A 56,434-nucleotide genomic window follows, 5' to 3' on the forward strand; every position below is an offset into this window, starting at 1 on the left:
AAGCACTTACACTGCTGGAAAACTTACCCCTAGGGCAGAAGTTCAATTATGGGCTTTCTGCAGCTATGAAATACCCACTTTGTGTCGTCTTGTGTATTCAAAGATTACAGCCATTTATCCTTTTACCCATTGGATACGTACCAGGCTTCTTTGGGAAAAAAGTGCTTCTATTTAATGAGCTGTTTTGCAAAAATAGCTGAAGCAGGTAGATCTATTTGTAGACTTATTTTCTTCAGCATAAAAGAATTAAGCAAAAATCACTGGGTATTCCAAGTGTTCAGAACATCATCATCAAAAGCAACTTCCCTCACCCTCAGCAAGCAGGGTGATTATATCCTGTTTTATCTGTTGCTAAAGAGCTTGTACACACCTGTACACCTGCAAAACAGACAGGGCAGCAGAACTTTGCTGCTCAACCAGGACATTTTAAGGAGTGAATATGCAGGATACTGAACTCCGATTTAAGGTGTAAGTGTGAACACAGAATAAAAAAATGGATTGGGGGTTTGATCATGGATGAATCTCTTTCCCAGTCTGAATCCAGCTCTTGCATAGACTTACTCTAGGCCAACAGCTGTTTGGAGACCTGTAACTGGGTCTATGAAATCTATGACAGAGTTTACTCTGATCAGTTAGTTATCAGTTTGCCTTCAAATGGATAAATCAAATTCCCCTTCATAACTTGCAGTTCTCTTCCCTCCACTCTGCCTTAATAAGCTCTTTATCATGGATCAGATCTTACTTAGATCACAGGGTTGACTTTCTTCAGCCAGGATATCATCCTGTTTCCTCATTGCTTTAAGCCTTTGTGGCGTACTTTGGAATAGTTGACTTAGTCACTGTACATTAATAAATGTTGCCTACTTAAATCAGACAGAAGAGTAACTGCAATTATTGCCTAGGTTTAAATCTTTAACAAGCAAGCTAAACACACTCCACTAAAAATAGTTCGCTTGGCGGAGATTCAAGTTGGGGGCTCTCATAATATTTTCAGCTTATTGCATAGCACATTCATGCTATCAAATTAAAAGCAAAGATATTCATATCACTGCTGTCCCTCTTTTGTTACAGATATGGTTGTCTTGAATTTCCACTGTCTTTGCAGCTGATAACATGCAAAAATGTCATTTTGATCTACTGGTATTTTTGCTTACTCTTTATGCTGGGAAAAATGAGCCCTGAGATGTGCTGCAGAGGAGAATGAGAGCCCTGGTCAGCAGGGAGCCAAGGAGCAATGATGTAGGGTCTGTTTGGATGAGAGAGGTGAGTCTCTTTCTCAGCCTTGACCCACTGTTATTCCATTGATTCCACTGGCATTACCTGTCATCCTCTCTGGAGTGAATGAGAGGGAAATAAGATTCGGATTACTGTAGACACGCTAGCTCTGAGATTTTTCCCTGTGACTTCCAACTTCAGAGAGGTAGCCAAAATGTAATTATTTATAATGGACCTCCCATATATTTTCAGTTCTTTATATAATTTATATCATTTGCCAGCTAAACGGCTAAAGACCAATGGCTGAGGGCAAAAGATGGCTCTGCAGGTGACTGACTGGGGCCTTCCTTGATCAGTGGGCGATGGTGTCATTGATTTGATGTCTCCATCACACCACTGAGCGGATCATCCAAGTGTCCCTGACAGAAAACCAAACGCAATAGCATTCTTGTTTCCACAGCAGGGATAAAGGTCCCTGTTTTGTCTTTGGGATATTATGGCAAGCAGTCTGTATTGAAATAGGGGTGGCATTTTGGGCTGAGGCTGTAAAAGCTTGTAGTCACACACATAGTTTCCAAGAGTTCCAGGAAAATGAATCTCACTCCTGATTTTTATTGATGCAGTTGAACAGAGCATCCTGACAGGCTGCACCTGCACAGAGGGCAGCATTTCTGGGGAGGGAGAGATGGAGGAAGATGGTGTTACAAATCATAAGGGTTTGTAATGAGTTTATCCTCTTCTATGGGAGAGGAGAAGCGGTTTCAATTGTACCACCAAGAAACATCGACTATGGTCCTTGTAGCCAGTCAGCTTGTGGTCCTCCAGCAGAGGCTGATCAGAGGATGATCACAGCCTATGAGTGGCTTGGGTAGGGACAAGAGCTCTGATGAGGTCGTTTCCATCTGGCTCTACAAATGTCTGTGATCATACAGTTGCTTATACGTAGAGTTGGGCTCAGAGACTGAGGGCTGGCAGGAGGGTGCTGGGTCAAGAGGCAGAAGTTGCAAGAAGCAGTCTGGCTTTTCTGTCAATCCCACAAGGGAGGGGGGAGGATTTTTGGACAAGCAGCTTTGGTGTGGGAGCCTTTATGTGGGACCAACAGACCCTGGGGTAGGGTGAAAGTTGGGTTTTGGTTTTGTGCTCTGAGAAAAGGATTGTGAGAGAGTCCCTGCATGAAGATGACACACCAGCTAAGGTGAGAAAAGGCATAAAGCTGGAGGGCCTGTATGCCCACAGAATAAACGCATAAGACTTTAGTGCTTTAAGCCAATTTCTGTGATGCAAAAGAGTATTATGGAGGCAGGAATTACTTTTTCTTTTGCGCTTTTCAGATCTGTAATTTTCGGCATTTTGCTTTAACATACATTGATTGTGTGTGATTTGGAGGTGATGACCTGTGTGTACCATTGAAAATCAGCACATACTACCATCCTAGCATCCCTTTTTGGCTTCCTGTGCAAATGGAAAAGAGAGACTGAGACTCTTAGCCGCTATAATTAAATGCTTTGGGACTGAAGGAATAGAGGTGTTTTGTACCTCTACCTTCAGTACATAAGGAGCCTTTGAATCTATTTTAGAAACAGCAACAGGATTGCAAGCAGAGCACTTCATTCTGTGAAGTGATTGTTTTAAGCACTGACTAGATCAGGGAACATTTTATTATCTCTCTGGAGAAAAGAACAAGTCTAGTTACTCAGAAAAATGTCAACACGTGTGTGTTAGCAGAGGTCTCAGATGCTCTCGGCTCACTTAGTCAGAAGAGTGAGAAATCCTGTTGCAGGTGCTGGTCCCATCTCTGCACTACTTGTTAGTTGTTTGTGAGCTGCTCTGTGTGGAGAAACGCAGCACCACCTGACTCTATTTGGTATTCCAGGAAGCCACGTGGAAAGCAAGGCGACTTTTTTGTCAAGTAGGTTGATAGCTGTGGAGTTTCTTGTTGCAATGAGCTGAAGAGATGCTCTAAGTCAATAGCGCAACTTGTAGTCTTTAAAGATTAAGTGCTAGAGAGTCACTAGGATCTCTTCTTTCTTTTTCCTCCTTTGTATGTTGGCCAAACGGAATGTATTTAACAAATGGAGAGCAAAATGTGAAATTTTGCTTTTGGGAGATTTTAATTAAATTCTGGCAACTCTTTATATATATATATATAAAAAGTTGTTCTGAAACAAAATCACCACCTTTTAAAACACATTAAATGAAATGTTTTGACTCTTCCTTAAAATATTTGCCAGTCATCTCTGGCCAAAATTATTTGCCAAATCTGAATCATTTCAGTTCTCCAAAACACACTGTTCACTCAAAAGTTTGCCATGTTCTTGGAAGGGCTTGGTAAGTGTATCATATTCTTATTTATTCTGTGGGTACTCTCAAAGCTCATAAGAATTCCCTCTTCCATGAATAAGCCCTGGCTAAGGAAGATCTAGGGTGTTTTATCTTCTTCACAGGTTTGTTGTAGGGATAAGGTCAAAAGTAAATCCTTACATTCCTGAAGGAAAAGGGGAAGATTTTGGCCTTGGGATTTTACTTTATCACTGAATTCTTCATTTATCCAGAGCCTTATTCATTCTGCTGTCTTCAAACAATATCAAGTACAGCGTACGAGATAACAAAACAGAATGGTGAGATAGCAGGTGCCTGGTGCCGAGTAATGGGTTCCCCACAGTGCTACAACATGTCCTGCCTAAGTGCTAAACTGCCTTTTTTTCTCAGAGTAGTTGAACATAGTGCCAGTCACAGGCGGTAGTGTAAGGGATCAGGTAGATCCCAGATGCTTGTTTTCTGTGCCTTCCTAGAGCTTGCTTTTAGTTGGCCTTCTGTGCTGGTTGGTTTTTTGTTTTTTGGTTTTTTTTGGTTTGTGGGGTAGTTTTGGTTTGGTTTTTGGTAGGACTGAGTATAAGCTGTTAGATTATGCTTATGCTGCATAATAGGTCCGGGGTTCATAATCACTCATGTAAAATAATGGTCCCACTGCAAAATCTGTAGCAGTGATGTCATACTAAGATACTTATTATGGGTCCAGAAACTCTCTGGGAAGATTCTTGGTGAGAGGCCAAAGAGACCATATAGACCACTGCTGTGAATAAGACAAGAGGCAGAGAAAGCTGCTCTGACTGGAGGTCAGCAGAGTCCTGAGTGCAAGATATGAGAGGGCTATCCAGACAGCTTCACTTTTCTCGGATGCAACATTTCCCAGTGCAGATGTTCTTGGCTTTAAAAATAATAATAATAATAATAATAATGTTTAAAAAAAAAAAAAGGTGTTATGGCAAATGTGAAGGCAGTACATTAGAGTTTTCAAATAAATCAGGCTGGGCACCCTGGCAGCGTGTGCAGGTAAGGAAAACTGCTTCTCTCTCCTCCTAGACTGCCTCAGTTTAATTTGAGTGACAACAGGGTGAGCTCAGGCAGGCCAGTCATAGGGATTGCTGCCTTGCCCTGCTTGAACTCCAGAGCAGAGGGAAAAGGAAAGCAGTTTGGTGATGCAGAGCACTGCGTTGTAGTCAGTGCCTGGTTCAAGCCTGTGAGAAAATGATGAAATGCAACTAGACATCCCTTCTCTCTTCCATCTTTGGAGAGAGGAAATAAATTGGAGGAAGAAAAGATAAAAAACCTAATACGTGGAGATGCAGCTGAGTCCATTCCTTCAAGAAGAAGGAATCCAAACATGGCATCTGATCTAAACCAATTAAGAAGCTAAAGAGTACGTGCCACGGCGTGGGTTAATAAGTCCAGTGATGAAGTGTGCCCATGTATGCATAATAAATGGATTTTTGTTGTCTTAGCAACAGCCTGGAGATGTGTTATCCATTGGGGAACAGTCTGTTTTGATGTTGTCAGGGTGACAAGCTGGCTACCTGTCCATGTTACTGCTGATCTTCTGCAGCTCTGCAGTTCTTTAGCTGACTACTCTATGCTTATGCATGAGATGTTTTAATGGCTATCTCTTGACTGTATGCAGAGCATTGCTATCTCCAGCTACAGCATTCATCCCATCAGAAAGCTCATTGAACCAGTGCTCTGTTGCCCGGAGGACTGACTTGAACTGACTCATCCAGGGCAACGCGGGAGTTCTCGCTTCTGCTAGTCCTGCACGCGCTGGGAAAACTGCTCCACAACATGCTGTCCCTTACATCAGCAAATAACAGAAAACCTGGTGAGTGAGAAGAACCTAGGATAGCTAACACAGGGTAAAAAATGCGTGAACTCTGCTTCTGGAGCAAAGCTTCACAGGTCTTGTCATTAGCCCAGGTCCCGCATCAGTGAGTCAGTTCCTGCAGGTGACGACCTGAATTAGTGTCCCTAAAGTACTCATTTCAAGGCAGACTGAAGTCTTGTTGAATCAGGAGTCTTATGGGCAGGATTTCAGGTGTCAGCCCAAGGGCTCAAAGTAAGGTCAGCTCTAACCTAGAGATACAGAAAACTTGCTGCTACTGGAAGTTGTCCTTTAACCCCATCTAAAGGCAAAGTCACAGTCCTCTGGCCTGTCTCTGAGCCACTCTGAGAGAAATGATTGTTTTCTCTTGAAACCATATGGAAGCTGGTTTCCAGTTAATTTTCTCTGGTGCTTTTTGGCGTTTCCCCAGAGAGCAAGGCAGACTCCTTTTAGAACATGACACTTCTGTCAGCAAGATTTAGCCTCTGGCTCATTAGGCTGTCAAGGTTCCTAATGTCACTTGGCTATTCTTTAAAACAAACAAACAAACCCCCAAACCAAACAAAACCCTCTTAGTATTGATGGAAGCTGGTGTGTTGACAGTAGTGGAGACTGTCACTCTCCTACCAGATAAATTTATGCTGGCAGTAGCAAAGCAGACCCTTCTGCCTTTTGTACCTCATCCCTGGTTTATGGGTTGAGCAGCTCTGGTGTCGTGGCTCAGCTGGTCATCAGGCTTCCTACTGTGGCAGCCCACTGGGACCAGTCATGCGTGTGGTGGGAGCTTCTGCTGGGGACAGCTGAGCATTAGCAATAGAAACGGAGCTACCAAGTTGGAAGAGCTGTCAGATCCATTTCTAAGTGTGGTGATGGGCAGGTATATGGTTGTGCATTAGTGCAATGAACTGAATTTAAATGGGTGTCCTAGGGCTGAAAGCTATGTTGGTGACCTGGGTTGCCCTTATTCGAATTGTTTGTTTCAGTCTCTCTTGTTCCTGTCATTATGCCAAGATGACGTAGCTGAGGCTGGGGAGAGAGGCAGAGATCAATCAATAAATAAATTTTATATTTCTGTTGGGGAAAAAAGGAAGCAAAATTCACAAGTCTGATGATTCTTTCTCTAGCAAATGAGCTCAAACTGTTAAGAAAGAAAAAAATGTTTGATACCATTCTGGGTAAACACTGGATGTTCTTGAGTATGAAAGATCTAGAGAAGTGAAAGTAGATATCTCCTTACTTCAGAGCTTTATCTGATCAGCATGTGAATCTGTGAGACTTCTCATCTCAGAGCAAAAGATGAGGCTACACCCTAAGAGTGGAAAATTGTTTTAATTGGTAACCTAGTTTTTCAGTAATGAAACTTAATGTGTCTGGAAAAGCAATGATAAGGGAAGAAGAAATGCTGTGGGTTACAAATGATCTCTAATACATAGGAATGCTTATCTACAGAAGCGAGTGTCAGATGCCAGAGATGCTGAAAGCATTGCAGCCTGTTTAGTAAGTGCCTTCAGCATGTGGGCCAACACAGGGGTTGAATGCCATGTGACTACTGATAGATCCGCTTCTCTGGGAGATGAAGGACCTGGCACAGCATAAGCTCTGTTGATAACATGGTTTGCTGAACCTTCAGTCCTGGGTCTGTTACTGTGCTTTCCAGGCAGCCTTACTTAAACCCACAAGGAACTATCAAGCCCGTTGCTACTTTCTTCAATATCTTCTCCTAGTGATTGATTTATGCTGGATACTGATGCAAGAAGAAAAAGCTTCCTAGATGCCGATTGCTGCCTTGGGGTTTAGAGTGCATGAGGAGCCCAATGTTGCCTTCTAAAGTGAATTATAGGCTTTGCCATAGGTTAGCTTTCTCCAGGTACACGATGTTCTTTTAGACATCTGTTCTTGGCTTATCTGTGTGCATTCCCCTCTATGGGACTATTTGAAGCAGGTGATTTTATAATTGCCCTGTATTTGTAATTTCCCCCAGCTCTGGATTAGTCTGGTGAATGTGAGAAGTGACAGAAAGAGAGGACCAAGAAGCTAAACAGGGACTAATCTGATAAGTCCCTACCTGTGTCATTAAATCTTGGGCAGTACTTTGGACAAGAGTCTCAGCAGGTTTCTTCTAATTGCATAAGAAGAGGCCTAGGTTGTAGGTATTTCCAGGCAGGGCTGAGATGCTTTCTTAGCAAATCACTTATCTAGAAAATGAAAGGCTCCATTCAGCTGCCTAAGCACGGATATCAAGGGCCATTGTAGGATATCCATCTGACCTCTGGCTTCCTCTCAGAAAAGGTCCAGGTCTATTCCCTCATGGATCCTGTTTCATAGCTATCAACTTTGCAGAGGCATCTTGAATATTTCAGGGCATTTGAGATGGCATGACATGCCCGGAGGTTCTGACATGAGTGCTGCTTATGTGCTGGGGGAGGATCAGTAGAAGCTCTGCATTTGACTTCTACCATCTAGTGTGCTGATGCATCTGGAGTGACAGAGACCCGGTTAAAAACCCTGAGGGACTCAAACATAACTGCCCCTTTACGCAGGTCTGCCATAGAAGCAGACAGCAAGAAACTCTGGATTTGGTTTTTCCAGGTCTCTTATGTCAAAACTTTTAGGTTTTGTTGGAAATACTCACTTAGTAGAAGAGTGGATATTCACAGTGGATCCTAGCTATTCCAGGAGGGTGTCCAGGCTGGAGCCAGGCTATAGTGTTACTCATGCTTGTTCTCTGGCCCACTGAACATGTATTTTATACGAAAAGAATTTTTTCTCTACTTTGTATGATGAAAACTGTTTCACCACAAAGGACTAAGAATGCCTGACTCCAGATACGCTATTGAGAGATGACCAGGCTGCTTCCCTCTGAGGCAGGTGGAGAGTCAAATCCCCTCTGGCAGGCTGAGGTGGTTAGAAAGTTGGTCTGAACCCTCCTGGACACTGCACTCCTGATTATCAGGTACAAGCAGAAAGCACTTGCCCCTCCTGATAAGTAGAGGCCGGCTTTGCTCTTCCCTCTTTCTATTGCTTTGTTTCCATTCAGGGCATTTTTAGACAGATGTTTTGTTGCCCTGAGAGGATCTCTTCTGCCATTTCATGAAATCACAGAATTTTCAGGGTTGGAAGGGACCTCTAGAGGTCATTTAGTCCAACTCCCCTGCTAAAGAAGGATTGCCTAGAGCACATTACTCAGGACTGCATCCAGGCAGGTCTTGGAAATCTCCAGACTGCCCGTCTAACCTGGAGAGTCAATTACTTGTTCAGCCTTTTTTTCCGAGTCTGTCCCAACACTAAGAATACACGGGCCAGTGCATCTTTAGAGTACCCCTGTGATGGAGGCATTGTAGAAAGGTGGGAAGGCAGGGCTGCAGGTTTCAGAGTCTGCAGAGACCAGAGGTAAAAATGCATGTCCCGAGCTGAAATCCATCTGTCTCCAGTTCTAACGTTCATTGTTCTTGATTGCAGTGGCATTTGCTGTGCCCTTGTTCACTCTAATTTTTATGGCTGCTCGTTATCCAAGGCAGCTGGCTATCTTCTCTTTGGCAGTTCTTTGGGATGTGGAATAGACCTCTTCTATTTTCTGCTGCTGGAGCAATGTGCCTTGTGTGCTTCCTGCTGCGAGAATATCAGGGGCTAATGCATCGAGGAATGGGTTATGCTGAACTGAAACAGAACAGATTCATTCCAGTGTAAGCCAAGAAGAAACAGGGGCAAACTAAATTGGGTGCATTTCAAGCTCAGGTGTTTTGGGGACCAGAAGAAAGAAGTACTTTTTTTTTTCCCTATGGGTCTCATAATACAAGCAAAAGAGCTGTGTCTTCTGCTGAGCAAAAACCTCTAGAAGGATTAAAAAAACGCGAACCATGTGAATTTGTGAAAATTTCAGTTGTTTTTATTATCCAAGTCAAATTCTGTCTCCTCCCTTGGGCCAAGTGCTTCTGGCAGGAGACGCTCTGCATCACGGTAGCCAGAGGCTTTGGCAAATCCAAGCAAGCAGGCAGGACACCCCTTAGGGGGCAAGGCAGGACAGAAAGGTGTTTTTCCCAGCACCCTCTTAATTGGATTGGTCATATGTCCCCCTGACTGCTGAGTGTACTCTTCTGTCCTTTGTGTTCAGGCAGAGCTAATGGAAGGCAACACTTCACCTGAGACCTGAATCAGGGGGGCAAGAGAAAAGGGGGATAGGATGGGAGGGAGGGACTCCTTACACTTCTCTCTTTCACAGTCCTCAACCTCACAGGATCAACCAGAACTTGAATTTTTCCAACACTCTTTAAAACACCCTCTACTTCTGAGAGAAAGGCAAGGAAGCAGGAAGCAAGCTGGAATAAAAGTGGCATCCTATCTTCCCAATCCATCTCTGCAGTAGAGTTGTGCTAGGAGGATCACGCATCCATCTGTGGCTTTTTAAGTTTTGTTTGTATATGCTGTGTTATTGAAATGCTTCAAGGATTCCCTTTGTAATGTGTAATTACTCTGAGATATGCAGTTCAGCACCTATTGCAGCTGCTGTTTTGGATAATCTTGATACAGTTAAAGCTGTTGCTGGATCAAACAAATTTATGCAGATGGAGATTTTATAGTTAGTGTAAAGAACAATTTAATAGTCTCTAACACATCAGGTGCTTAAAAATCCTGTACTTGGTACCTCTGAACTTAAATTCTACTTCTTATACCCACAGGACTTTGAAGCATGTTTCCAGCTGTCTGTTACCTCTCCTGAGGTCTCAGGGGTATCTCATTAAAGCTGATGTTAAAGCCTATTAAATATGTGAATGTAGCTTCTAATGATGCATCTCATTTAGGTGAGTTGTCACCAGGAATTGGCAGGGATCATTGCTGCCCTGGTCCCCCAGTGGTTGGGGTAGCTCAAGCCACCTGCAGAAGTGCAGGATAATACCTTCTTCCGTGTTGGGAGACAAAAGGCAAAGTGTCTCGAAAAGGCTGCTGACTTTCAGAGGCACACCAACCTTGTCACCTTCTCGCCCTGCCAGCTCCCCTCCCTCCCTCCTGCAAAGTGCAGCCTCAGCTCCTAGAGGCACCTGTCCTTGGGCTTTCCGTGTCTCCAGCCAGTTAATTATTAATCATCACAATATCCCTTATGTCAAGCGTCTGAACTGCCCGTGAAGCATGGAGAACTGTTTTATCAGCTGAGTCAAAAACGTTTTAGTGCCCTGCCACTCATTGTTTGTAAAGTTGTTGTTCTGACAAAGAACTAAAGCACCCAGAAGTGATAGTTATCTCATCTGAGCCCCACACCAGAAGACCTGGTGCTAGCAGGGGCAATAGATGTGCAAACTGGGAAGCAAGAAGAGAAAGTTAAGCTTGTATCATGGATGCTGCAACAGAACTGGTGCTGTACCATTAGATATATTTAGAACTGTAATATATGTAATGTAAGTATAGGTATATTACCCATCATGAGCGCCTACTAGGAAAAACACCTGTGTATTTAGCTCCCTTGAAAGATACCTGGCGGGGAGCTCTTAAATCCTGGGGGCACAACTAATTTCATATGAATGTTGGCTGGCTGGCTGTTGTGCCTCTCTTTGGGATGCTGCTGCTTACCAGTGCTCTAGAAACAGTGAGACACATGAGCTTGTGTGGGGCTCTAGGCCTTGCCTGCTCTCTCTGCTGAAGTTGTAGGCTGGTCTAAAAGACAGAGCTGAGCAGAGAGTAGGCATGAAAGAAGAAAATCACTCAGCTTGTATCAAAGCACTTCTTACTGTTGGGAGTATTCAGGCATGAGAACCTGACCCCCAGCTCCTTCTAGCTGCGAGTATTCTAGTGGCAATGGGGTAGCACCAGCACTTTATTTCTGGTTGAGCTTTGATATCATACATTGAAGCAGATCTGAAAACAAACTAAAACACTGGCTACTTTCCACTGGTCTGTAGGGCAGTTTTTACATGGAATAAATTTGTTTCTTTCTGCCTATCTGCATAAGAAACATTTTAAGTAATGTCATACTCTCAGAATCACCCAAATACAAAGAAAGGTCCTGAAGCATCTCTTAGCAGTGTGGCACAAGATACCTTCACTAAACTGTCTCGCGAAGCCTGCAGCTGGCACTTGTTGCAGTGGTAGTTCTCACTAAACACTGCCAACCTCTGCGCCCTTTGCAAAAGTTTTCTGGAGTATTCCAAAGGCTCTCTCCAGTAAGAACGTGTTTCTGATAAGTTGCTGAAGCTTACAAGTGGAGGCCATATTATACTTTCCTGCCACCATTTAAAAGCCTACGGTGGGAAGACTTGGGTGATGCAAGTAAGTGAACTCATTAAAACAGGGCCATACATATGACTTAAACTGTGCTCTTTAGTGTCCCTGTGACATGATTAGGTCCTCAGGTACGTCTGTGTTCTAGTTCACCCTTCCTTCTGTCACAGGATGCCTTCATGCAGAGTGAAAAAAATGATGGTGGATGTGACAGGATGCTTTTTTGTCTCAGTAAATTGATGATAGATCATCACTAATTAGTACAGCTAGGGTCAAGCTTACTCATATTCCATTCTCTACTGAGATACATGATTGTAGGAGCCCAAATCTTATTTACGTGTAATAATAGATGGAGATGTTTTTTTCCTCCTTTCAGTTCAAACATAACATCGTGTTCAGTGACACCACAGTGTTTTGTGAAAAGTACAAGTGCTTTGAACATGTGGGAATCAAAAAGCTCTAAATAGATTGTGTAATACTGCCAACAAAGCGTGTCCTTGGACCCCAGCCGAGAACAACCAAACCTTCATTTCAAGTAAAGCGCTGGATTTTTAGAAAAGGAAATACCAAAGCTTTAGTCCTAGATCCCACCTCAGTCGTGCCTCTAGCGAGTCACTTCAGTCTCTTTGCCTTGGGTTGTCTCACCTGTAAGAAGATAAAGAGTGCTCTTGTTGGGGCAGGAGGAGAAGCTGGTGGGATGCTTGGGAGGCTAAAACTCGAACTGCTTCTTGGCATCTGAGATGTAACTGCCTGGGTTGATGTGACTCCCACAGGAGTGGGAGGCAGCAGCAGGGTTTCTGGGTGGGGGGCTGAGGGGCAGCACCCCCCTGAGCTGTGCCCAGGTGAGCATATGCCCTGTTGCAGCCTCACTCCTGCTGCCTAGGCGGCTGTCCCTGACCTTCCTGCCCATCAGGAGGTGGTCCCCCTCCTTTCCCCACCCCAGCCAGCCTGGGGAGGGTGGTTCTGCAATCAGTCAACCCACACACCTGCTCCTGGCCTTGGCTTTCACTGCCCTTTGACTGCATGTAGCAGAGGAAGTACTTAGAGGCAGCTGCTGTTCCTGTCATTAGCACCCAGACTTCCTAGGAGAAAACTGGTGGCTTTGTGACAGCTGAAATCTGATTCAGAGGAAGCTTTTTGCTTCAGCAAGAGGAGAGTGAAGTAAGGGGGAGAGAAAGGCAGCGCTCAATTTGCTATTCATTTAATTCTGTCAGGAAAGCCCCAGTAACTCGAGGTGACGGCGTGCAGATTGCAGGCATGCACCTTGCGGCGCGGTGGATATCGTTCGAGGGGTTGAGGACACAGAAACAGCGGGTAAGAAAACAACGCAGCACGAGGGGGCTGTGCACCATGCTTCTTGCCAGGGTACATTAGCTCCCACTGAGCAGTTCTGTGCTCCGGAGCCTGCCGATGGTACTTGCCAGTTTAAAGCAAATGTGAATATCTCCGTGTTGTGCTGCCGTTGCAGGTGCTGGAACAGAGGCTACTCAAGAGATCTGCTTTGCCTTCTCCGCTCCAGTGCATGATCCTTTCTCAGTCTTCCCTAGTGTACTTCCCAGTATTTCTCTGGAGAAGGAAAGGGCTGTTATTCCCACTCTGCAGCTGAGCCACTGGCATGCAGAGAGGCAGACTCGTCTGGTTCTAGGACATGAAGAAATGGAATGAAGCTGCATTAGGGAAAGTTCAGATTGGACATGAGGGAAAAATTCTTCACTGAGAGGGTGACCAGTCACTGGAACGGGCTCCCCAGGGAAGTGGTCATGGCACCAAGCCTGCCAGAGTTCAAGGAGTGTCTCAATGATGCTCTTAGTCATTATGGTTTAGTTTTAGGTAGTCCTGTGAGGAGCAGGTACTTGGAGTTGATGATCCTTACAGGTCCCTTCCAACCTGAGATATTCTCTGATTATGTGCCTCGTTGCTGTGCTGTCGCTTGGGTTTTGATGTGGAGTTATGTTTGTGAGACTGTTCTTCCTCTTCTCCTACTGTGGCTGCTGAAAATGTTCTGATTTTGTTTTAAGGACGGTGATAGACCTTTCAAAGCAGAGCATTTTATTGAGGCTTCCCAGTTTACCTGTGCTCCCCTTTGCTGGACTTCAGATAGCTTCCAGCACAGGAGATAACTGTGGGTCAGAAGCACTCTTCCAACACTCAGCCTTTTTAAAAGGAAAGTGCAGGCTTTCTGTTGCTATCACGATTTCCAATTTGAAAGAAAACTCCTAGGATTTTGTCACACTGTGATGCCAACAGGATCAGAGATAGTTCTTCCTAATCCAATTAATTTACAGAGCAGCTGTGGTAATATAATTCAAGAGGCTTTTTGAAAAGATGTCACTTGGTAAACGGGGTAGATGAGCCACAGCATGAAAGATTAATGCCCCTCTTATTTCCCATGACTCTGTATGATACTTTGACTGAGATAGGAAGAGGTAAGGGGAAATAGTCAGTCCTAGTTCTGCCCAATGACTTGCCAACAGGATTGCATGCATGTTAATCTACCAAAACTTATCCTCTGCTTTCAAAATAAAAATGATTGTTCTGGGCCAGCCTGAAGTCTTTATGCTGGCTGGTTTACACAAGTTATCGTTTAATTTGATGGCCAAAAGATTTGAAGGTCTCCTTGTGTTTTACATGGGACTTGTCAAAATAAAATGCTACCTAGGATTTTTTGGGGGATAAGAACACAGTTACATTACATGCTAGGGTTACAGGAGGTGATGTGGTTAAACGCTGCATGCATGCATGTGCTCTGGGGACAGCTTGGCAGACTGCAGGCTTTTGGAAAAAAGTCTCACAAAGGAGGGGGGAAAAAGCATCTGTCAGTAAATAGATGAATAAAGATGCTCTGTGCTGCTTTAAAGAAGCACCAATCATCTTTATAACTTTGACAGGTGGCAATGGGGCAGGGAGGAGAGGAAGAGATTCAGAGAATTGCGTGGGTGGTGAAGAAATTAATCCTAATGAATTGGAAGAGCAAATCCACAGTGGGCAGAAAGCTTTGGATTTCTGCCCTGCTGGATATGGATAAATGCAAGAGAATCCCTTTTGCATGCAAGAGCTAATTGGGCAATTACAGTGTAATCTCAAAACCTTTGCTTAAACTGTGTCCTGACTATCAAAGTGTGAGGCAGATTCTCTTCCAGTAGTTCATAAGGCTTGCCCAGAGTCTTTCAGACGTGTGTTTGAAACAGGTGCTCTTTTATCTTTCCCTCTTTTCTGGGAAACAAAACCTCTTGGTTACTTTTTTTTTTTTCCTCTTTTAAATCACTGTGTTATGATAGGAGAACTCATTTATAAGGCTTCTTTTCTATGTTTTCATTCTTCACACAGAAGAATACATGAACATAAGAATGGCCAAACTAGCTCAGACCAGGGGTCTAGTCCAATATTATTGTTTTCTCCTCAGCGACTGCTTGTGACCACTGTTGGAGGCAGCAGCGTGAGCGTATATGACATTTACTCCTAGTACTTTCACAGCTTCCAAACATTTTCAGCTCTGGGGCTTCTCTGAGCTTGACCTCTGTCTCTTTACTAATCCTTGATGGCTCTTATTTCCATTTGGTTATGTTGAACAAATGTAACCTTTTGTGTCAACATCCCTTGCCAGGGAGTTTGCAGGTCTGCTGCTAGTGGTGAAAAGCCAAGTGTTTTTCCTTTTTTTTTTTTTTTTTTAATGGCTTCGTTTTGGTAGGTTTAGTATCTGGCAGAATAGTCAATTCCCGTGTACTTTTTTCATGCCCCTAGGATCCTCCAGGGCCAATTCTGTCTGTCTGTATCGTACACTTATCGATGTCAACTTTAAACAGAGCCTCTTCTGATTTCGTCACTCTTCCTACTCCTACAAAAATAAAAGTGGGATTATCAGGCATGGGAACCTCAGCAGTTTTTTTCTGGTAGAAACAAGAAAGCTCTGATACAAAAATTTCATTTATTTTCTCTGCAACAGCCATGTCAGGTCTGAGTTCTTCTTTTACAGCTTTGCTATCACTTGGCCCTACAGACTTGACTTTTCTGACATGTTGGAGGAAGGATTGAAGGAATAGCTAAATGTTACTGGAGAGGCTATCCTTATCTTTTTCAGGTCTATCTAGAAGCGAAAAGTGACAATGTTTTCATCTGCTTTTGAAAGCACAGGGTCCTGAGACAATTTGGATGAGACATGATCAGTAAGAGCTCTCTGTCTGCCGTTCTCTCTGCTGGGTACCTTGGGAGTTTTCCCACCCCTAATTTCTGAGTTCGTGTTGTCTATATCTTTTATGCGAATGTGCTTGAATTAAGCTTTTGGTGCTACATTGCCAAGTGGTTCCACACTCCAAAGAAAAGGAGTGTCTAGGTGCCTCCTAAAGCTTGGGTGCTTTTAAGGCTTTAAAACTCAAGACTGGTTCCTGTTTACTTCAACTGTCTTCCAAGGGCTCGCTTGTGATGTGAAGCATGGTATTCTCCATCCCATCTCTCTGCCAAACCTAGTTGGTGTTCTTTCTCTTGGAGGGAGTGTTTTTCTTTCGAACTGGCACCAACACAGTGATTCAGCATCAGGCTGGTCTTGCTCACATCCGTTGTGTGTTGCCATCTCATCACGCAGATGAAGAAGAGCCTGTGCCTTGCTAGGACCGAGTTGGAAGGGAAGGCAAAGAAGGTATTTGCGAGCACGGGTGCCCAAATAGTATTAGCATTCAAGAGAGGTAGCAACCATGGCTACAAGATCACACAAAATAGAAATGAAGCTTGTGTCACAGTGTGTGGTGTTTCTTTACAAAGAGAGAGGAAGATGATGCATTGGTGGCTAGTATTTATAAATCCAGCACTGTTTTCGTGCTTGGTTACCTGGAAGTTGCTGCTGCTGAAGGGTAGCAAGCCAAGCTGTGTATTTCTTCTCATGGCTCACAATGTACAAATACAGTTTGGAGGAAAGGGTAAGCTGGGAGAGAGTTAATTAACTTGGCAAAGGAGGCTGTCCCACAGTTAGCAGGCTAACTATTGCCACAGAAAGGACAGGCATTTCTAGGAGTTCAGCAGCGCCTCCTGTGCAAGTGACCGTGTTCTGGAGGAGGATGGTTATGAGTAAACTGTTCCCATAAAGAGGCTTGCCAAGGATAAATCTGCAGTGCTGCACCTTTGGTGCGATACTGGGCCTACTTCTAGGCTTGTTTACTAAAGCGGTGTATGTGAAAGGAGGCTGATTTTCAGTCTGTCCATGGTTGGCTTTGTACACACTCATGGGCATGTTTGTTTATCTCTAGCAGGACACCTCTTGTAAGCCAGAGAGTTAAAACGCTGCCATTCTCTTCAGTGTGCATATACAGAGTGTATTTATGTTTGCACATGTGATGCATGAGCATATATATCCTATTTGCTTGTGCAAGTTTTATCTATGTTCTCCTGTGGAGTGAGGTATCGCTCTCCTGCTTACAGCACACCGGTGTCTGCCTTGGCCTGCTGTTAATGAATTATTTGTGATACCAACTATGAGCCTCAGCCATGAACTGGGATTCCACCATATTTCATGAGGACACTGTATGAAAGAGAACAAGAGGGAGTGTTCTGGCTCCAAAGAGATTATGAGCTACTTTTCATGTTGATCTGATAGGATGCATGCAAACAGCAACTGTTTTATTAACTCCATCTGGTGACCCTATCCACTTCCAAGAAGAGATCTCCCGCTGATGCAAATGTTTCACTGAATTTTCACTGAATTTTTTTAGAGTTGGAAGGGACCATAGAGATCATCAGTCAAATATAACTTTGTTTCCTCTGTGAAGTTTTATGCTGACTAATTTTTTTCTCATTTTGGTCTCTCCCAGTAAGAGAGGCTGAGCGAGATTTTTGAGGTGTTAAAGTGAAGCGCAGTAAAATAAATTATATAAGTGCTACTGAACTCATACTTCATAGAGCAAATGAGTTTCACATAAGATGAAATATATCAGGCTGAGCTGCTGATCTTATTTGTTTGATGAATCTGTTTACCTCTTGCATGCATCCATCTAACTTGGAGGAAGGCAGATATATGGAGTGGGAACTGAATGGCCTCAGACCTATCCATTCATCACTTGCATGATGCATCACTTGCATGACTTTCATTGCTGGAGTGTCCAGATGTTTCCCTGTTATAGGAATAGAAATCTTTCTTTTCTCTTGGTCTGCAGGATAATTAGCTTAATTTATATGTTTATGACCATTTGTATTCCCTAGCTTCCATAAGTGAACTTACAGAAAAGCAGCTCAGGAGAACTGAGATCCACATCTGTTGTACAATACCCTTCATCTCTTGTGGGAGTTGTGTCCATATCTAAGTTGGGCTGGATTGTATGGAGTTCTGCTCTTGTTCTCCTGATTGTATGGAGTTCTGCTCTTATTCTTCTGCCCTGTGGATCACTTTGGAAAGAGTGTGGTGACTTTTTTAGGTCTCTGGTTCTCTCTGAAGCATTTTTGGGTGAATATGGAATATGACTTATGTGTGTGGTATCCTGTTATTAAGAGCATGGGCTCTTATTTTTGGTACTAATCAAAATCGGGGTGTGTTTGGAGTATGCTGCATCACTCCTAGAAATTAGTTACAATCCGCTTTTGGGAAAGGTGGTGGGCCATTGTCAGCTAGGGCTGAATAAGGCCTTGGTTTTCTTACAATATGTATCTGGAAGGTTCTTAAAAGGGCCAGACCAGGGGGATAGTTTGATCTGAGAGCAGAAGTCTTTGATCTTAGAGGATGGTGTGAGCTAGATGAGGCATTTACAGTGCTTACCTCTTTCTCCTACATTAGCCTGGCCACAGTTCGGATTAGATGTCTACTCTGCATGCAGGATAATTTTTTGGCAGGTCTCTGAGGGATCTGGCAGACAGTGGCATTTGCATGCCGTGGTACAAATGTGCAACCGTTTCTCTTTTCACTAAAATAAATAGGAGCCAATATGTAGTTGCAGAATCTAATGGATTTTTACAGAAATAAATATAAATGGTGGGGGGAGGAAGGGAAAGGAATATTCCCAGTGCAATCTGCTACATAAGGCAAATTCTCCTCCTTGATCTTACTGAAGTATTTCCTTATCCTTCCTCTCCTCCTTTTATCCCTGATCTCACTGGGTGTATTTCAGATGTGGAGATACTGTAAGATGTATGTCTGTGAAGAAACCACTTGGCTGAATCACTAGGGTCATTTCGGGTCTGTTTCTAGACATTTGCAACACACAGTGGACTAGCACAGAAGTTTTGCTTTAGCACAGGTGTAGAATGATTACTGTGCCCAGAAGAAGGGAAATAACTAGGGCAGCCCAAATGGTATTTCAATGCTGGCCTCTTACAGAGGTTATGGGGCAAGGAGAAGTAAGAAAGGATAGATTTTGTGTTTACCAAAGAAGCTGCACTGGCATGTTTGCGCCTCTCCCCGTGCAAGGGGGTGTGTGACCCTTGGGAGGAGCAAGCAGAGAGGCTGTACCTTTGAAGGGACAAACACCCACGTTTTAATCTGAAATGGCTTTCACCCAAAACAGTATTTTCATGGTACTAAATGCTGATGATTTGTTGCCAGGCACTGCTGTTAACTGTCATCTCTGTCTTTCAGCAAGGGATGGCTATTAAATGGTATTTCAGAGCTGCATGTCCAATGCTGCTCATTAAATAAAGACAGTGGGAATCCTTGGGGGGAGAGGGAATAAAAATAATAAAATAAAAATATCCCCTATAGCACCCAGACAAACCGGAGAAGAGTACATTACATCAGAGTCATTAAGATACTCCCACAGCTTTTTATTTTTCTCTCAGCCGTCATGGCATGCTGCACATATTAATCATTCTGTTGCATCTTCATATGGAGAGGAGGGAGTATCCTTAAAGCAGTTTGTCAGCATCCAATAGCTAAATGCTGACAATCAGAAATGATTACTCATTTCCAAAACTACTAGTGGTTAGCATTTTTGGTCATTTTAAACAGTGCTAAAATCACTCAGCACAGAAGCCCTTGGGTCATGGGTTATAAACGAGTTTCTATCTGAACTTCCCTGATTGCTATTTTTATATCAGTTTTGTGCTTTGTAGGAGATAATTATTCCAACAACCCAATTAGGCATCGGGCTGGATTATACAACAACCCTTTCTTTAGACAGTTCCCTTCTCAAGGAAATGATCCTTGCTGTACCCTTTTATTGTCTTCTTCAGACCAGCAGAAATTGGGTTTTGTGGGGAAGGTGTATTTGAATCTCCATGTCACAATAGTATTTTATCATTGCTCTATTCAAGTCCCTTGCTTCCTGTTTTATCCCTTAAATTCTAATCTGGAGACATCACTGCAATGTGATTCTTCAGTAATTGTGCTGGAAGAGCAGAGAGAGTGCATGATTATGGCAAAAATACACTCATATCCTTTTTCTTGTAGGAAAAGATAATACAGAGAGATGAGACACTGTGAAATTGGCACTGTATTCGAAGAGTTTTATCCAAGACAGGACAAAGCACTGCAGGGAAAAAAGAACAAGTCACTAGTTGAGGGAATGTATGTTTCCCAGTATTTTTCTAAGCTAAGCTGGTTGGGCACACTGCCAGCCAGGCATGGCCCCTGGAAACTCTCCAGGAAAAAATCTCAGCTCACATTGTGAAGGGGTTTCCCCCATCCATGCTGGAGAAAAGATTCCCTCCTCAGAAGCTTAGAGAGAAATATTTATTTATTTCTGTGGTAGCAAACTAATGTTAATGGCACATGGCCAATTTCTATCCTGGGCACTGTGAGGTATTTTGAGCAGGTGCCACCAAAGTCAGCACAGAGTATAGATTCCTTAGGTGCAAGCAGACCCTACCCTGCTCTCTTCCCATGCTGCTGCTGTTGGCTCATGGGGTGGGCACAACTGTTTTTGGCAAGTGAGTGAGAATGAGACAGAAAGCAAGAATTTATATGCCTATATGACATTTGAGTGTTGGACTGGATTTTGGCCTTACATAACACTTGCATGGGCAGGAGATCTGGGTCTGTTACTTTCTTTTTTATTTTCTGTAGGCATCCAGATTCACTTATGGGTAGGTTTAACTCCTGGCTATGGGGTGCTATTGCTGCCATTAGGAACCCCAGGGTAAGGTCTATGTTCAAGGACTTCCAGCAGCAAATGGTCAGTGCTGGAAAGGAGAGCTGGGATCCCCATCTCTATTGGGAATTCTCATTATCTGAGTATGGAGCCCACCTGTTGTAACCCTAGTGGAGGGTGAAGCTCATGCATTCAGATTGCTGATACTGATGGTGTTGAACACTTCAGGGTAAATGGGAATTTGAAGAAGAATTTGGAGGATCACAGTTTTGAATTTGAATGTAGTATCACCCTGATGAAATTTTAGTTTTGGCCTGGTCCAAAGTAAATCTCTAGTGTGTCCATAGCAGAGCAGGGAATATGAGCTTCACAAGTCCTTGTTTGACACCCTAGCTATGGGACAACCTCCATCAGTAGGTTGTCTATGGATGTTTGAACATGCTTCCACCTCCTGTTTGAATCCAGGATTTTTTTCCCTGCTTTCTTTTAGGCAATAATTTTCTTTCCTTTAAAGTCTCTATGCCTCTCATTTTTAACTTTGTTTTTTTTCCTACTAAGGATGTCAGCTTTTTGTCTAACAAATGTAAGCCTGCCAGCCTGCAGATTCCTTTGAAGTAGTCTGCTGTCTCCCTTGGGTCTCTGCACAACAGGTTGAAAACAATACGTTATTGTGCTCTGCATTAATGGGGTGGAACAAAAGGATTATTTATTCCATTGCCTGTGATGTTCTTGGTCCTTCTGTGACATCATAAAGGGACTTCTTATCCCTTTGTGACGGCTGTAATTACAATGACTTTGTTGTTACCTTAGTCTTCTCCATCGTGTTGGAACTTAGCAAGAAATCAGAAGTTGTTTTAACTAGTTTCTTACACTTTGTTGGTATAAAGATAGTAGAGCCTCCTAGTTGTGTATTTAGGAGGCTGTTGGCCTTGGTGAAAGCACTAAAAAATTGGGTTGCAATGCAAATATGAGTACAGTGTTGTCAAAAAGAGGTTTGACTTTTAAGGTTAGAACTCATCAGGAGACAGTTCAAGCTGAAAAATCACAGATGAAACTTTTACAAAATCTCCTCCATATTCTTCTTCTTGATTTCTGTTTTTCAAGTAGGATGCTAGTTTTTCAGTAGGTTATAGTGTCTTTGGCAGAGGAAGCCACTGTGATATCCCTTTTCAGAAGAGGAGTTATGGTGGATCAGCCTCACTCCTTTCCACTCAAGAAACCTCATGACAGTCCTGTAGATCACTACTTTTTTGTGGGCAGCATGGAAGTGTTGTTGGATTGTTAACCTTTGAGGCAGGATGATGAGTTTATCTCTGCTCCCAATCTGCTGTGTCTTTATAGTCATAGCACAACCTGTACGCTGGTATTTTCTTCCCCTACGTCTAAAACCAAGAATGTCTTCCTGCTTCACACAAACGCTGTGAGCCTTAACAATTTAATGCTTGTAAAGTATTTTGAAATCCTAGGAAGAATTGCAAAGTAGAGAAGCAGAGTCTTGTTGAATCCCCTGATCTGAGACTGTAAAAAAAAAAACCCAAAACAAACCTTTGAGTATGTTTTTAAATTTATAGAAAGCGTATACCTCAATAGTTGCCTTCTCTGCCATAGGAACAATCTTCATCCTTGTGGTTTAACCCTTCTTCTCCAGGGACAGGCAAAAAGCCAGATGATGATGAACCTGAGCACTCGCTCCCTGACTCCCCACCCCCTTGCTTTGTTTCTTTTTGGTTTTTAATCCTTTCATCTTTACAGAAATTTCTAGCTCTGAGTCAAGCTTGACTCCTAGTTCCTTCCACTTGGTAGTCATCTGAGAGTTTTTCTCCCTACCTCGGCACAGTATGCCTTCAGATGGGAGCACTTAAGGGAATGTTCCTGCCAAAATAAAGTTGAAAGTGACCTGCATGCAGCCTATCAAAATTTTCAAAGTCCTGTCTCTGATGACAGGGACTTTATTGTTCATCTATTGCATCCTTTCCCTTCAGGATGGTCACAGCTTGGCACTTTGGAGATGATTCTCCCTTCCCCTAGCACAGACTAGATATGGTTTGGAAAAAAGGCAAACTGATCTTGTCGGGTAAGCAAGCCCTACGATACGAAATGGGGATTGAGTATGTTTGTCTGGATCACCTGGCAGGTCTGAGTAACTGTCAGAGGATAACTGAAAGAAACACCATCCAGGAAGAAGAGCAGAAACTCCAGTCCACTCGGCCATAGGATTCTGCCTCTTGTTAACAGGAGGAGCAGACAGACTTTTTTTTTTTGGCCATAGGAATTAATTTTCTCCCCCAAAGGCTCTGATGGCTGTACCTATGAATTTGATCCTGCAGAGCAATAATTTGTTCCTGAGTTACTTAGGAATGGAGACAGCATAGCGGAGGGTGTTTCAAAGTATACTGTAGTTTGAAAGATTTTAGGATGTTCTCATTACAAACCCGAGAAGAAATCCCACAAGATCAGCCTTAGGTGATCAGGCATGGGCTGTTGGTGTGCCTGAGCTAGCAAAAAAGTAGGTGTTTGTGTTTGGCCAGGGAGAAGCACCTTAAAAGAGAGCAAGCCAGTACAGAAGAACCAGTGTCATTTTAGTATTTTGCTACTATGGGAGAGAAATTGAGGAACCTGAGCAGGGATCTAGATGAGCCCTTGGTAGAAAAGTCTTAACTTCCAGTTTATTTGGTGGCATGGATCTCCCTCAGTTTCTCCCCTGCTGGAGTTGTTTACGTGTGCATGCATCACTTTGATGGAGAAGCTATAGTTAGTGATTAGGGTGTTCATCTTTGATATGACAGGCTGAAGCTCAAAACCCTGCTACCGATCTGCCAGAGCAGAGATGGACTGTGCTTTTATACACTTCAGGGATGTGCTACAGCTGTTCAGCAATCAGCCGGTCTGTGGAGGCTTGGGGTGTCTGTTACCTGCTGCCTGATTCTCTGAACAAAGGCAGATGCTTTGGCCTAGGCAAGATTGAGCTGGAGTAGGCTGGAGTGCACTTTCAAAGGATGCACTAAATGTCTGTTTTCCCTCGGTAATGCTGGACATCAGGACAGGGCTTGTCTCCTCTTTGGAGGGAACGACTGGTAGCGATCCACAGAAGCCAGCAAGGATCCTTACCAGCCTGCAGAAGGAGGCGTTTCTTGGCTTGAGCATGGCCTAGCCATGGCATTGCTCTGCACCTGAGAAATCATTTAAGAGCCCTATTTATTAATTACTACAGTTCTAGGTTACATCTTCGCTGCAAGATGAAGCACAGAGAGCCCTGAGGCCTTATTGCTGACTTTGCCAGGAATGTCAGGGCCAAGCTAGTTCCACAGTCAAACATCTGCACTGTGCTCCAGATTTTTCCTGGTGAACTGGGCTGTAGGATATTTATCTCCCTCTGTGCTTTTTCCTCAAGTCACCTGAATCCTCTTTGACAGGAACCCTACTTCCTGAAACACTCTGAAGACACGGCTGGGGCTCAAGATGCACATAGGTGTGCAGGGTCTGAAATACGCTCAACCGAGGATGTTAACGGCCTCCTAGACGTTAGCAGAAGAAAACATTTCAATGCTCTGGCCTGCACAGGCACACTAAGGCTTTCTTAGTATCTGGCTTTCAGTCATACAAATGTTTTCTTGTGCTTTCTTACTGCCAGGAAACTTCTAAATACTTTAGCCAAAGTCTCTCTTCTTTTTAAGCTGAGTATGTTACTCCTACTTGAATCCTTTCGTATCGTTCTTAAGAAGTCTTCTCCCATAATTCATGTCAGCCCTTCAAATGTTTGCAAATTTGTCATCTGTAGTCTTTGCTTTGCCAAGCTATTAACTCGTCTGAATTAATTCTCTTATAAGTCAGTCTCGCCGTTTCCCTGATCATTTTGCTGCTGTTCTTTTTGAATACCTCTTAATTTGTCATTGTAAATGCATCTAAGGCAAAGGCATTGGCACTTTGCTAAGTTTATAACACATCCAAGTTTCTCACGCACGTTCCCTGAGTAAATACACTTCAGTGTAATCCTACAAATAGACAGTCCTTTTTTCTGGCTCCATATACATAAGATTAAGATTGTACATGAAAATTCTCAAAACCAAGGAGATACAGCATGTGAAGTGGTGTGCAGTAGCATGGATAGACCTTCTGCAGGGCTGCTTAAGAGACCATCGTCTGGGACCAGCTGTCAGCACTGGCACGTGGGAGTTCACTCAGTGAAATCGGTGATTTCTGTTTGATGCCCCCAATCCTTTCAGCTGACTCCTTCAGCACAGTCAGGACTGAGGTTAAGGGAGGCAGGTGGAGGTTGGAAAAATGGCATATTGCTTCTCATAGGGCACAGTCAATCTACTACAGATACCAAGTTGCGTACACAGACACCCAAGGTGAGCCATTAGAGTCATGACTAGCGTGACAAACCCTCGGGCTGGTGGATTAACTTGTGCTGGCTTCTGTGTGAGCTTACCAAGAGAAGGGACAGGGATGTTCATTCTACAGGGACAGAAAATAGTTGCTTAATTTAGCCTGCTCGTTGCCCTCTCTTTCCATTGGTAAGGCAGGTTCCCACACAAGCTTTGAAGCATAGGTTGGATGAGTGTTCACTGTATCCAACAAAAGTCAACTGTGTTTAATGCAGAGCGTTACCTTCTGATTGGCAGGTTACTCAAGTGTATGGCTCGAAGCAAAAGATACACAGGGGTAAAATTCCTGCCCGATGTGGCTGCGGGAAGGAAGTTCTGCTCAGGACAATGCCTGCTGACAGTGCAGCAGGGTAGAAAGTGGAACAGTGATGGAGAAAGGGACTTCAAGTAATACCAGTATATTGAGCTAGGACTGTGCCTGCCCTTTTGTGGGATGAGGCTGTAAAGTGGAAACAATGAAGGTATCCCATTCTCACAGCTAAACCTTGTTTATGATTTTTAATTAAAATATTCAGAATACACTCAAAATTTAACTGCTGAAATGCGTACTGTTTCCTTTCTGCGGCATGATTAGTATTTTCTTCTATCCTGCTATTCTTCTCATAAAATTGCACTGCGTCACAACACTGAAGCATAAGTAGATTTCCAACTCTACCTCAGCAGCAGCAGCAGTTTTTAATCCACGTATAGCATTTTAGAAGCCACTGAAATAAGCTCTTTGTGCTTCATGATTGCGAAGATTTTAGTGTTGGCTCATGCATCAGGCAATGAAGAAGCATATTATAATGTCTGAAAAGCCACAGCAACCTCCAAAGAAATTCCTTATGAAAAGACAGCTGAAGAATGTATTTAGCCCAACTTGAGAGGAAAAGATCCTTTGCAGAGCAGAACCTGGCTGAAACAGCAGAGCTGCTGAGACCGAGCTGGCTGTTACAGTCCTACAGAGGCTTGGCCTTTCGATCCACTCAGGGTGCAGTTGAGCATCTTGCTTTGTGGCTCTTCACTTAGCATTTGCAGGTTTGCATGAGGGAATAGGTTTAGCAGTATAAGCTGTAAATTTCAGGCTGTTGTTGCCCGGGAAATTCCTGGTCTATTAGAGCATATTAACAGGAAGGGTGGAAGGCTGTCCTCGGCAGAAGTTCCTTTCATTTAAAATGCAGCGGAGCAGTCAGTTGCATTCCAAAAGATGCCTTATCTTTTTCTTCTTTCTTTAATGTGACCATGCTCCTCAGTTGTTTATTCTCCAGTCCTGGTCCAAGTCTGAAGTGCCCCAGTCCAAATCTGAAGTGGAGCCCTTGAGTGGGGTCCTTGTATAACCCTATATCCCTCCTTCATCAGAGCTACATCAAGCTCTGGCTGGGTTGAAGCTGCAGATTTCTCAGTACTTGTATGCTGTCCTGGAAGAAAACCTGTCATTCCTCAAGTTTTGATCAGTTCTGCCAGTTGGGTTGTTGGCAAACATGCCAATGCCCACAGTCTGGGAACTGTTTTTCTTGAGACTTGCAAGTTATTGCCTCTTGCAACTGGAGGTTGAGCCTGTTCGTAAACGGAAACCCACTTTCTACAGTATTTGTTTCTTTAATACTATCTGGCATTTTAAGTGAAAGTTAGCATACCTGTCTAAAGCAGGTGCTTTTGGCTAATTGCGTTTGGAGTGACCTGATGGGCTGTCACACCTGGTCCGTGACTTGCAGATTGATAGCTTTTGCCAGCAGCAAAGAGGACCTGGCACAGGAGGTGATCCTCCAGCTGGGAAGAGTTGTGTTCTGCATGTCCTGGAGAGAGGACCCACCCAGATAGCTTTTACCAGGTATGAAGTACCAAAGACAGGCCTGTGTCATCCCTCCTCAATACTCTGTTAAGCTTCTTTTCAGTTGCTGTTCTGTCCGCATGCATTTAAATCCTTTCCTGCTTAATCTCTATTCACAGTATATTAGGAAAATAGCATTTTAGGCTTGGTTAACGTACAAGCCTTGGACCTCTGGAGAACTGAGTGTAAGAGACACGGGTCATACTGAAATGAGCTTGGGTCTCATCCAGTTGCTAAAGAAAACTTAACTAATAGCAGCCATGCTGTATAATTTGATGTCATTCCGCATGATAGTGAGTTTTTATTACCAGAGCTCCAGGCCAGAAGGGGTGACCAGCAGAAGGGCTGAGACACGCTGGCAGAACCGTGTGTGTGCCTAGGGCTGTGGGACATAAGTGAGCCCTGCTGCAATATGACTGACGTGCCCTGGCAAAGATCTGCGGGAAGCCCCCTGACCTGCACGTCTGTAGCTGAGGTAATGCTTCCTTCACCCCTGCAAGCACTACTCAGGGAATAAAGTCTGTCATCTGCCTTGGGGTCTCTCCTTCTGTCTCTCTGGACCCAAGATTCTGGATCCTGGTTTAGAAAAATGTACTGGGGGAAACCGAAACTGTCTGAAGTTGCTGACTATATAGGGCTGGGATTTCACTCACAGGTTTCCTGAAGTGATGTCCTTTAGCCTTCCCTTCTAGTTTTGTCTTTTGTGCTCTCATATTTCACATCTGGATCAACACATCTCTGAAAATGATGCCGATGTTCCCCTGCTGTTGTGTTGAGCTTTAACATGGCAGAGGATTTTCCTGGTGTTTGAGGTGCGATAGAGCAGTGCATTTATTAGTACACACACACGCTCCTCTGCATGTTTTCACGAGGCTGCCCAGGTAGGCTGACTGCAGGGGCCAAGCACTGCTAATCCCAGGACAAAGCCTCCAAAGGTAGAGGTGTGAAGGAATACTCCTTGCCAGTCTAAATCCTTTCATGGAGCACACCAGTTAGCAGCTGGAGCCCTGGGTGCCTTCCACTTGGATTTGTTGAGCCAAGGGTCTCTTCTGTGGTGAGCCAGCTCCCCCATCCTACAGACAGGAGACATCTCTACAAAGGAGAGCTTGGCGATACAGTATGTGCCTTGGCTCTCAAAGAGGAAAGGATTAAAATCAAGCCCAGGTGGTAGGGCAGAGAGTCTGTTATCAGACCTGTGTTGGCAGGAGTGCTTTATCATCTGAAAACTTGCAGACAGGGAGGCAATTTTGCCATTTACTTCAGTCCCTTAAATGCTCCTTGCTCACTAGTAATGTCAGAATATCTTCTGCAGCTCTCATCCTTCTTTGCTGTTTCTTTCCTTCCTTCTAGAAGCAAAGCTTTGCCAGTTGATCCACTGGGGGAAAAGGAAATAATCCTACTGGTTTATATGCAGATGGTGCTTTGAGAGGAGATATGCTTAATTTCATTACTGGTTTATAATCTGCACCCATCCTTAGTCAAAGTGTCTTATTAAAAGTAGTGTGTGGTCACACGTGGACATCAGAGCAACCAGACTAGCTTAAACCAAAGTTCTCTCTAGCCTGGTATCCTGGCTCAGACGATGATTGTGTATGATACCGAGTGAAGAGTAAAAGAGCATGGCAAGGATCTACGACACCGAGTACTCAGAGTTTGCAGCTATTTGCTGAAATCAGATTTGTTTAGCAAATGGATTTTTTGGATTTTCAGTGGATTTCTTGTCTATATGTTCATACAGATCATAAGAAAGGATGGGTTGGTGTCTGTTTAGTTGTGGATGGATCTGGTGGAGTGGAATATCCAGTCTGTACTGGGGTGATAAATGGAATATTGTGTTGTGTGTTGGCTGCTCAGAGAAAGTAATACCTGAGATAGTCACAGGGGTGGTCTTGTCTCCGGCCTCTAGGGAGCTGGTTAGTTAAGCTGCTCAGCACAGTGATGCAGGAAAGATTTTGGTGACATGCCATGGAAAGTAATGGACAGAAGTAGTGAGGAAAAGAGAAAGTTAGTAACAGAAACTTCAGTGATATAGTATGGTATTAATTGATGGTAGAAGTTAGTGGTTACATGGATGAGCCTCTCCTGTCTGGAAATCCGTGTTTCTGGTAGGAGTTTCTAGGATCTCGTGCTCTGAAAAGTCCCAGGATGACATAATGTGCTAGTATCACTCCATCTGCTTCTCCATCCTAGACCTACCAGAAGCATATCAATACAGTGAAGCTTTTTAGTTTCCTTTCTGAAAGTTAGGGCATGGTTCACTGTCCTGGTGAGACTTTCACTTCTACCCCTGTATGAAAGATGAAGTGAGTGACACAACTGACTCAGAGTATCTCCCAGAATCTAAGCTATCTCACCAGACACTTCGATCTCTGAATGAAACCAACCAGGAAATCAGGGAAGGCTTGAACAAAAACTGTAAAATTTCAAATTCTACTTCATCAGGGCCTGTGTTAAAAGCTTTTAACTGATAAGCTACAAACTGTAAATAAGAGGAGGTTCCTCTCTGGGTTCGAATTTTGAGTCCTGCTGCTTTTGTGAAGCAGCTGCAGTCTGGCTAGCTTTCCTCCCTTCCTTTCTTCACTTCTGAGCTGTTCCCTGTCTCTGCTGAAGATGGAAATGAGACAGAATGCTCCAAGTCCCTCTGTGTAGGGTTTACGGCATGATTTTGCAGGCAGTATGCCGTGCAGGCATGAATCACAACTGCCTTTAAGATACTGCTGTATTCGATTCCCCGTCTCTTTCATCTGACTCAGAACAGGCTGCAGATTTTTGTTTTTAATCTAAGCAATAGCCAATTTACTCCAGAGATGAGTATTTGCTGACTGTCGCTGCTGTTCTTATGCTCAGAATTGCAAACCCCTTGGAAAATGAGACCAGCTCGTGCATGTGCGTACAAACCTGGTTTCAAATCTGGCTTGGGCTCTCTCTTCCAGCTCAGCAAATGACTGACATGTTCACTTTAGCATTTAGCTTCCTCCCGAGACAAGCCGTGGGCTGTGCCAAAGTGCCGTGAAGCGTTCTCTGCGTGTTCAGTCGCACACCGGAGGCAGATTCTGCAGCACCCTGGAGACAGGGGTGAGATGAGGACAGTAGCAGCCATGATTCAGAGCTGCTTTGCATTTTGGTCTTGCTAATAGATAATACTGAAAATTTTTATTTGCAGTGAACCAAGATGCAAATCAGATCCCACTTCAATAGCACCCTTGTGTTATTGAAGTTATTTGAAAGGAAAGAAAGTACTAAACCAGTACAGCTTGTTCAGTTCAAATTCAGGTATGGCTGAGGTTGTTGCAGTTCAGTCCACAATATTCATCAAAGGCATGCATAGTGAAAAATACACCTTTTAAATACAGACATGTTCATGTGATGGTCGTAACATCTGGTATCAGCCAGAGAAATACTTTTGCTCATCTCTTTTTTTTTTATCTCTGGTGGGGCCACCTCATCAGGTGTGTTTCCAGGGCCGTCCTGCAGCCTGGCTTTTGGCTACTTCAGTCGGGCAGGGTGGGCTTTGGGGGCTGTGGTTCTGTGCTGGGAGCAAGAGCGGTGCAGGCAGATGGGGGACAGAGGGGACTTGTGTTCTGACAGTGCTGTGCACATACGAGGTGAACAGGTCTCCGTGCATTATTCTCACGAGGTAACGAGGCGAGGTTTAGTTTTCCCTGCTTGTTTGCTTATTTGCTGTTTGGATCCAACACAAACTTTAACATGGAAGAAGAAAAAGCTACAGCTGAAAGTGGCTTTCCGTTTAACTTTCTTGTTTGAAGTACAAAGCCTGATGCAGAGAGCCTCTGCAGATAGCCCTGACTTTGATAACTGGCAAGAGCATTTCTAATTTAAAATGTCTCCCTTCTCTTCCTATTAGTTACTCCTCTAAGCAAAGCAGCTGGCGTGACCTGGGCATGTTGTGCTTGTATTGTTGCTGTGAGACAATAGCTCAGCCTGAGGGAAGAAGACAACCTACTTACCATATCCCTTGGGAGTTGTTACAGTGGGACTCTGTAGAAACTAGTGTTTCTCTGAAGCTTACCAAGACTGAGAGTCTGAGGAGTTAACCCATGAGATATGGGAGATCAAAGAACTGAACTGAGGGCTATCTGTGTCCATGGGAGGCAGGCTTTGGTCTCCACAGCAGAGGTGGCTGGTGTTATATGGGCTCCCATATGCAGCCTCCACCTCTGTATCTTCTCCCCTGGTCAGAGTAGGGATGTTTCTGCTGCAGAGGACAGGACAACAGAGATCTGTGGAGAAGGGCAGCAGAAGGAAAGGCCACATCGTGTCCCTAAGTACCAGGCATGGTGTTCAACAGAGGGCTCACACTAATGCGCTAGCAGAGGTTGACAGCTACCTGGCCTAGGTCCAGTCCAATGGTCTGACGTATCCTAAAAACAAGAGTTTGCATAATTCAAGTGAAGGGATAAGTGGAGGTTGTACAAGGTCTGAAGAGAGCAGTGGGCAGGGGTCCAGTTAGGGTCAGGTGATTTGCTGCCTTCCTGCAGTAATACATCATTCGTGGTACCTAAACTCAGACAGAACAAGAAGCATTACAGCGTTGTCCGGAGGGAAAGGGAACTGCTGGACTGCCAGAGGCAAGCATTTTGGGGGGCATGGTTTAAGGTATCAAGACTGGCCATACATTAAGTCAGGCTTGGGACTGCACTTTTCATATCAAAGCAGTAGCAGTGGTCTCACAGGAAGCATTTCTAGGTGATTTACAGAGCTACTGCAGTCATCAAAAATACATAGGCAAGCAGTGTGAGGAAAGTAGATGGAGTATGCCAGTCCCCTGGTTCCCTGACAGCAGAGGGGTTCTCACTCGTATTGTGGCAGCTCAGTGACACCAGTGACACCAGGGAAGGTGCAGCTACCAGACCCAGAAGAGAATTTTAGCTGAATGAACCTGTCATGTCATTGTATGGGGACAAGTGAACAACACTCACTTTTCTTGCGGTGCTTGATTAAAATAAGAATTCGGTTGCTCTGAGTTACTAGAGATGCATCTTCACTGCACAGTAGCCGTAAGTGAACTGTAAATATTCCAGGCGTGGGCAGTTTCCACTCATTGCCTGAAAATATCATTTCTGTAGCAGCAGAGCTCTGCAGCTAACCTAATAAATACTGGTGCTGAGCAGGGCTAATTATCTCCAATGCAGCACTGCCCTGGCATGGCTGTGCGGCTTCCCGCTCCAGAATTAGCTTAGCTGGGACTTGTTTGGGTGTCTGCACTGTCCTTCATGGTATGGTGGAAACAGTGAGCAGTGCTTGCTGGAGGAATGTCGCTTGTGTGCACAGGACTGCAGTATTCCTCTGCTCCAAGCGTACCAGGGAAGTGCTGGACTCCAGAGAAATGAAGTTACTTAACAGCTCCTTTTGAAAATTTGACTTGGGTGAAGTTGTGGTCACCTTGGACCTAATTTTGGAGCAGCAAGCCCTTGTGCCTTCTGAAAACACTGCCTGATAGTACATGGTGCCTCTGAGCAAAGTGTTGACTAGTATGCTCAGAGTTTCTTTTTCTTCTACAAAGCAGTTACCAGTAATAGATAATTACTTAATGGTGCTCCTCTGACCTACAGGAGGAATGGATCTCTGTCTCTAAGATCTCATTGCCTAAAACCAACTTAATGAAAAGTAGGTGTTAGGAGGTGGTATAAAACAGTATGTGGAAAATATCTGGAGATTCTTTAACTCAAGATCGTGAAGATCAGATAAGACAAGTAGATTGGTAAAACTGGCTTAGTGTCAGCTATTTAAATGAGAAGATAGATAATCACACATCCCATAGCAACTGGGTTTATGCAGGTTCAGGTCCAGTTATATCTTAATACAGGGAAATTCCTTACGTGGAAAGGATTAGATGAGCATCTTTTGGAGCACTAATCCCAGCCATCTGTATAAACAGAGTGCCTGCTTCTGTTGGTCTGTAAGGAGTCTCAATTTGTTTGTCTCAGGATAATTTCAAAATCACTCTTGTCCTTAGGAGAAGTTGCCCTGAGGATGGGAGATGGGGGATATATCCTAGGCCAAGATCATGCGTTTCTTGTCCACTAATGCTTCCAAATGTGGCTTTTGTCTTACTGTAGTACTGGATAAATGAATACACCTCCACCTTGGGGATTGGTGTCTTCCACTCTGGCATCGAGATCTACGGCAGAGGTACGAAGCATTTCCTTTTCACTACCTGCAGAATATGGGGACAACTGTATAGCTGGTCTGATATGGAGAAGAACCCAAAACTTATAACTTGGCAAGGGATGTTTTCAGGAGTGAAAAAGTCAACCAGTTCTCTTTTAGAGTCCATTGTGGAGTCTAGAGGGAACTTGTGCAGTTCTGTCATGAATCACGTAGCCGTTCGTGCTTTCAGTATGTAACTGCAGCTTCTATAGCTTGTACAGGTGTGCGGCAGGACGGCAAACGGGAGGGACCAAGCAATATTGGAAAGCTGTTCTGCAGTGAAGGAGGGGGAGAAAGAAGGGGAGAAATGGGAGAGGGGGAAGACAGGCGGATCAGTGGTTGTCTTGAGACCTACTTATGCGTGTTTGTGCTAATTCCCTGTCAGGGTAAATCCGTTTTGCAGTAATTATTTATGAATGTCTATGGTCTAGAAATCTTGGAATATGGATTTCCAGATCTTGGCAACTGTTCCTGTGAAACAGCAGAGTTACAAGGAAAAGAAAATGTCTTGTAAGGCTTTTGAAATGATCTGGATGGGGTTGAAGCTGATTAGAGCACCCATTGCAAAAGGTGCAGTCAAGGCATCTGGGAAAACAGCTGTAGGGCAGTGAAGGACAGAGTACCATCACAGGCTTTCCGTTCCCCTCTTCAACATTAAGTGGCAATGGCTTGGGATATCTCACTCGTGGTATTTTTAGCCAGTGCCATGCAGTAGACAAAACCCCTGGGGTGCTATGTTCCATCTGGAGCACAGAGGCTTTCACAGGCCGTGCAAGATGGCCTATATGACACCGCGAGGTCCCCGGGCTGCATTTCGCAGGCCATGCAAGATGGCCTGTATGACACGGAGGGACCTCCTGGCTTGACCTGTGTGCTGAGGCAGTGGAGTGCCATCTGCTTGGCTTTCTGCAAAGAATTCCCACTTACTGCATGTAAATCCCTCTGGAAGAAGATTTGATTTCTCCCTTCTTCCAGCTCCAGCTTCTTCCAGCTCAGCACCACCTCTGACAGCATCTCATAGTTTATCTAGATGGCTCCACTGCAGAACTTTCCACTGAGAGGAAGCCAGCTGGACAGGCAAAGAGACAGGCTCGGAGAGTTTTCCTGGCGCAGTGGGAAGGCAGTAGTGTTAGCATGGAGGGAGGCTGTGAGGGCATCCTCAGGCTGATAGGTAACCAGAGAGACAAAATGGCTTTCAGAATCTGGCTGAAACAGATTTTGGCAGTAGCCCAGCCCCTGGTGCTGATGCTGAATGGTGTAGACAGCTGCCGTAGACTTTTTCCTGACATTGTGTTCATTCAATTACTCACAGTCTGTTTCTTTCCTTGTCAGAGTTTGCCTATGGAGGGCATCCCTACCCTTTCAGTGGGATTTTCGAGATCACACCTGGCAGTGCAGTAGAACTTGGCGAGACCTTTAAATTCAAGTAAGAGCCCTTTTCTACATCTGCCTCTCTGCCCTGGTAGCCATTGGTGTAGAGGGAGCAGGGAAGTCCTCTCCTCTGGGTCCCTCTTTCCCTCTCCTTAGAAGCGCCCTCGCTGCATCTTTTACGTGATCCTGGTTCAAAGGCAGCCCTGCAGGGATTGTGGAGGTGGATAAAAGAGTGTGTACACCACACAGGAAACAGTGCTGAACTGTGTTTGGCAGGGTTTAAAAGCATACCTACAAATGAACGCGCTTCTCTTTTCCCATTTTCTTTGTTTTCTGTGCTCCCTTCAGTTTCACATGTCAGCAAGAACAGGAGTAGCTGTGTGTTACAGAGAGCCAAAAAACCTAACCTGAGTCTTTTTATGAGTATCACCTATTTGCGGATACTGCACAGAGTACCAGAAGTCATCTCCTGTGTTTATTGCTGCTTTATCACAAGGGACAGGCCAGCTGCTAGAGGAGTCTGAGAGGATGCTGCATTAATGTGTTGTTCAAGGTGCTCAGACTGTGGGGCTGCCTGTGGCAGATGGGGCTTGACCTTCCCGCACTGCCAGTTTGTGCTGAGGGTCGTTGGAGACTTCTAGAAGAACGAGTGCTAGTGAGTGACTATTAGGAGAAGCAATAGGTTTCTGCCGAAAGTTTTCAGTTTGCTCCTTCCTGGCCCGTCCCATGGAAACCCTCTCAATCACGAAAAACCATCTCCTCTGCCCTACTGGGAATGTCTATTGTGGGACGATAGGCAGAGTGGGAGCAGACCCCCAGAGCTGAGGCTTCCCTGGTGATGAGCAGGAAGCTCTCGGGGCTGTTGTTCGTGCTGTAACCTGCTTTGTGGATAAGCTGGGGATGTTACTGCGCCATTTTGATACTGAGAGTCTCTGATAGCCCCAGATATGCATGTCCATGTTTTAAGCCTGTCCTTCTTGCCAGCGTCTGACCATTTCCTTTTCCCTGGGTATATATCACTCTCTTCACTGTGTCTTTCCATGTTCCCTGTTGTGTGCTCTGTTTTTAACTAGAGAATCCATTGCCTTGGGCACCACAGACTTCACAGAAGAGGACGTGGATAAGATTATGGAAGAGCTGGGCAAGGAGTACAAAGGAAATGCGTACCACCTGATGCACAAGAACTGTAATCACTTCTCTGCTGCTCTGGCCGAGGTGGGCACAGCTATCTCTTACTTGTATTTTTTTGCTGTTTCAGATCTGTCGTAATGCCCACAGAAAGGGATCCGGGGTCACCACAGCCCGCCAGGGCAGAGCTCACAGCCAAATCTCCTGTCTCTGCTCATAATATTTTTGGAAGCCCTTTGCTGTTGAAAGGGGTGGGATCAGGAGGTGGAGATGCAGCAGGTTTATCACACGTTTGGTCTAAACTGTGTGGGAAATTTGGAGTCTCTGCATTTTGATTCACTGAATAGGCTTCCTGTAGCAGTAATTGGAAGGACAGACCTGGCTAGCATGCAAATACGTATCATCTTAATAACAAGCACAAATAACCCTATATGATCTGCAAAGGAATAAAAATGGTTTATCAGTGTTCTGCAAACTAAAATTTGCAGTATTCAGGAAGTGGATGTCCCTTTTCCTTATCTAATGTGCACCATCCAAAACCCATTAAAAAAAAGGTATTGATTTTCTCACAGACATATTTCTTTGGTGCTTACTCATTTTAATGTTCACAAAAATATTGTGAATTATAACAGAGCTGTTATTTCTCTTCAGAGAGAACTGAAGCACAGAGAAGCACAAATTTATCTTGAGTATCTGCTAATTTGGGATATTTGATTTTCAGTTCCCAATGATTTGACTATTTGGGGGAAGCTGCCTTCCCCCTCACCCCTAGATGACATGTTTCAAGTGTGTTTCAATTAAGGTGTGAGTATTCAGCACTTGTATAAATCTGAATTCAGGAACTTGACACAGTGCCAGAAAAAGGCATGAAAGGCACAAAATGGAAGTGACCTTCCATAAAAACAGTTTCTGTGTTTTCCATAGGTGTTTTATGGCAAACGCGAGGAGAGAATCTCGTCCTTCACAATAGAGTTCAACTGCTTTAATAGTGAAACTTTCATTTCTCTTTCTGGAGTCCCCATCCTCTTTCATTACACATCTCTTGCCTTTCTTCATCGTATGTGGCCAAAGTCCTTTGCCAATTAGCTCTTTTGCCACAAGTGTGTCCATTCATTCCCCAAACAGGCCTATTTGGGATCTTGAGTGAGGTGAGATTCTGTAGAAATAATACTGTTTGATTTTGTAAGAAAATCTTTAGTGAATCTGTGAACCAGCAATGAATTTATGAGGGACCTGCTTAGGCTCTCAGGACAACCAGTTCTCTACTGGTTTCATCCTTGCTAATTATAGAAAGAGAAAATGACCGAGTCTTTTCTGTAAGTGTTACCAAATAAAAATAAACAGGGAGGAATTGTATTGGTATAAACAGAGAATGAAGTTTCAAGCAGTACAGTGATCAAATCAATGTTAGTCACACTACTGTTTTGGAGTCGAATAATCAAATTTCTATAGCAGAAAATGGGAACTTCAAAAATTATGAAAGAAACCCAGGAGAAAGCTGTGTGATTATCAGCAAAAGCTAAAAAACCCAAATCCTTTACTTTCAGCAGTGAAATAAGGTCATTGCTTATTACATACTTTGATATGTAAAATTTCTGTCTCATATCCAAGCCAGAAGCTCAAAGCCATTTTTCCTTGATTCTGCTGCTAGATATCTCTGAAACCCTCACTGCCTTTTCCTTGCCCAACCTTCCAAACACAAGTCAAATAAGATAGATCTCAATAAAAATCTACCAGTGTATTTTAAATTTTGCTTTCAATACACCTTCAGTGAACATTACAGGAGTGGAATTTAGGATTAAGTTTTCCTGCAAGAGCTTTCTTGGTGGATTCTCTGTGCTCGTTCGCTGCCCTGTAACCTGTCCAGATAATAAAACAAAAGCCTAAATGGCTAGTTCTGACACTTCTGCTCCCAGGAGCAGAATTTACTCAGGATTTAGGTCAGTTTAAATAAACCCTTCAGAGACAAGCAGGATTTCTTGTTGCTGTTGCTATTCACATATGCCTGTGTTTATTGCCCCTCTGTAAAGTATTAAATGAGAGGAGGTGCACTTCAAATCCAGGAGCAGAAGGCCCTGGATGGTCTCTAGCATCAAGATATAGAAAATGGGAGCTGAAATTCTTAAAGCAATAGTTGGTATTAAAGCACTAAGCAGAAGTCCTAGATATTGAATGTGCCTCAGTCAGCAACATCAGAAATACATGTGGCCACCTTATGGCAATCACTGTGTTTTGGAGCTGGGTGAGAAGTGGCACAACTTATCTTGGAATACTTCTGACCTCTTGGAGGAAAGACCGCTTGAAATCTGTTGAGACAGAACCTGCCTAAAAGGAAAGCAATGAAAGTTTCTATTCTCATTTCCTAACATCTGAATGCTTGCTTAGCTTTACAGCCTTAGTGTTTTGGTTTTTTTCCTTGCTGTAGTTCCCATTAAAACAAAACAAAAATCACCACATTAGGAAGCTCCAGGCCCAACCGTGTAGAGCTATAAGGTGCAGCCTTAGAGTGCGCAGAAAGTGCTGACTACGTGGTGAGTGGCTCTCAAGACTGTGTAGATATGTCGCCATAGAGGGCAGAAAACAACTGATATTTGTGCCCTAAAACCAATTCTGAGATGAGTCTGTTTAGTGTTTGTATTGCCCTTTCCTTCAGAGTCTTCATCTGTGAAGCAGCAATAATAATAACTAGCAGCTGTTTATGCATACCCATGTTATGTGGCAGTTAAAGACAGGAAACCAGAAAAAGTATTCAAAGAATTAAAAGAAAAGATGTAGAAATTTTGTTCAACAGAATAAAATTGCTCACTGGAACTGGGCTTTAACTCCAGCCACACAAAAAGCAGCCAAGGATTTTAAGTGAGTGTAAATTCTTGGTCTCTCTGTTGCTCAAGCCCAGCTAAAGGTGATGCTATCAGTACTGCAATGCCCTTTCACCACAGAGAGGGGTCGGGTTGGAGGCTAATTTTTAGCATGAAAGAGGCAATGACCAGCTCTGCTTCCTACAGCCCTTTAGGTCTTTCTGCTCATGGGCATAAGCAGTTGTGGTGAGTTCAGGAGATGGTTGTTACGAGCCTCCTGGGTAATGCCAAGCGAGTCACATCCCTGCTCTGTGCCTAAGTATCCCTCCTTGTATGCTGGATTATTTCCTTCCTTCAAAAAAGGCTCTAAAATCTTTTGATGAAAGCTCTCTTATCTGCCAAGGATAATTAGCTGGTTTATGGCTTGTGTTGTTCTGTATCAGCATGCAAAACCAGAGCTAGAGCTTTATAGCCATGTGGTGATGTATGAGTTAATGTGTGTTTACACAAATCTGTCTGGCAAGACCTGGAGATTTGGCAGGACAGCCGTGTGCTAGGTAGCTGTGTTTGGCTGCCTTAATTTCCTCATCTGGCTGTGGGCTTGCTAATTAGTATCCATACAGATGTTGCCCAGTGACTGGGCCATGGGTTGGGAGGATACCATCTGGTCACACGGGCCAAGGGCAGATGCAGCCATGCGTCCTGCTGGCTGAGGTCAGATTCTGCAGAGGGAGTGGGAAGGGGGGTGTAAGGCTGGCTCTCGCTCACAGATCAGCTTTCTCAGGATCACACTGGGAGGCAGTGTCCACGTGTCCAACTGCTGGGACCTGTAAGCCAGGTTCCCCATCCTCAGAAGGACTGCTGAAGCCACAGGAGTTGGACTCTACTTTCAAAGTTTTTGTTTTCTTCTCCAGTGTTTTCTCAGCAAATAGAACATCCATCTAGAAATATTCCATCTACATCTGTTTATGAATGATTTTTCTGTCAAAAATTCATGTTTAATGCCTCAGGTCCCACCATGATAACTGGTAACTGTTATCTTTAACAGTTATAAAATTTGTGGTCCAAGTAGGTGATGCAGACTGACTGCTAATGGCTAGGGGCACGTCCAGACCTATGTTCATGACTCTGCCATTCGGCCACGTACCTTGAAAAATCCCTGGGCTGCAGCAAGCCCAGCACAGGCAGATAAGCTCTAGTCAACCCCTGGGCATGCCTTTGACCTGCTACCTACCTCTGAAAAGACTCACTTTGCAGTGTGTTGCAGCCTAATTATGCGCTGCTGTGGCATTGAGCCTCTCCCCACAATGCCACACGTCTCTTCTGAGTTTTCTGATCTTCCTGCCCACGTTCACTTGGAAGCTGCGAGGGGCTTTGTTACTCTCTCGCTGGCGCTTAGCTCTGAGTTCTCCTTACTCCCTGCTGCAGACTGCCAAGCATATTCATACTTGCTCAAGACTTAGATCTCTCCCTGCTTTCCCAGTTCCCTATGGGCGTCTAACGAGCAGCTACTGGATCAAAGAGGCACGGCTGGGTCTGCTCACAAAGCAGCTCCTGTGGAAAGGAAACAGAATGGCCCGGTTTCAGCAGCAGTTCAGACTTTGTCTTCTCCAGTGTCATTTCATGTCAGTTTTCTCAGTGAGCCATTCAGTGAATGTGCTGCATGATCAGGAGTCTTCCTGTGGATTTCCTGAGAAATTCTTTTTCATCAGGGAACTTTGGGTTATTTAAGAAGTGAAGAACTACCAGAAAGCACAAGTCTCTGCCTAGAAACTGCTGCACACCATCTTCATTATAGTTTTGAGGGAAGTTCTGATATAAAGCAGGGCATATTTCCTACTGGACAGTCACTAGAGAGAAATCAGATGCGCTCCCTGTGCATGTGCTCAGCTTCAATTTAAGGTAGCAGGTACATGCACCACTTCATACCTGTCTGTGGTTGCCTTCCACCCTCACAATCTATATCCCTGTGGGAAGGTGAAGGGAGCTTGATCTAAGCAGCGAAAATCCTAAGCAGTTAGGGTTGCCTCAGCCACTCTGACTTACTGCAACACAGTCCCATGGTACCTATATATATAAACCACTTAAGCAAATTGTTTTGTGGGTTAAAATGAAGAGGTACATCAAACTGGGATTAGCAATTTGCCTACAAGAAGCTTACTCCTTTCGCATTGCTTATGTTGACTGTCCCCAAAATCTAGTACTATCAGTACCATGCTCTCTGAAGAAACTGTCTAGGAGGACGGACAATCCTTTTGGGGCGCTTATGCCTGCAATTTCTGCAAAGAAAAATCATTCAGGCCATCAGCGGCACAGCCCAAACTTCCCTTCCTCTTCTGAGCTTCTGTGCCTTTCTGTGTGTTGGTACTCCAGGCGGGTAATGCTGCTGGCACACAGCAGGGTTTTTGGCATTCTGATAAGGTTATGCACGGGTGGGGAATTCAGTTAGGACCACATCAATACTGTGGGAAGTCCTTCTGTTTGATTATCTGTTGTTAAGTCACTAAGTTCCTAAAAATCCCCTGTGTGTACTTACCGCAATGTGTTCAAATGGCCCTTCAAGGAATTACAAAATATTTATGTTCTTTTTGAGTTGTCCTGGCTGATGAAAGAGGCTATTTAAATTCTGCCAGATGGAATAAATATTGCCTTTTGAACATTAGAAAAACCCTTTTAAAACAAAAAGAAAGGCTAAAATAATTAGTTCTTTCCATAATGTGATTTGTTGAATTTCCTGATTTTTCAGAACAATGAGATGTGAGATCGCAAAAGGACAGAAGTTACAAATTGCTGTAAAGCAGACATAAAGGAAGAGGAATACATTTGTGCTTTCAGGAAAAAGCCAAGCTCATAGTAATTCCTGGGCTGTAAATTCCCCTGCAAGGACTCACAGGGCTTTGCAGAAGCGCATGTCACTGCAGCAGTGGGCCACGGGCAAGTATGGCATAAGGTGCAAAGAGACATGCAGTTACACACTTTGTTACCAAGACTGTGCTTTGGGCATAGATAAGGGAAGGGAATTGTGAAACTGCTGTCAGAGTGCTCTTTTCCATGCAAGAGCATGGCTCATGATTGTCCTGCAAGTCTATAATAAAACTGGGACTTGTGGACGGCAGATACTAGCCAAGGCAAAAGCATACGTGGCACAGGTTGTACCCCCAAATGTGTGTAAAGGTGAGAGGTTGACTGCCAGGGGTTCAAATACGGGCATATAAGAATAAAAGCCCTGCTGATGTATAGGCATATGGTGAGTGTACAGTGCCTGAGGTCAGCTTCTTTAGAGAAGATAGTAACTAGAGGATCAGAGGGAGGAAGAAGGTTTTCTGCTTCCAGGTTCTTCTCCAGTCTTTCAATATTCTTCAGTATTGAATGTAAGGATCACACCATGTCACTGCAGCTTAAAGACTCTGACAAAGCTTTTGCTGCTTAGCCCCTTCGCAAACAGAAGATGACTCATTTGACTTCCCACCAGCAATTTTCCATGCTTCTGAAATTTCCCATCTAAGACAAACTATGGAGCTGTGTTCTTACGAGAGTGATGACAGTTTCCACAGCATGTCCCAGAAAAGGGCAAGCTACCACCGTAAGGGAGAAAAACACCTTTGAGTCAGCACAAGAACTGGAAGATAAGTGGAATGACTCAAGGAAGCTAGTCCTTCTCCCTTCATCAATGTGGTTTCTGCCAAGAAACTAGAATGATCCCTATTTTAGGAAACTCTGTAGCCCCTTGTTAGAGGGTACATGACACATAATTAGAAATCTGGCTTCTGAGCACCAGGGAAGGTAGCCCCTTTTATTTCCCAATAGCTTTACCAGAGGTGGAATAGCAATAAAGTCAGTGGGTCTTATGGGCCCTTTTGATAAGATATTAAGTTAGTGCTCATCACAATTAGGAAATGAATTGAGAGACACTGATTTGATTCACCTTAAAAATTGTTGATTTTGGAACTTTACCTGAGGACGGCAGTGACAGAAGGTTTTATTCTTTTATCGTGTCTTTTCTCCCTCTTCTTGAAATGGGAATGATTCCTTTCTGATTTGTATGCATAATTTATCTTAAGTACCAGAAAAGGTCAAGACCTTCTGTATTTTGTAGCAGTTTCCCAGCCTGGAGTTATTTATCTGTCTTGCAGCTGCTTGAAAACTACCCTACTATTTTTGTTTATTTTAAAGGAGAAGGCAGGCAGGAGAAGGCTGAGAAGGCTGTTACTAGGACCGATCTGGATCTCTAAAAGCATGTTCAGAGAATCTGCAGCATCCCCTGGGACAAACCTGGCTCAGAAACACCTGAGTGATCTGGTATGAATTCCCCTAGAGTCACTGAAAGCACAGTTTGGCTGCAGGACTGAGGGATGGTGAAGCACAATAAATCATCCCTATTTGCTTCCTAAATTATCATGACTTTCTTTTATACCCAGAGAAAGCTATTAAAAAAGACTAGAACCAACTCTGAAGTTAGTGCGCACAGTTCACATCCACATGTGATCATTCTTCAGAAGGCTCTTTAAGGTCATTTGGATTGGAGGGATTAAAAACCCCTGAGGAAAACAGATTGGTGTCTCATTATACAGCTTCCTTTTGTACCCACTGATCCTTTTCACCCCTTTATTCCTTCAAATATTAAAAGATCGGTTTCTTTATTCCTCAGCATTTCTCGATCCAAAGGATTGGATCCAGGGGACAGTGCTCAGAGGCGCCATCTGAGTAAATGGCTAAAATTTGAACTAATTATTCGATCTGAACTAGGATTTTTGGAGTAAAGCAAGTCATCAAAAGCAGACGCTTTTAGAGGGATCTGACAGTTTTATTAAAACTTTTGCTAGGATGTTTTGTGGGTTCGAACAGAACTTTTAGCTGGTGAGACATTCATCTGCAAGTAACACAGTTTCCTGGATAGAGAGAAGCTTGCTCAGATATGGGAGAGCAAGTTGGATTAAAGATTTATTTATCGTTTCTCCTATATTTCAGCAAAAATTCTCCTGATTATCAGCCACAAGATGTTCTGGAGCAGAGAGTCTCTCAGCCTCTCCTGTGGGAACTGTCCTACTTTAATTATTTACATAAACAGGGAGATCACACTTTTCAGCAGGAGAAGAGGGAGGCCTAAATCAGAATTTATGTGCTTGTGGTTTTAGAAGCTCATCTTGAAGTTGTAGAATTTGCAGAAGTTTCCAGAAAGAGAAAAATATATTGGGGAACTGGAGATCTTGTTCTTGGGGTAAGTGCCCTTGGAAAATAGAACTGGGGGTTAACTAAGTGAGCTTGGCCCATTCTTTGTTGACAGTGGAGGGGAAGAGAGTCTCCTAAGCATCTGAGGTGGCTTAGGTCAGCCTTGGAAAATTCTTTAGCATCCTAGATGAGACTGGCTCCTACAGGGCAGTGATTATGGACCCTGTCACAATCAAACGCTTTGCAGTCAGAGTCTTAGAGCTGTAGCACTGCAACGCTTAACCCGGTCTCCCAAAGTCAGTAGGACTCTCTCAAATCAGCCTAAAAGGGTATGCTCCAATAGGAAATACCTTGAAGATTAACAGATGCAGTCTGCACAGTGAATCCTGCAATCTGATGGTTAGAGAGGACTGAAATAGGCATCTAGCATACCCACTACTGATGCTGACACCCCAGAGATACTGTTAAACCTGCACGCCAGATTGGATGGAAATGCTTGGTGAAGCAACATAATCTGAATCTCCTTGGGAGGCAGGGGATGATCTTGGTGCAATCAGACTTGCTTGCATTTGGATCACATCCAGGCTGGGTGCTAGGACTTCTTTACCCTTTTCTTTGTATTATTGGTAAAGATCTGCTCTATTGATAGTAGCAGAGAGAGGCTTTGTCATCAGTGTGACAGCAGCAAACACACATCCCTCATAACTGAAGCACAGCATAAGATGTCTGTGATTGGCTTTAGAGCTGTGCCTGATATGTACTTCCGTGATGGTGTGGCTGTCTTGGTTGTCCTTTGTCAACGTGATTGGAGCTTTGGTAGAACAGAGGAATCTTACTTTACTGGTAGAGGGTGTGGAGCTGTGCTGAAGTGACAGGAGATGGCAGCCAGTGCATACTCTTTTCTCTAGCTATTCACCAGTCCTTTTTCAGCCAAGGCAAAGCTGACAGAATGTAACAAACTTACATCAGAATTCTGCTCTCCTTAAAGGAGCTTGACTTTCAGCAAATGCTCTGAAAAAGGCAGGTTTGCTGAATCAAGGACCAAATGAGGCCAATTTTTTAATCATCAGTGAATAATTCAAGCCTAAAGCTTTTCAGGTCCATCCCCAGGCACACGTGAGTTCTCATCATGATGTTATTAAAAACTAGGAAGCTCTCCTTAGCCTGAAAGCTATCAGGGAGAAAGGATTAAACACCAGAGAAGGGAGCTTCAGGTGGCATTTGAGTCACAGTCAAAAGCAGCAGAAGCTTTTATAAATGAGTCTTCAGCAGATCCTAAGTAGACAAGTAATACCCATGTTTTCCTTAGTCAACAATTGCTTTTCAGTTGCCTGTGTAGCAGAGGAGGAGATAGGTGTTTTGTTGCATAAAAGCCTATGTGCAATTCTGTTAATGGTAGGGGACACAACGCTCTAAACAGACAGAAAGGAGGGAAGGAAAAAAACAACCACAGGGCATGAAAGAACATTAGGAAAGCTTTAATTCCTGATGCCTGAGCCAGTCCTCACTGAAGCCGATGGAAAGGCTTGGTTCATTGCAACAGCCTTTGAATGTTGTTAGCTCTATGGGGAACAGGCTGTGTTTGTTTTCTGGCTTTTAACTGCCACATACGTTTGGAAGAAGCTTATTAATAAAGACGTCCTGCACCCATAAACTATCCTCATGGTTTCAGATGGATGTAATTTTTTCTCTTGCTTTTGCCTGTAAGGATGCACAATTTTGACTGCATGCAGTTAATAAACTGCTATATTGCATTATGTGGCTTCTCTGCTGTGGCAAAATAAGATTCCTAGGTGTAGTTTCTGCATTAGTTAAAATTTATGAAGTATTTGGAAAGTCCTTGGAATAAAGGCTGCTATAAAAATATAAATGTCTTTTTCCATCGTTAACTTTCCTAGCCTTGCTATCCTGAATGAGTCTTATAGCCCAACAAAAACGATTAGTGGAGTAACTCTTATATCGACCTTTCAGCTCTCTCACTCCATCCTATTTTCCCTGTCTATCTATGTGTACTGGGGAATAGTATGAGGTGGCAAGTAATTTGAAACAGAAATCTCTCTCACACACACACCCCCCCACACCCCCACCCCGGGGGAAGTTTTAGCACATCATTTCCATTTTTTTGAAAATGGTCTGATTTTGCTACATGTGCTTCTGCAGTTATTTCAGGGTTTCCCTTTAAAGTGATCCATCTAGCAAAAAAGATTAAATGTGAAGAGTGAATTTGAAAAAACCCCACCTCATCTCAGGCTCTTTGGGGCTATTCTAAATGCGCATGTTTTGTACCCTCTACTTTATTTTATCTGCTTTTTGCATCTGTCTTCCCAAACCAAAAGCCCTGTGTCCTTATCTGTTACAAATAAGCATAATACCTTGGAGCTAAGCTAGTTCACGCTATCTGGGGAATTCATCTCTAGTCGCACCATCATGGAGCCTTTGATCCTTTGTGTGTGCAGATGCCTGGGAATAGATGCCTCCGAATGAAGAAAGGAAAAACCTTGTCCTTTTCACCAGCTGCCTGTTGATAAATGGAAAGTGTCAGGAGCGTAAATGAACTGTCTGAGTGTGTTGATAGGCTTTTGAGACTGGAACCTTTTGCTTAGGAGTCCTGCCAGCACTGCCAGATAGAAGGTCTTTCCCTCTTCCTATGAGTTCATGTGCTCTCTCTGCTCATTGTATCTCCATCCGCAGTAACCTGCTGCTCACTTACGCTAGGAAACAAGGCTTGAGACTGAAACACAGGATTTTCTTGGTTAGCTATTCAGAAAACACAGATGCTCTTGATGTCCATCCCTCTATACATATGGGTTGGCCTGGTCAAGCTCAGCATGTCCGTAACACTTGAAAGGACGACCTTATGAGGCAACAGCCGCTGTCAGCCACTGCTCTCGAAACAGCGCCTGCTAGGAGAAGGCAGTTCCTCTTCACGCTGCCATGATAATATGAACGAATTGCAGTTGTTCATTCATTTGGTGGGAGAGTCATTATTTTAAATGTCACTAACAAGACCAGACTTAATTATACTTAGGATTCCCAAAATGGGCATCTGTTATGAGGCCACTTGTGCCTATTCTGTCACTCTGCAGCTGCTGGCTGTACGTGTAAGTGCTGGTTACAAGGAACTTCATGCTCAAAGAGGGTATTGCCATGCTCCAGTGTTGGTACATAACTAATCAGCCACGCCACTCAGAATTCAGCTCTGAATGTGGTTCGTTAAGATGTCACATTTGCAGCCACCGTGCCTCTCCACCGGTGGCCTGGCCAGTGAAGCTGAAGCAGTGCTGTAAGTGCTGAGATGCTATAAGCCAGCTCTCTCGTTTGACCCAGAGCTATCTACACCATCGTCTCTGTTCTTGGCATCTCTCTGCATGCAGACTCCTGCATAGAGGCAACTCTGTCCTTCCACCACAGGACCACAGAGGTGACTGACACATTCTGACTAGCGTCATAAGGAAAGCAAGACTGTGGGTATTAGTCCCTCCTTTCAGTGCTTTCTTTCCCTTTTCCTCACTCCTGGCTAGTTTCAGGCAGACGGTGCAGATGCTGCTTCTGCTTTGGATGGGTGAAATGCCTGCAGTCGTGGAGAGGACCCCTAGGAGTGGCAGTGCCCTGCCTGCTGTGGAACAGAAAGGGATTGCATAGGAGAATGGGGGCATTTTAGACAGTTGCTTAAATTAATTTAAAAGTTTTTTCCCTTCCTCCCTTTGACTCGGGATGCTGCCTCTCAGAATGTAGCCTCATTACTGACCTCATTCAGCCTCATCTACAGTTTCTCAGCTGTACCCTTTCCTCTGCAAGACACAGGCCACTCCTGGCTCTGCTGGATGTGTGCTGCATGAGCTGCAACCCAGCCCAGTGCCACCGCATCTATTCTGTTGATCCCCACAGGCTGGTTACATTCTCTAGAGTAGAAATTGTTGTTTTTACACAGTAACTATACAATAAATCTGTTTCAAGCAATTGATCCTAGCATGCCAGCTCCACCAAGGTGAGACTGTGCTTTTAGGTGTGTTGCGAAGGCTGCATGTCGGTTCTCTTTCAGGAATGTTATTTTCAGTGTATACACCATGCGCATCAGCCGATCAGGAGTGCAGAGCTAGAGGTATGTTCCTCGCTGATGCACTCAGACTCCCTTATCTCTGCCAGCACCAGGCAGTTTAGTTTCTGCAAGGTGGTAAAAAAAACGTTCCTGTGCATTGGGTTAATGGTTTATTCCAGATGTGTCCAAGTATTAATTTCATTGTGTTGCCGTGCTTCTCTTTCTATGTATGTTTTTTGGCTGCCCTAGCAGAGCCTGCAAGCTTTGACTGGGCAGATGTGCTGGTTTGTATCTAATGGCCTTATTCTGAAATTCTGATAAACATCATCCGTGCTATATTGCCTAGGCCTCGTAGGAGCCAACTCAAGCAAAGACTGGAAAGATTCCCCTTGGGCTCTAGCAGCTTTGCTTTAAAAGTGCTATGGGGTGCGTGTCAAGACTCCTCAGACGCCAGTAAAAGCTCTTGGCATTCTTTAAGATGTGCCAAGGGGAATACTGTACAGTAGCTTAAATGGGTACCTTCCCCATGTGGACGTCACCTCATTTTTAGCACGGCTGCTAAGTGGAAGTGGCAGTGGGTGGTTCAGCAGATGTTCGGTGCTGAACTCTCCAAGCTTCAGTTTGAAGACAAGAATTGAAGTAATTAGCATGTATTGTTTGAGGAATGTAATGTTGCCTCTGTGCATCTCGATTTTCATGGATCGGAGCACTCCATGGTGCCTTTGGGAGGGCTCACTTAAAAAAAATTCTTAAGTGTCTTGAGTTATATTTCTGTGCATGGCCTGAATTGCCCCCATTGCATCATCCAGCACAGCGCAGTACCTATTGCATTTAAGAGCTTTCTCTTAGGATCTACAAGTAATCAGCCCTTCACCTCATTGTGAAAGGGGCTCAGCCTTTTAGACTATATCAGTGTATACTCATAGACACAAAGGCCTCCTAAAATGCAGCACATTGATAGTGTTGTCCTCTAGAAGACAGGAGACTCAACTGCTTCCCTTGTGGATGGCATTTAAACCCATGTTTCCCAGCTGCTAGGCTGCTTCCCTGCCCGGAGTAAAGCTTTGCAGGGAGCTTTAAGGCCTTGCTGAGCAACGAAGCTTCGTTCTTAGGGCACTTAAGGGAGCAAAGAGTGATGGGGTGCAGTCCTTACTCCCTGGGCAGTTTGTACATTTTAACCAGTGACTGTTCAGTACAAAATGAAAACAGCTTAAGATGCTCAGAGGATCTTTTTGTATCGCAAATGAGTTGTTTCTTGATGAGCTGAAATGCTGGTGTGGATCTGTCAGCTGCCCAGAAATAGTACCCAAACTGTCAGGTCCCATTTCTCCCTTGCGTTTGGCTTCAGCCACAGATGTCTGAACTGCTATTTCCACTGGGCTCTGCAGATGCCAGCTGGGCCATTCACAGTTCTCACACAGAGTTCCCAGAAGAAGCTGCAGCTATGGGAGACTTGGCGCTCTATCACGAGGTGCCACTCAGTGGAAGCTGCAAGTACATGCAGCCTCTGCCGAAGTTTCTGCCTGAAACAGGGACAGGTCTCTTGGTGGGCAACTGCAAGCTGTGCTCACTTGTCCAAAACGCTGGATTTCAGTCTGTGGCAGGGACTGGCTGGCCCTGTGGGGTGAGAATAACTCACACCTTCAGGGACCAGACAGTGCTGGAAAGATGAGGAAGAGCTATGCTCAGCAATGATAGCTGGCCAGTACTCACGGGACGTTTGCAAAGCTTAGGGAAGACCTAGGTGGGCTGAGGTGTTCCATGCTCTGCTGCTAGTCGTCCAGCCTCTCTTGTACTCCTACGAGTTTCCCATCCCAAACACTTTTCTGCCTCAGAGAAATTAAACCCTGAGCTACCTGTCCCACTTATATCTTACATAGGCTTAGCCCTTCTGTGGCTGTTCATTTCTTTAAAGTTGCTTCTCCAGTCAGCTTAAGGCTCAGCTGCTTTCTTGTCAAGTGTCAAGCTCAGGCTCCACTACAGGCATGTCAAGTTCCTGAAGGGATGGTAGCAGGACATGGACCATATGATGGTCAGGACTAGTGACTTCTAATCTATAACAGCGTATCTGCTAAGTCTGACAGGACAAGTACATGACCCACCACAGAGAAGTTTACCCCTTTCAAAAGAGAAAACCCTACTTGTTTGGCACACAAGAGAAAAAAACCTAAAATCCTAACCTCTACAAACCTCTACAAAAAGAGTTCTGGTGGTGGAAACAATGGATGGTAAGAGCCTTCTGTGAGTTTATTGTTCCGGTGTGAGGTTTTCAGTTGAGAATTCTCCTGAAGAGCTGCAGTAGGGAGATTTTTCTGTTTCTTCATATACAATTAGAAAACACTCACTTCATCTTGCTTGTGTGCTGTTTTATTTAAATTCCGTTGGCTTAATCCCATTGCAGTCAGCTTTACTTGATGTTTCTCCATTAGCTAAATACTGCTGGATGCTCCAGCACAATATGCTTTATGGCAAGGAGTGAGGAACACACGAGCAGGCTGTAGAGTTAGCAACGTTTCCTGCCACTGCCCTTTTGCTCCTGTTGAGCATTGTGTTTTGCCGTGGAATAGTACCAAGGCTTCACTGACAAGAGGCAAGGACAAGCATGACTGAGGAAAAAGGAAACCACTTTGACTTCATAATTATCCTTAAGCTCTACAAACTGCCCTTTTGTGATTGATGGCCAGATGCCCACACATTTCCGTTCTTTTTCTGGCTCTTCCTTGCCTCACTGATTCATTCTGGGTGAAGAAGCTCCCTTAAACAAAAGGCAAACATCTCAGCATTGCTTCCACATTGGGAAGTGCTATTTTAGTTGCTAGGGGACCTGCTTAGAAAAAAAAAGCCAACTCTTGAAAACAGTATTTCCATTTCAGGCCATCTTACCTTGCACTGTTCGTTGTTTCAGCTAATTTTCTGAAGAATCATACCCTGGTGGTGTTTTCCTATTAGTATCTGGGGGAAGTCTTTATTAAGGCTTACCACTGCTTGAGAACTAAACTCACATGCACGCGTACATCACAAGGAGCCTAAACTGAGTCACTCTCTACACTGGCAATATGTTGCCTAAGTTCCTGGAGGGGAAGAAAGAGAAATGGTACAGAATCTAGAGGCAATTGCACTGTGTTTTTTGGCTTTGGCTCAGGTTCAATGTTCAAGTAGAGCATATTGAATACAATTTTAAAAATTCAGCAGTATTCTTGTGAAAATGATCAGATATGTCTGCTGAGAAAATCAAACGGATCAGCACATTTTCTATGAATGAGTCCTAAACGTAGGTGGAGAGGTCATCTGCTTATAGGCTCAGGCAGTAGCTCTAGGAATGGAAACCAGGGATCTAGATGGAGATAAAAAAATCGGTAATAAAGTAACTGTCCCCAGATTAAAAATTTCAAAAATACAGATTCATGTAGCTGTATCTGAGGTTAAGTAGAATGCAGCACTGGTGAGAACTGAAATAAAAGTCCTTGGAGTGTATTAGGTAAAGAACAGTCTATGCTTGCAAGTAATTTTAGCAGCTAAATAGCTTTGCTCATTCTCTGATACCTAATGATAATGTCTTCAATTTCACACATTGATTTTTAAACAATGCATGTCAAAATAAAGTGAGTTCTATAGTCAAATTAGCACGGTCACAGGTTTGCTGCCTTCTCCCAACCTCATTGGAAACGCCACGCTGTTGGAGCAAGCTAATTCCCTTATCCTCAAGGTGACTGTTGGAATGGGGCTTAGATCGTTCTGCTCAGGCCATTCGCATGAAGGACCAGCTGGTCATCAGCTGTAACAACTATAAAGTGGCACAGCCCATCCTCTATCAACTGCTGCAGTTGTGCTCCCTGAAAATCTCTTGAAACCTCTAAGCACTGCATTTCCATCATCAATAGTAGAAATCTTGCCAAATAACCTCCTTAGTGGATTACAGACAAACACCCTCTTGGTTTTTGCAGTAATTAGTATTAAATTAAGTGTAGTTTTAGATGGAAAGAGGGTGAGAGGAAGAGTGAAGGAATTTAGTATTGGCAGAAGGTGTATTATGGACAACCTGAAGCCACTAATCCATGTAAATTGTTGGACAAGGTCTGTGGGGTGGAGTTTCCATGGGAGACAGCACTGGGAGGGAAGGAGAATTCGGGTATTACAGCTACAGTACCTGCCACAAACTTCAGGCTCTAATGTACTGGTGTAGAGCAACACAGGCAGTATATTTACTAAAGACAGGCTCTTGAGGCCCCCTGGCTGATCCATTCCACATGCCTCTTCTGTGTCTGGCAAGGGAAAGGGTAAAATGTAAAGGGAAACTTTCCTTATGTTTTCCTATCTAAGGCAGATACAGCTACTAAAATCTGGCACCTGTATGTATGTGTGAAAGGAGCTGCCATATGCAGCAAGTCGTTTCATTGTGCTGAGTATGAAGTGACCTTGGAAAACAATATCTGTGCTAGCAGAGTGTAACCCAAATCAGTGCCAGGAGCACCTATGATGAAACACAGGCCTAGTGAGAAGCTAGGGTTTTTCTGTTTGTTGCTCTCTTTCCCACATTTAGGAAATACCATATGAGCAGAAATTAAAGGGTGATGTGCTAGGATAGGAAAAGGACCCCAGATACTATAACTTGACTGCCCCAGTGTGTCAGCCCGAGGAAGAAAAGAAAGCAGCAAGAAGATTTTCTCAGGCATCTCCATCCGTCTAGTCAGGCTCAGCTTCTGCACTCCTCAAGGTGTGGCCAGCAACAGCCTAAATATTTTTCCAAAATTTTTGAGCTATGTGCAAAATGAGTGCCATTGTCTTGGTTGGGAAGCACCAGCAGGCCTGTCCTTTTAGCCATGGACTGCCTGGAGAACAGAGTGGCCAAACTATTGAGGGCCATGAGCTGTTTTCCCCAGTCTCTGCTGTGATGCTGACAAGGGCTACAGCTGGCAGGGTTCTCTCTGTGTGTCAAGCAGTTGTGTAGCATTTGCATCTAGAGCTGTTCCTGACTGCAGAAGGTGGTCCCTACATTTCAAACAGCTCTCTTCTGAGCAACAGGGAATTCACCCTGCTGAGGTGGTGGTACAGATGGAGATGACATTGCCACCACGCACGTGTTTTGGTACTATTAACCATGCTCCTTTTCGGTTTTCTTCACAGATACTATGTGGGAAAGAGATCCCCCGCTGGGTGAACCGCCTGGCCTACTTCAGCTCCTGCATCCCCTTCCTCCAGAGCTGCCTCCCCAAGGAGTGGCTGACCCCAGCAGCCCTGCAGAGCCACATCAGCCTCGGCCTCCACAAGGAGGAGCAGGGGGACACAACAGATGAGGAGTCCCCCTCCACCTCCACAGCCCCCTCAGCCTCAGGCACATCGCGAACCTGTAGACATACTCGGGTCTAACCTGTGCCCAGTATGTCTCAAATAACATCTCCCTCTCTCTTGTACTATTTCTTTCTCACACCCTTTGGCACACCTTGGTTTCTCTCTTCTCCTCTTCAACGGACGACACAGGGGAGAGAAGACCCTTTCTCCCAAGGAGGTGAAGCTTCAGTCCCTTTTCCAAGGGCTGCCACTGCAGTTGCTCGGCAAAATGACTGTGAACCCCAACGCTGTACTGAGGAGTGTGGTGACTAAACTGGATTCTCCTCCCAGGCCCCCCATGCTCCTCGATCCACGGAGAACTGGCTCTCTTGGGCAGGAGGGCATGTGTATGGGCAGGGGGGCACCATACTGTGATGTTCCTTCTCTGGAACTGTATTATCTTTTTATCTCTTCCCCCACCCATGTGAGCCCAGTAGCCTCCTCTCTATTTTGGCTGGGTTTGCCATTCCCCTATGACAAATCTCCTGCCCACACCCAGTGAAGGAAGCAGAGCCAGAACTCAACCTTCTCATCTCTTAGACCAGCAACAAGCTCCACTCAGCCCCATCCCTTTTGTAATTATCAGGTTTCTAACTCATGTGAAGGACAAATGAAAGGTGCTGCTGTTCTAAACCCACCAGTTTTCATAACTCAAATTTAAGAGCTCGAATGACTGTCCTGCTCTTTAAATAATAACAAAGAACCTAGAAAATGAATGTGTTACCGTGGCTTTTCTTTGGGGTCAAAAAGAGGATGGGGCTAGTGCTTAGAGGCAGCTACCAAGTAGGTGCAGAGGTGACTGTTGACCATATTGGTGCTTTTTGGCACAGACTCCTCTCAGTTTCCCTAGTTGTAGGCAGCATTCCTCGTTTCCCCCTTTCCCCAGGATCCCTTGGGGAATCTCTCTCCTAGCTGACATTTGCTGGCTGTCTTTGGGGGAATGGCCTCCCTGAGCACAAGGAGGAATAGAGTGAATCTGTTGGGAAGGTCAGTATTTCCTTCAGCTTTTCCTCCTGCACTCACAGACCTAAAACGTGGCTCCAGCGCCACTCTTCCCCAGCCTATTATTGAGCCAACCCAAGAAGGTAAAAATAAGTGGTAAACCCAAAGAATGTCAACCTGTTTTCTTCTCCTCCCTTCTTGGAGGTGGAGGGGGAAACTTAGGGCCACATCTGGAAAGCATGGATGACCCTTCCAATGCATGTGCCACTACGGTGCCTTCCGTTGTGTGCACTATTTCCGTGGCATGAAAAATGGGTGCAGCTGGCTCACTGGCCTCTCCAGGCTGGCTCTTGACAAGAATCTGGTCCTTGGATGTATTTATGCTCATTCTGACAGCTGATGAGAAAGCAGAGGAGGAAGAAAGGACAAGTACACCAACACTTCCACTCAATTACCTCACTAGGACTTCTGGTCAGAAGACGTAGGAGAGAATCAAAGGGTAAATCCAGGCCCCCTCTCTCCCTTGCACTTACTCTTGACTACACAAAGGAGGATGAAAAAGGAACAGGCACAGCGTTGAGAGGGGGTTGCCATTTTAGAAATGCTGTTCCCAATAGCTACTACCGAGTCAGGACTTCACCCTCCACCCAGAAAGAACTACAAGCCCTTAAGATGGGTGGTTGTTTCCTGTTATTGGTCGCAATAGCATGCTAAGTCCAACCAGCTGTTTCTTTAGCTCAGGTATACAGAAGCGTGTGCTTTCAGGGCTGAAAGTCTTGGCTATGATGTACATCATGTCTGCATAGACAGTGCTTAATGGTTTGTTACATGTGCATGCTCCTAGAGAAGCAGGAGGCTTTGGAGAGATCTATTGGATGGAAATAGAACTCACAGGATGCCCTTGCTCCACTGCCTCCTGAAGTGATGCATGTTTGGGCAACAAAACCTTTACAATACGCCTCTCATTTTCATCCTCCAAACAAATTGCTGCAAGTTCTGTGCTGAACTAAAGTCATGTTCCTTATTAACCTTGGCTACTCACAGCCAATACTGCATTGTGAGCAATTCTGCAGCTCCTGGTATCCAGTCCAGCACCAATCTTGATTACCCTGGCTTGTCCAGGGATGTTTAATAAGATTTCCATCCTGTTCTCCATCCCGCTGCCCAGAAACCTCATTACACAATGTACTGTTGCACTCTCTATTCCCCTGCAGTCATGGTCATTGCAGCCTAAACCAGCAGTGCAAGCTCCATTTGTCTGAAGTTCCCAGTGTGCCTGCCAATAGCCAACAGCACATTATGTGCAGTGAATTTTAAAATCTCTTTTTAGGTCCTTCTCTGGAGAAAAGTGAGAAGAGGCTTTCCCAGAGCTTTTGTCTAGGCCAGGGAAACTGCAGTGAGAAACACCTAGTTCCTGATGTGACAAAAGCCAGCCAGGCATCACCTCATGTTTCTGCTGTGGACCTGAGCTCCAGGTAAAGCACCGTGTATATACATCTAGGCGAGAACCAGGGCTCCAGAGGCACGTTTCACACACAAATTTCCTCCCACAGTATTTCACAAAGTAAAAAATGTTTAACTGGCTGTGTGGTAACCCGGACAAGAAAGCTACATTCAGCCTCCCTGGGGACATGAATATGTGCTTGAAGTATTGGGAACAACACTTGGGGTGAGATGTCAATATCATATAAAACAGATGTTTGTTTATCTACTTTTATGCTTGTCCATTTGTTTATGGCAGTCACATCAGGGAGGGATCAAACCTCTGTTGTAAATCAAAACCAGAATATATTCCAGTCTTCAAAAGCGTTTCTCCCCACCCGTCTCTGTTCAAGGTGACCAACCAACAATGACAAGAACAAAGGGACACTGTGGAAATAAAATATCTATTGATGATAGCTTTACCTCTGTAATTTAATAGCATTTTAGATTATTAAACATGAAGACATTTTAAAGTCTAATATACTGTTCATCTCTGGTACAGCATGTTTGTTTTAGGCACTTTTCTTATCCTTCCAATTATTACAAAATTATGGTTGTTATTATATAATTATATCATATTTGTATTTAGTTACACATTTGCTTTCTCTTGCTGTTTCAGAGCATAACACCATGGGAAAATTTTAGATACCAACAGTTATCAATGAAAACAAAAGAGCAGCTTATGAATCTTAACAAGGGCACCCCAAGGCACTGGCACAAACTCTTAACCCTTCTTCTTACTGCCAGGACTTTTGGTGCCCTTTTAAAAGCTGGAATGAGAGGCTACCAACTCTGCACATGGGCATCAGCAGCTGTGGGTTCTGCCTCTAGCAGAGAGCTAATAGTACCCAGGTGGGACAGTAAGGCTGAAGGTGAGGTTACCCTAGTGCTGGAATATTAGAGTTATAATACAAACTGTTTCCAGGGAAAGTTAGGGTGAGAAGAAAGAGGTTAAATAATAACCTCTCTTCTCAGCTCAACTTTATCTATAATAGCAACTCTCTTAATTTCAGGACATTATTCTTACTGATTTTTTTTTTGTCAGTTGGCTTCCTCTTCCCGAGTCTGTGATTTGAGGCCCGTATCTCTCAAACTCTCATGAAGTTTTAAAAGGGACAGCTGTGCTTCCAGAGGCCCTGGGTGAGCTGGTCCCCCAGCACTGAGCCTGTGTTCCGTGATGGGTTCATCCCAATCTCAGCACAGTGCAGGGATGGACACAGACCTGTTC

General features: G+C 44.2%; 1 protein-coding gene across 1 annotated transcript; it reads left to right on the forward strand.

Moving 5' to 3' along the window:
* Nucleotides 1–1,200: 1,200 nt before the first annotated feature.
* Nucleotides 1,201–53,490, forward strand: LOC141465308 (deubiquitinase DESI2-like). The gene is made up of 5 exons (XM_074148661.1): nucleotides 1,201–1,263; nucleotides 32,859–32,931; nucleotides 34,282–34,375; nucleotides 35,394–35,535; nucleotides 52,579–53,490. The coding sequence occupies exons 1-5, from the start codon at nucleotides 1,201–1,203 to the stop codon at nucleotides 52,819–52,821; spliced, it is 615 nt and encodes a 204-aa protein (XP_074004762.1). The 3' UTR covers nucleotides 52,822–53,490.
* The last annotated feature ends 2,944 nt before the right edge of the window (nucleotides 53,491–56,434 follow it).

This window comes from Numenius arquata, chromosome 6, assembly GCF_964106895.1.
Source record: "Numenius arquata chromosome 6, bNumArq3.hap1.1, whole genome shotgun sequence".
Classification (NCBI taxonomy): Eukaryota; Metazoa; Chordata; class Aves; order Charadriiformes; family Scolopacidae; genus Numenius; species Numenius arquata.

Excerpts from the sequence above, each read along its gene's own strand:
- LOC141465308 (XM_074148661.1), top strand. The coding sequence starts at position 1,201 with ATGAGAGCCCTGGTCAGCAGGGAGCCAAGGAGCAATGATGTAGGGTCT. Across the intron at positions 32,932-34,281 it reads CATCGAGATCTACGGCAGAG|AGTTTGCCTATGGAGGGCAT; the intron begins GTACGAAGCATT and ends TTTCCTTGTCAG. Across the intron at positions 35,536-52,578 it reads TCTCTGCTGCTCTGGCCGAG|ATACTATGTGGGAAAGAGAT; the intron begins GTGGGCACAGCT and ends TTTTCTTCACAG.